The following is a 60948-nucleotide window of genomic DNA, read 5'->3' on the forward strand; positions in this document are numbered from 1 at the left end:
TAATGATCTTACATAAATCTCTTGAAGTGTCCGATGTAAAATCCCGAGTTATAGTTCACTGTTATAGTCCAATATATATATATATTCCAGGTAGGCTGGGAAGATTCCTTATTGATGATGGCGATGATGAAACTGATGTTGAAGTCCGATGAATAATAAAAGTCACTGTAACGAGTTGAAATGTCCGTGAAGACGATGTTGATGATGATTAACAGTTAATTTCAGCAATCCATGGGTTGAAGCGTGTTCATTGAACAGGTTGATGATGTTGATGATCTCGATGAGAACTGATAATTTCTCTCTCAAAATAACTGCAAACAGTTCATTGATGCATAAACTGCTCTGATCTGATCTGGTGAAGTGATCTCATATGATGTGATGTGATCTCCTGCTCTCATATGATGTGATGATCAAGCGATCTAATATGATGTGATGATATGATGATAATCTTGAAGAATCCGCCAGCTTTATATAGTTTGCAGCTATTCTTCTAGAACTCACTATTAAGGAAGGTTCTAGCATTTTCTTTAAAAAAACTTTCTCCTTTCAGGAGCAGTCAAAATCCAGAACACTCTTGAATGACCTCATTGAAATCAAGAGTGTCAATAGCATAGCTAAGCCTATTGTTCCTAATCTCTATTCAGAAATAACAATACAACTCCTTGGCCTTTTAAATAGGCAAGGCCTGCATAATAAAAAGACATTCTTGAATGTTCTTTACAATTCTTGGATTTCCTTAAAGGGAAATAACTAATAGATGAATGTAATTGCTTTTACAATTCTTTCACAATTATTCTTATATATAACACTATACAAGTCCTTTCATGAAACGTTCCCCGGACCCGATATCACCAAGGCGCGTGAACGCTATAGTTACTCGAGCAACATGCATATGGAATCTGAAAATACATGTAGCTGTAAAACCGAAAAGTTTAAAGACTTATAGAGGATTGAGTAGTTGCTTATTGGATAAATGAGAAGATGCTAGCTTGAGTCGGCGAATGGAGTGCAGAGCAGGAGTACCCATCTATCAACTAATCAAGCCTCTTCTTCAACCTTTTCTGGTTTACTGTCTTTATCAGGACTACGCTCGTTTGAACAAAAAATTACTCGACTATCAACTGTCTACTTCCTCCTATCAATTTCACTTCTTCCTCTATCTACTTTTTTCTCTCGAAAACTCCACATGGTGTACCGTCAACCACATCCGCTGTTGGAATGTAATTGTTTTCTTCTAAATAATGTTACATAATGTACATTACGAACTGCCGTAGTTTGTTAGTTCATGATTATTTACAAATTAACATTTCCTGGAATTCGATATTCATCATTTCCTAGTTATGGTCACATTTTCCCCAGAAAATATGTAAAGAAAAAAGAAGATTTTGAAGGGGTCATCCAAAAGTGCTTCCCAGCCATACAAAACATGCCAAAGGAAACACATAAATCGAGTAATGTTTTAAATTTTCAGAAAAGTTTTAAATTGTTAGACAATAATTAAGCAGGTCATATTTCTTTTTCCTCCAGTTACAAAATATGAAACGTTTTGCCTATGCATGGATAATCAGGGACTCTCTCCAATGGTGAGGTCAGAAATTTTTGAAATAGAATGGGGATTTAAGCGCTTATCGTCGTCTGCCACGTCAGAACAGTATGACATTCTGAATTTAAAAAGACATTCATTAGAATGTGTTTTGTTTCTGTTGTTACGCTTCTTCTGCTTAATACACTCCTTGAAACTTATGATAATTGTGCTCTCTCGCGTCGTCCGTGTGTGTAAATGTACATAAATAAATATTTCTGAAAGGATATTGCATGAAAAATGTAATTTCTGGTATTTTGAGTCAATATAAGCGTATTACGTAATTTAATTGATCAGACACGAAAACCACATTCCGAATTAAGCGATCGTTTTGCGCGTAGATTTCATAGGTTCTCATAAACACTGAGTATAGTCTTTCGTAGTGAATTCTATGTTTAATTTTCAAGAAATTTATTTTTGAATTCTCTTAGAAACGTAACTTTTAAACTCCATTTTTACACAAAGTCCTTACCGTGGGGGGGGGGTCCAACGCCCTCTCCCGCTCGATCGCTTCGGTATCTCACGCTGTCAAAATACTGTGCCCCCTGCGGCATTTTGCCCCCCAAAAAAACTGAAAGTGTTCCGGCGCGCCTGGAGACAGGACAGTACAAGACAAGATAACTATTTTTTTTAAAGAAGGAGGAAAACTAAGAATGGGAAAGAGCTGACCATGAACCAGCTCGATCTGGTGAAATAACAACAGATGATATAACTGGACAATTTCAGATGAAAAAAAGATAAAACAATAAAAGTTAGAAATGTAAGGATTATAATCAAGATAATGAAGTGTTAGTTCCGTTGCGAAGAATTATATAGGATAAGTTTGAGTTAACGTTTGAATTAATTTAAGGAGACACTGTCTTAAATGTTATTAGCTAGTGAGTTCCAGAATTTAGGACCGTTGAATAGGAATGTATTTTTGTCCAGTAAAGTTCTGTAAAGTGAAATGTGAAGTTCGTCAGTGTCTCGTTCACTTTCTTCATCAATTTCTTCATCCCGCTATGTAAGGCAAGCTTACGTAATATCTTGCTTTGAAATCTGCCTATCATAATGAAAGAAATGAAAGGTCATTTGACCAAAATTGTCTATGAAGTATCTACGAACTGGTCTATTAGGGATAACAGAAATCTGGATCTCATGCACAGGAATAGCGGACATAGAATTATTGTGCCCCTTTCACCTTAGAAGGACCCGTTTTTTGGTGTTGCCAAGTGGAATTTCTCGTATATAAATGCCATTTTTTTACTCAAAAATGCCCCCCTCTCGAACGTGTTCTATGCCCCTTTCATCTGATAAGGACCCTCTTTACGTGTTAGCAAGTGTCATTTCTTGTATCTGTGCCCCTTTTTACCCAAGGAGAGTGCCCCCACGGACGTGTTCTGTACCCCTTTCATACCTGAGAAGTGCCCCTTTGCGTTCTTATTGATGCCAATTCTCGTATCAGTGCCCCTTTTACCCAAGAAAAGTCCCCCCACGAACGTGTTCTGTACTCCTTTCACCTGAGAAGGACCTGTTTAATGTGTTAACGAGTGCTCCTTCGAAACAAGGAAACATTCTTATTTTATATGATACTACTTATGAAGGAAAAAACTTGTGAGAATAACCTTACGTGCCTTAAGTTTCATGAGTCATGTGAGTGGGATAGATAAGCAGCGGCGTACAGATGGGGGGGCCGGGGGGCGCTCACTATTTTGTATTATTATGTCAAAATCTATCACAAATAGGATTTTTGTTATAAAAATGTCAAAATTTTTGCTCACTCGCTTTGCTCGCTTCCAGCTTCTTATAAATTTTGCATGATGATACATATCTAGGCCCCCCTCAGAATTTTTGGCTCATTACACCACTGTAGATAAGTCATTTCTGGTGCCCTTTTCGAAAGAAAAGGTGCCCCCACTTTCAACTTCACTCCGCTTAACTAAGAGAGGGGGAAAGGCTAGGCCTCCTCGATATTTTTGGGATAAATCCACAACGTGAAGGTTGACCCGCGTTCATGATTTTTTTCCTTCAAGTCTCGCGCAACTTTTGAGGTGTGAGGTCCAGAAATAATTGCATGCCAGTCCCCAAAGTGCTGTGAAAAACAAAACAATATGTAAAAGTGATTTCAAGTACAAATCCTATGCAAATTTTATTAATAGCCAAAATTCACAACTGCATCATTATTTTCACTTTAATTGATTAAAATTGATTGATTTCATATTGCATATACATGTAGTCCGAAAGATGTATCCTGCAAATTTCAATTAAAATGCAATAAATGACACAAAAAGACAAAGAAAATTTTGAAAAATAAAAAACATATTTATTTTTATACCGATTATTATTTGATGTACATTTGATCAGAATCCCACTAAGAGTCTGTGAACAAAAAAAAACATTAAAAAAAATTAAGGCCTTTATATATCAATTTAAAGCAAAATTCCAATTCCATGAGTAAATTAGCATTCTTAATTAAAGATGAATTTAAATAATTTTGGAATAATCAAATAAACACTGTAAAAACGCTGAAACACGTTGTCTAAGCACGCCACTCTAACAGCAAGTTCTCAAACTTTTAAACAAATTAATATTCAAACTTTTTTAAAGGACAAGTCTACCCCAACAAAAAGTTGACTTGAATAAAAAGAGAAAAATCCAACAAACATAACACTGAAAATTTCATCAAAATCGGATGTAAAATAAGAAAGTTTTAAAGTTTCGCTTAATTTCACAAAACAGTTATATGCACATCCTGGTCGGTATGCAAATGAGGAGACTGATGACGTCATTCACTCACTATATCTTTTGTATTTTATTATGTGAAATATGAAATATTCTAATTTTCTCTATATTGTCAAGGGAAACAACTACCAATTCCTCCCTGAACATGTTGAATAAGCATCGTTTAAAGGACAAGTCCACCCCAACAAAAAAGTTGATTTGATTAAAAAGAGAAAAATCCAACGAGGATAACACTGAAAATTTCATAAAAATCGGATGTAAAATAAGAAAGTTATGACATTTTTAAGTTTCGCTTAATTTCACATAGTCGTTATATGCACATCCTGGTCGGTATGCAAATGAGGGAACTGATGACATCACTCACTTTTTCTTTTGTATTTTATTATTTGAAATATGAAATATTCTAATTTTCTCTTAATAAAGTTTTATTTCTCACTGAACATGTGGAGTTACCGTTGCTTAACATTATATGGTTCAGTCAAGTTGGTCCTTTTTGTCAAATCTGTAAAAATTGAAATATTGCATAATTCAAACAATAAAAAACAAAAGAAATAGTGAGTGAGGGACATCATCGATTCTCTCATAATTATGCATGTGGGTAAATTGTGCATATATAACTATTTTTTGAAAAAGAAGCGAAATTTCAAAATGTCATAATTTTCTTATTTCACATCCGATTTTGATGACATTTTCAGCATAATGCTAGTCTGATTTTCCTCTTTTGATTCAAAACAACTTTTTTCTGTGGTGGACTTGACCTTTAATACTATATGGTTCAATCAAGGTGGTTCTTATTGTCAAATATGCAAAAACAATGAAATATCGTATAATTCAAACAATAAAAACAAAAGAAATAGTGAGTGACGGACATCATCGACTGAACCATTTCCATGTCGCTGAGTTGTGCATATCACTGTTTTGTGAAAAAATAAGCGAAACTTCAAAATGCCATAACTTTTTTTTTATTTTACATCCGATTTTGATGAAATTTTGAGCATTATGTTTGTTTGATTTTTCCCTATTTATTCAAATCAACATTTTACTGGGGTGGACTTGACCTTTAAATTGTTGACAACTTGTTCATAACTTTAAACATTGGTGGTGAGAGTATGTGGGTGTTTTGGCGTGCGTCTCTAAACCAAGCTATGTGGGGGAAATTACTGTTGCAGGTTCAAAAATGGGTCACGTCTCTGGATGGTCACGGACGTATCTGATTCATACACTTCTGCAAAAACTCAAATACACCCCTACACACACCCACACACACTTTTTTTTTAATAACACACACACACACGCACGCACCCTCACACAGTGTCACACACACACACATCATCATCACACACACACTCATCATCACACACTCACACACGCATTCGTTGCAATCGTGTGTTGTACGGCCCAGATGCATGGGGGGGGGGTAGCTTTAGCACGGTTTTAGTATTAAAAAGAGAAAAATAATACAAGCATCATGCTGAAAATTTCATCGAAATCAAATTTTGAATAAGAACAAAATTTCAAAAATTTCGTTTATTTTTTTTCATAACAGTTACGTGCATATACAACACATGTGATATGAGAGAGCCGATGGTGTCACACACTCACATTTTCTTTTGTTTTTTACAAGGAATTACATAACACATTAATTTTTGCAGATAAGGCGATAAGGAAGCTCTGCATTGATCACAGAATAGGTTACAAAAATGGCCATTCCACATTATCAGGGAAAAACCAATTACATTATGAAAAATACAGTTTTGTTCATATTTCAAATAACAAAAACGGATTGATTGATTGATTTTATTTGTCAGGTAACTGTGAACAAGTACATGAAAAATATGAACAGTAGTGTATACCTTGACAGGATTGCCCATGAAAGCCGAGATGGCTTATTTCCAATGGGGTCCTAACATCAGTAATTGACAACAATGTACATATATATGAAAAACACCTATAGAAATCTACAAACTACATCAATTAAGTCTAGACCACTGAAATTACACGAAGAATTGTAAAACTTAATATATGAAAAGACAAAACAAATAAGTTTGCCATGAAAACCATTTACGCAAAATATGATTAAAATAATTGTAAAACAGGTTGAGTAAACGATCATTACTTCTAGGTTACATATGAAAATTATACTATAATCAGTTTTTAAATAGCGCTAAATGCATCGTAACTAATACAAGATTCATGAATCGTAAAACCTAAGATATGAAAAAGTACAAATAAGTTTGACATCAAACTTTCACGCAAACAACAAAAGATGATGATAAAATGTAAAACAAGTTGATTATTAAAATAAATCATAACTAAATAGTTATATATAAGACTACATGATACACATGAAATTAGAAAGAATATTTAACATTACAGAGTGGGGACATTTTTGAAGTGTTGTTTCAATACTCTTTTAAATTGTGTAAAAGTCTTAACTGATTTAACATGATTAGGGAGGGAATTCCAAAAATGTATACCATTATAATAAAATGTGTTGCCAATTTGACCTTTTCTCATAGGTACAACAAAGTTAAACAGACTATTTCTTGTTTCATGCTCGTGAATATTAGATGACCGTGTAAAGTTTTTTGAGATGTAATGATATTCGTTTGAATAGAAAATTTTATGAACATGGTGAAGTATAAGTTGTTGCGACCTCAAGTCTATGGAGTGGGTAATTTTACCGGCTAACTTGCCAAGGATGTACAAATAGGCCTATTTTGATTTTGTCAAATTTAGGTAAAATTGTAAAATATCATAGCTGCTGTCTTAATTCAAATTCGATTTTGATTACTCTTTTATACGCCCGTCCTATGGGACGTATTATCGTACACTCTAAGAAATGAAGTGCTAATTCAGCTCTTAAAGAGCTTGTATAGTGACTGCACTTCGGAGTGCTGATTTTTCTCGTTCAAATTTGAACTAGACAAATCAGCACTCCGGAGTGCAGTCACTATACAAGCTCTTTAAGAGCTGAATTAGCACTTCATTTTTTAGAGTGTATCACGCTCGGTGTCCGTCCGTCCGATTGCATGGCTGTCAGGGTCACATGCATCTTACCCTTCTGAAGTCCTTGTAAACGCGATAATTTCAGTTTAACTAAACCTTGGCTCATATAATTTGGAGTGTATGATACTAGCTTGAATCCCAGAAAGCCTTTTGATTTTAAGGTCAATTTGGTCAAAAGTTCAAAGGTCAAGGTCACAGTGACATGTTTTCATCTTGCCCTTCTAGAGTCATTTCAAACGCGATAACTATTTTGGTGTACGATACAATCATGGATCCCAGTGTGCCTAAAAGTCCAAGGTCAACGTCACAGTGACATGTTTTCATCTGACCTTTCTGAAGTCCTTGTAAACGCGATAACTTTAGTTTTTTTAATCTAACCTAGGCTCATATAATTTGGTGTGTATGATACTAGCTTGGATCCCAGACATTCTATTGATCTTGAGGTCTTTTATCCAAGTATTCTTAAATATCATGCACTTTCACCCACTTGCACACACATGCACACTTTATTTTCTCAATTTTTCTTCTTTCTCCTTTTCTGATGATTTGTGACGTCAGATTTTTGTTCCAGACCGATGGAATACAAGTCATGTATAATTCGTTTCCATGTAGCCAGTGGCGTAACAGGGGTCGGTGGCCGGGGGGGGGGGGGGGACAACAGCCAAAAATATTCCCGGTCATATATCATGGAACAGGCAATGGCATCATAAAGCAAACATTTTGAGGGGGCGATATATATATACAATGCGTCCCCAAAAAAACTATACACTTTTGAAATGGCTGCCAAATAAGAAATGTAGCACTTTGGGGAAAAAGACTTATAGATATGGAAAGCCAATAAAGTCAACTTTCAAATGACACCAAAAAGTTGGAAAACTATTCATGCTTGAGCGAGCGCTGCGCACTGAAACAAAGGGTATGAAAATTAGGGTGGGCTGGAATTAGCCTTCCAATTTATGCAGTTTTTGAGAGGCAAATCCTTTCGAACTTGCAAAGTTAAGGGCGTTGTGATAAATTAATGATCAACCGTGACCAGTTCTGGCTGCTTAAGCAAATTTTTATAAATTATTAAATTGGAACTTTAATGCATGAGTGAACACAAATTGCACTTTTTGGGCAGCGTTTCAACTTTATCATTTGGATCTCTTTTTGGGCAGCATTTCAACTTTATCATGTGGATTTCAGCAATGTGTTTATGGGAGTCGGGTGAATAGGGGGTGAGATAGGACTTAAGTGGGAGAAGTAGGTTGATGGAATGAGGGTCAACAGAACATTCAGCCCCCACCCCTCCCTCTTTCCCGCCCTCCCCTTCTGTTGAGAGACTGATGGCTATTGTCATGTACGCGTGAAGTCCAGAGCAGAATGTTGATTTAATGATTATTTCTGAATTGGGGCTCAACTTTTTCCTATCAATCATTTAATCAACAATTTATCAGTAAATCAACTCATTCAATGGGCAATGTGATCAATCAAATATTAATTTTTTTTTTCAATAAATTATTTCACTAATCATCATCATCATTAAATTTCTTGGTAATCATTAAAAAAAATGACCATCAGCCACTGGTCACTTGGTAGTTTAGTTTTAAATAGGCTACAATCCAGGAAGTGAGACAGAGAGAGAGAGGGGGAGGGGCGGGAAATGAAGGTGGAGAGGGGAGGGTACATATGACTTTTATTTGTAAAAGGACAAAAAGAAGAGGAATGCCCTTTTAATCAAGTCTTAGCATATCTCGTCCTCTTGCATAACAGATACCATCACATTACTCTGACTCCCACGGACACACTTCTGAGGTCCACAAGATGAATATGCTACACTAATATTACAATTCCTGTTCACTCATGCATTACATTTCAATTTAGTAACTCATGAAATTTGCCTCAGAAACCATCACTTATCTCACTCATAAATAGCATAACACCCATAGCTTTGTAAGTTCCAAAGGACTAACCTCTAAAAGAAAACTGTAAGGCTAATTCCTGCCCAGCCAAGCCAAGCTTAGTCTCTCAGGAGGAGAGAAGTGGGGGGGGAGGGGTTGTTAAATGTTCTGTTGGCCTTTATCTCATCAACGTACTTCACCTACCTAAATCATATTACCCCCTCTTCTCCTGACTGTCAAGAACACATTGTTCAAATCCACGTGATGAAGACAAAATGCTGCCCAAAAACTGCAATTCATGATCACTCATGCATTAAATTTCAATTTAATAACGCATTAAATTTTCACAAACAACAAATTGATCACATCTGATCTTTAATTCACCAAATAACCCTCAACTTTGCAAGTACCAAACAAAAAAACCTGAAGAAATTGGAAGGCTAATTCCGGCCCACCCTAATTTTCATACCCTTTGTTTTAGTGGGCGGTGCTCGCTCAAGCATGAATAGTTTTCCAACTTTTTGGTGTCATTTGAAAGTTGACTTTATTGGCTTTCCATATCTATAAGTCTTTTCCCCCAAAGTGCTACATTTTTTATTTGGCAGCCATTTCAAAAGTGTATAGTTTTTTTGGGGACGCGCTGTAGAGAGAGGGGGGGAGGGAGAGAAAGAGAGAGAGAGCAAAAATTTTGACATTTTTGATGCAAAAATCCAATTTTGTGATAGACTTTGACATAGTGTTAAAAAGATGATATAATAATATTTTCTTGTACGCCACGGTGAACAGAATTTTTGTGATTGTGCGCATCAGGACAAAGCTCTATATAATTATGCTCGAGGGGCCCAGTATGGCGCTTGTGGCAAGAAGTAGCTTAATATAAGTCCCGAGCGAGCGAAGCGAGCGAGATAAAAAAAATTACCTTTTCGTGAGAATCTAACATGAAGATAGATTTTGACGTAATATTCAGAAAAATATTATACACTTTTCTTTCGCTTTTCTTTTTTTCCTCCTTTTTGTTGTTGTTTGGTTGTAGAACGTTTAGGGGCCATGGTCCAAACTCATCTATACAACAGTGCTCCACCCCGGAACCTCTTGATATTAAAGCCATTTTAAACCTTACAGATGGCCACTAATTTTAATCAAATTGCGTGCATATTTATATTATATAATATAGCTTTCACACAACACATAAATTCAGTGCAGTTTATACCGTAATCACCCAAATATCTTGAAAGAAGCGAGCCAGAAAGAAAAATTGCCTTTTGAAATGAAATTCTAATTATCAATTCTTACATCATATCAAATATCATGTCATGTATATTTTTATTCATCTCATTTTGCTGCCTCCTCCATTTTCTTTTATTTCCCCTTGGCTGTGGAACCACCCTCCCCGTACGCCAGTGCTTCAACGCAAAGCTTAATGCACAAAGGGTCCATAGGGGCCCGTTATAGAGCCCTATATAAGGTTACAGATAAAGAGCCCCCACTGCACGGGGTCTTGACTCTTGGACAGAGCCCCCGGTAGCTTTGGAGATTTAGCAAGTTTATGATAGACTTTCATACGACATTATGCTATATACCATCCATCTTTCTTCCCGCTCGTTATCTTCAATCCTCAGCAGCCCGGTAGTAATATCTTGTCCCTTTTCTTTATTTTCCAATTTAGGATTTTGCCTCATTCCCCCTCATTCCATTCTATCTTCATTTCCCGTTTTTGTTTGCCTTTTTGTCATCTTTTAATTTATTTTCCTGTCTTACTAATCATGCTGATGTATTTGTATACCGGGGAAAATTGTTCTTTCTCACCTGTCCTTCTTTCATTCCTTTTCCCAAGTTCTTTCCGTTTCCCCTTTTTATGTTTTTTCTTAGTTTTCTTTTCCCCCTTTCCTCTTTTTTCTTTTCCCTTTCTTTTCCCTTTCTTTCTTTCTTTCTCCTTTTTTTATTTTCCCGCTGAACCCCACCAGGGGGGGGGGGAAGCTTGCCCCCCGCCTGTATACGCCACTGTAGCCCTTTTCCCTTTTGGCTGCTATTACTCAAGCATTTATTTTGCTTATATAGTTTAATACTGCATTTATTTTTTACTACTTTGTCTTATTATTAAATTGTATTCATGTCTAAATTTTGTTATGACACTGTTATAAAATTGTCTTATTGTAGTTTAAAGGACAAGTCCACCGCAACAAAAAGTTGATTTGAATAAAAAGGAAAAAAATCAAACAAACATAACACTGAAAATTTCATCAAAATCGGATACAAGATAAGAAAGTTATATTTTAAAGTTTCGCTTAACAAAACAGTTACATCCTGGTCAGTATATGCAAATGAGGAGACCGATGATGTCATCCGCTCACTATTTCTTTTGCAATTTATTATATGAAATATGAATTATTTTAATTTTCTCCTCATTGTCACATTAAACAATGATTAATTCCTGGCGGAAAATGTGGAATTAGCATTGTTTAATACTATATGGTTCAGTCAACTTGGTCCTTATTGTAAAATCTATACAAAATGAAATATTGTATAATTCAAACAATAAAAAAACAAAAGAAATAGTGAGTGATGGAGATCATCGACCGACTCATCTGCATGTCACTGAGTTGTGCATATCATTATTTTGTGAAAAATAAGCGAAACTTCAAAATGCCATAACTTTCTTAATTTACATCCGATTTTGATGAAATTTTCAGCGTTATGCTATTTTCATTTTTTCTATATAATATTCAAATCAACATTTTGCAGGGGTGGACTTGACCTTTAATATCAAATTTATTTTGACTTTAAAATAAATGCAGAAGCTCCTGCCCCCCCACAAAAAAAGGTGATTCCTCCCTGAACATGTGATATTACGATCGTTTTAACATTTATGGCCCTTTAAAATTGGTCCTTATCTGTCAAATCTGTATAAAAATAAATAAATATTGTGTAATAAAAAAAGTGAAATAGCTGTTGGCATGATGGTTTAAAAAATGCGAACGGGAGCTGAAACTTTCGTAGTAAACTCGTAGTCTTGATCGAGATATTACCTATATCTTCCTCCCTCCCCTCTTCTCCTTCTTCTCTTGGCCTCTTTTCCTTCTCTTCCCTTCTCCTCCTCCTCCTTTATCTTCTTCTTCTCCTTTCTTATTTCCTCCCTTTCAGGGTCGGAAGAAAGTATTTCGTTTGGGGGCAAAGCCAAAAAGGGCTCTTTTGTGTCAAAATCGACATTTTGGTGCAAACGGATATTTTCACAATGATTATTATCGTCTGCGTGAAGTAGTTATGTGTTTTGTACAAATTATTTTTGAAGTGATTTCTGATTGATTTATAGGCTTTGGCTTTTTCAGTGAGAGAGCGTAGCGAGCTGTTTCAACAAATCAAGTCTGAAGTTGTAAAGCTCGTGTTTTTTTTTTGGGGGGAGGGGGTAAATTATGGCGTTAATTACTGTTAAAGGGCATCCTTGCGAGATGTTAAACATTCAGAGCAGTTTTTGCAATCATGAAAAAGATGGGAATCTAATTAACGCGAGCTGAAACTTGTGATATACTGACCAGAAAAGGAAGCTGTTAAGGACTGCATTTAGTGACACATGAATAGGATACATATTATCTCAACCATCGAATAAGCTGAAAATTTTGTGATACAGTTCCAACCTGAAATTTTGTGATTTTATAACCTTAAAATGTAGGCATGTTTTACTTCAATTAGGGTATTTCATTTTCAAATCTTAAAGGCGTTATCAATTTTGAAAATAAAAAAATCCCAACGCCCTGCTCCCTTTTTCGTCGCGACCGCCCCTGGATCCGCCTTTGCACGACAAATTATGGGAGGGCAGTCCTACCGTTCAATGTAATATCTCACAAATTGCCCTTTCGAGATTTCTTGTTCTACAATATATTTCTTTTAAACTTAATACGGCGTTCTGTTCCTACTTATTTTTCATTCACAGTACGTCAGATTAACATTTACAAAATGATAAATCGAAATAAATTCGGAAATCCTTACCTAATTATGACTCTGAAACAGTTTAAGATTTATCCCGATGTAAACTTCTGGAGATGACGAAAGGAAGCAAGCAACAACTTCTTGTCTACTTGAGATAAAAACTCATGAAACATCGCTTTTGTGGTACAGGAAATGTGATACTCTACTGCGCATGCGCATTTCAATTCATTCCGCTGTATCGGTTGTAAAGGCGGTGAAAATGGCTGAGGATTATATCTACGAAGTAAGTCGAAAAACTTATTGATTATCCTCATTTTGATCTTGACTGTTCTTGAAACAATAATTATTTCGTAGATTTATATATTGATGTCATTGTACATAGGTTAGATTGGCTTGAATCTGTCACGATAATGAGCAATCACGATGTTATTTGAGGTCATATTTTTCGGTTTCTATTCAGAGTGTGCGACGAGTGTGTGTTATATGAACGGAGCGGTGTGTGTAAAGCACCGGACAAGGTCCCCATTGGAGTGGAGTGTGTTGTCAATGGACGTATTCGGTCACAACGCTCTGGAAGTAGAATAGCAGAGGCTTCAGAGCGTAGTCTGCCGAATAAATGCAACGTGAGATAGAGTTGCAAAAATATAAAACCACATGTATGATCACAAATGAAATAATACGTGTTTATCTGTGTTCTACTGGTAGTACATGTTCAAATTATTAAAAATCTTGGCATTAGAAAATGAGATGATGTTCGATTCCCAGTGGCAGTGAAACTTGAATTTGTTCAATTTATACCTGGACACCCTATTTTTATTGTCATGAAAATGAAATCTGTCAGGTGTGTCAAGTTTTATTAAGTTGCGTTCACAAATCAATACACTTCATTCATTCGTTCATTAATTGATCGTGTCCGTTACAGTTTTGCCAGACTAGTTTGATTGGACGCATTGCCATAGAGTCTTATGTAGATCATGAGAAAAGACCTTTTCAATATTTTATTTGTCTTGTCAATTGGCACAAACTTTTTCATAGTACTGAGAAGAGGAAAGTAATTGTAAACTTTTGCTTAGGCCTATGTCTACCTGTATTTCTTTGAGAAATATTGTACAAGTACTTTAAGATAAGTTTCAAATACCATTTGGCTATTTTTATGTGAATTTTGAAGAAAAAAATCCATGAAAAAGTGTTAGCAATGGAAAGAAGTGTCAAAGCTAATATAATGAGTTCACATTTTTATAGGTCTATCTAACATTATTAAAATCTAATAATATTTCATGATTTATCATTGGACTCTTGCTCTTCACTTCCAAAACATTAATCCCTCTGGCTTGGTTTTAAGATGATTGCATTTTTTGTAACAGTCATATAGGCCTATCTGCTTTGATGTCTTTATTCTGTATAAATTTACTTTGGAGGGGCTATTCCACGGTTACTCACGTTACATTTGGAGACACCTTGACTCATACTTTGAGCTGTAACTCCATTATTATTGATAGGAACTAAACATCCCCTTATCACAACAAAGTACACAGTCTGACTATCCTTCGTATAAACACAAAACTTGGGAAATTCTATTATGCTCCTGGCAAATCTTTGGAATGCGTTGGTTACTCACGTTACATGATTTGGACATGCATAAAATGAAAAGTCAACATAAGTGAAAAGTCTCCTCATACAAGGCTTTTATGAAAGTTGATTATATCCATTTCAAAGAAGTATATTAGGGAGACAAACTTTGTACATAATTAAAAAAATAAAGAACACATGGTTTTTACTTGGGGTGCAGATAATATGGTTACTCACGTTACGGTTACTCACGTTACATTTTGTCCATGTATGGTTAACAACACACATGTCATTAAAAATTCAATAATGTGTGTAAAATTCATTGCTAGGAACATCTAAAAGAGATTTTATACCAAAAATTGGAACAATTGGAGCTTTATAGGGAGTAGGAGGGAAAAGTATGATTTCACTTACTAATTATGCATAAATTAGCATAATCGCTTAATACCAATTTGCATGAAATAAATTACTGTACAGTATTGTAGATTATGTCCAAGACAACCTGCACGCAAATTTTCGGCGTGATCGTGCGGCCAATGGCCGAGATCTCAAGGGGGGCCTGGGAGCCCCCCCCCCCCCCCGGGCCATATCAACTCCCAAAATACCCCGGCCTAGATAGGGTTATAGGTAAGGGCATTCAATGTGTTGTTCAAACACTCTTTAAAGTTTGGTTAATCAAAACCAAGTCTTACTAATGCACTCTCGCATTGTGAATACTTCTACTAATATTCAATTTTTTTGTGTGATTGTATGACCACTGATATTTTGATGAACAAAGAGTCGCATCAAAGAGATGTACCCTCATTTTGCTTTTAATTAATCAAAAATAACTTCACAACTCACCATGAGACTTAAAACTTGACATCCCACAGAAAATGTTACCGAACTGAATAATTTTTACTGGTTACTCACATTACATGATGGTTACTCACGTTACAAAGTTACTCACGTTACAGTTTTTCTTCATCAATTTGATAAAAAAATTGTACTTTTTAATGATTTTGATAGTCATCACTGTGTCAAAGATTGTTTGAAGGAAGAGAATTTAAAATCCCACCAATTAACTGTGAAGAATTTTTCTCTCAGAAAACAAAGTCAGTTTTTTTGGTTACTCACGTTACATCACCTGAGCAGGTTGCAATATTTATTTTTGAATGAGTACTACAAATTTACTTGAAAAGCGGTTGTGTATTTTAAGTAATTTGACTCTTCTAAACTTCAGAAATATATAAAGTGGTATGTTGTTGCAACAACAAAATGGTAATAAGGCATATTTCATTTTTCACTATTTTTCTTGTATTTTGGTACACAATGGAAGACACAACTTTTGACCATTTTTTTCCAAAGTATACATATGAAAATAAACTTTTTATTTCTTGTTCCTGAAACTATCATGTATGAAGGACTTAAAGCATTAAAAAATTCAAGAAAATATTGAATTTGAATTTTTAAGCTCATGTCCACCAACCTGTGGAATTGCCCTGAAGTAGGAACAATTTAAGAGCACTATAATAAAAGATCATAGTATACATGTAGCAAAGTAAACATTTCTTTATAATCATTTCCCTTCAGTCATGGTACAAAGTAGTGCACTATCCTCATGACAGATACTAGGACAATGAGGGCCATAGTTCATCTTTGGACTTGTTGAAAGTTAATTTTGATTAAGATTGAATCAATAATCAATATGCAAGTCTTAAAATTTTCATCCTTGATATCAGAGTTAAAATTATTAAATGACCAGTGAGAATATACACCATGTCATAATCCTGTATTTCTGAGTGTGTTAGAGTGGTCTTTGGTTTACAAACTATTTAAACTAATTAACCATGCAGTTTAAAAGTGTTTTTTTTTTTGTGTGTGTGTGACTCTGCACATAAATGTGTCTTTTCTAACACAATGTATGAATTGTTTGCTCAGTTGAGGTTTATTTGCATCTTTATATTATAGGGAATGCATGCTCTTGCATACAATGTACATGTACACATAGGCCTAGAGGTAATGCATATTATTAAAGTTGTCAATGCAGGCCTTTAATCATACCTGTTGAAACTATGCCATTTGTATTGCGATATACATGTACAAATCAGTTAAAGGTTTAAGTTTGTATTATGTAAATTTTAGTTCTGGTAACAACTGCAATATAAAGAGAAAATCTGTCAAATGATTCTGGAATATAGTATTTGCTGAATAATACACATTTATATAGTGTTTTAGCAATGCAGCGAAAATGCTTTTTTTTTGAAGGGGCAGATCCAGCATTCGCCAATAAGGGGTCCCAGATTTTTTAAGCTGCATTTTCCCCGATCGGCCGCTCTAAGTTGATTTTTGTTTGTTTCTTTGAAGGGGTAGTCCTAATAGTCAACTTAGCTATATATATACTAATTTCATTATTAGCCTATAGTGCGAGTGTGTAGTGCTAGCTATTTTTTTTAAATTCATGTATTTTGTCCTAAAATTTGAACATTCTGGGCACAACTAAACGATAACTGAGCGCAAAGCACGAGCAGAAATTTTTAATATAGATTTTGATCTGATCAAAAAAGGATTTCTTAACAACTGCTTGCAGTTAGCCCAATCAAATAATGCGAGCGAGGAAACACTCAGAAACTGGATAATGATTTAAATACCGGTAGAGAACAAGCTGCGTATCTGAATAAACATGTGCGCATGTGTTTCAGGTTTCGAACTATAATCGTGGATTTTTAATTCCTTTTTTTATCATGAAAACCAATAATGCGAGTGCGATGCACAAGTTATTTGATATTCCGTTCTGAAAAAGGGTCAATTTAAGCTCTGCATATCAAGTATTTTGTAGGAAAATTGTGAGGTGCATATGGATCGCAGTTAATAAAGAGCTGATACAATGTACATGTATGTTTCATTATTAGGGTGCGTTTATGTGCCACTTTTTACTATAGAATCACGATTGCGATTTCGTCAAAAGTGAAATTAAACGTCTTTCAAATCACAAACACGGAAAATGGGGCGTTTGGAAAGACGTTTCTGTAGAATCACAAACAAAAAAGGTGGTATAAATGCAATCATGATTTGAATAATGATTCTATGATGTCACAAACACTGTGTTGGGCTACTTTACGTTTAGCTCTTGCCAAGCCCAAGGCACATGCTATGCTCCGTGTATATGTACTACATGTATGCATGCATTTCTTGTCACATGCATTTAACTTTATGTTCGTTCGCATCGTCCACTGTCAAATCTTCATTTTTAAGTTCTAGTAAATGAATTAACTGGACAGACAATGATCTCAGTTTTTGTTAAATTAACAATGCCAATATTAAATTGGATCTACGTTGAAATTCACTTCCGAACACCATTTTCAATAGACTGACAAGATGAATTATAGAATTAAACAAAATGAGGAATAATAGACTGAATTGTGGAAGCAGAAGATTGATTTTTCAAGAGCCAACACACTGCGAAAAAGTTGACTTATACTTGCTCTGTCAAACTGTGCTCTGGACCAGCCCAAACCCGAGGAGAAACAGCATTGGAATGAGGTCGTCTAAACGCTGATTCTGTGGTATTGTAGCGGCCGCCGCTCTCGCTTATTTCTTCCATTCCGACCTCTACGTCAGGATGGTGTTCAGTCTGTGGTGGATCACCTGAGCTTTTCTCCATTTCCATTTTTGTCTATCTTAGTATCTTCCGAGCATGCAGTTTCCAAGAGAATTGTTATAATAAGAGTGGAAGAAAATGCTAGAGCGGCTCGCTATAGATTATTTGCAATTAATTAATTATTAAGGGTCGTTTCGTCAAAATATATGACTATGGGGGTACACAGCAAAGAAAGACACAGGGGTTTGTGACTCAGATTTTAGTTTCAATGGCAAAAAGAAAAATGGTGCACTTTATTATTCAAATTGCATAAATATATATACAATGTACATGTACTTTACTTGACTCGCCACTGTTACAGGTAAACAATGTCAAATATTTACAAATAAGCTCTAAGATGTTTTTGTTATCAGAGAAATAAGGGCTAATTATTAAACTTTCATTTTGGGCCTCCAAGTATAAGAATTTTCCAAATCTAACCAGCGTCTAGCTTGTTAAGAGAAAAATTTCTATTTCCAGCTTCCCAGTCTCGACATTCGTTTCCACGTCTGTTGAATTCCGGCGTCGATATATGAAGAGATTGATTCCTAGACTTCTTACTTCAGGTCGCTCGCCCCAAACAATTATTAAGAAAATTTATATCATAGCAAGATCTATACTTTAATTAATCTGGACCTCTATTTGGGAATTCTCATATTCAAACATACGGGTCAATATAGGGACATTAATTAAATTCATATTGAGGTTTCCAGGGTCTATATGCCTTGGCTATAGGCTTGTTTCCTGCGTCTGTTTACCTTTCCAAGTTTTCCAAGTCTTCCCCGTGGCAAGCCTTTCGCAGTCAGATTTCCGTTTGTGCCAGCCCCGGCGACTAAACGTCTCTTTATATGGACAAATTGCGGACGTAGGTGAAAACGGTGCGCCGAGCGGGTTTGGATAGCACACACACGTCTAGACTCTACTCGCAGCGTATAATGTACAGAGAACTCGAACTGTGTTTTATTGAAGCCAGTTTATTCACAATTTCTCGTTTATTACTACAAAACATTCAATAAGTCGATACGTTTCCAAAAGGATATATCTTTTTGCACTGAAATATATACAGAACCATTCATATCAATACTTAAAAAGATATGAATTAGTAAAAAATCTATCAAAATCGGCCAGCGCTGCGATCGGACGTACTGTGCATTCCAAACGCTCATCCGCACTTATGCAAATACGCCGGCTCTTATGCAAATTATGTACGTTCATAAACAAAGCCAGCGATGAATTATTCAATCTATATCTACACCAATTTGATCATAAAAACTGCAAATCAACTTATCTCCTAACGTTTCTTCATTAAAAACTCAGGCCTCATTTACAAACTAGCTAATACATTAATCATTTTGGAATGTGAAATCTCAAGTAATTTCTAATAATAACCGAAAGACATAATACGGTTGAATGAGTTCTCGCGACAGCTATGAATAATGAGTAAACAATAGTCATGCGCAGGGCTGATTGTTTACGTCACGATCCTTGTTGTGGGATCGTTACAATATAATACAATACAAAAGAACAAGTAGAGATGTGACATCATCAGCCCACCTAATGAATATTCATGACAACTGTTTTCACAAAATATTGCTAAACTTTAAAATTCAATAACTTTGTTATTTATCCGATTTTGATGAAATTTTCATCATTTTGCTCAGTGAATTCTACTCTATTTATTTAACTATAAATACTTTCAGCTCGGACCAGGGCTTTAAGGTGTAAAAGAGGCTGTTCATCAGTAAATCCAGTCATTCAAAATTTCTCCTTATATCTTTTTTTTTGGGGGGGGGGTGGGGGTACATGTCATTTGCTGTAAAAAAAACAATTGTTAGCTCATCCGGCCCGAAGGACCAGATGAGCTTATGCCGTGGTGTGGTGGCCGTCGTCCGTCCACAATTTCAAAATGCTTCTCCATCATTTCAAGTCCGATTTCAATTCTGTTTGCTTTATATGATAGCACTAGGTGGGGGGAGGGGGGTTAAAACTTCTATAACAGAATTTTGAAACTCATTAAATATGCTAATTTATGCGCATTTTTCAAAATTCACAAAAAATGTTTCTTTTTACTGTTTTGATTTTTTTTTGCTTCCATCTGGTAGAGCTTCATGAGGTTCACCAAACTTCTACTCAGAATTATGACTATAAATTTTTATGCTAATTTATGCAAAATTAGTTAATGCATATTTTTCAAAATTCACATTAAATGCTTCTTCATAATTTGTTGACCGATTTTGATTATTTTTTTTCTTCCATCTGGTAAAGCTTAATGAGGTCCACCAAATTTGTACACAGAATTTTGAAATTTCGAGTAGAGAATAAATTATATGCTAATTCATTCAACATTTATTCATAAATCACAGAAAATGCCTCTTTTTTGTTGGCTGATTTTGATTTTTCTTTCTGCCATCTGGTAGAGCTTCATGAGGTTCACCAAATTTCTTCACAGAATTTTGACATTTTGACTAGAACAATTTTTATGATAGTTCATGCGAAATTAATTATTCATATTTTTCTTAATTCACATAAAATGCTTCTTTATTTGTTGACCACTTATAATTTTTTTTCTTCCATCTGGTTGAGTTATATGAGAGTCACCAAACTATCACACAGAATTTTGAAACTCATTAAATATGCTAATTTATACATATTTTTCAAAACTCACAAAAATGTTTATTTGTTTACCGATTTTGAATTCTTTTGTTCGATCTGAGAGCTACATGTACATGAGGTTCACCAAGCTTGGTTCTACACAGAACTTAGAAATTTTGACTAAAAAAATTATTTATGCTTATTTGTGCGAAATTTTTTCATAAATCATAAGAAAGTGCTTCTTCTCTGTCATTTCTTCATCAATGTCAATTCTGTTTCCTCAGTTTATGTCACCAATATAATTCACTACAGTGTCAACTTGGCTGAAATTAAAAATGGTTTTAAATTTCTTTGCGAGATGCTTGATGAGCTCCACATCATTGATGTCTAGTTTGGACTCTAACTTGCTTGCCATAATAGTATGCAGTTTTTATTTCAAATTACATTTTATTCTAAAATCTAAATAATTATAAACAAAGTTAAAACCAACCACAACAATGAAACAAATCAAGAAAACCCCAGTACATCTTTCAGGTTCACATTTTTATGATTTTCCTTTTTGATCCATAACCAGAGGCACAGGAAAATAATTAATTGTAAACATCTAGAGACTGCATACATGTACATTACCCAGCCCAACCTGCATCTATTTATCATTACTTTGCTATGATCTACTGCATATGAGATACATATGATATGTGATATTGATATTTAAACTATTTTGGTTAAAAACAGGAAATTGATTGAAATCAGTGAACTTCATATGACCCCTGAACTTTTATGTTTGGAATATGACAAATTGTTTAATCCAACCACACCTTTAATGTAGCCTGATGAAAGGTTTTAACATATATAGAAATGCTTGAGTTTATAAAGATATCTAACACTGACTGATATGGCAGGTTCATTTTTGTTTATGGTACATTGGCAAATTTATCAATCATTCATTGTTATTCACTGTAACCTACATGTACATGTAGTCATCATGTTTTTCTCAATTTGTGTTTTAATTGTAATTTTATAAATTCTGTAAATTGACCAGGATAATCATACAGTATGATACATACTGTATGTACATGTATGTAAATGTAATCCCAGCTTTGATTTAATTAATTACTTCATGAAAGCTAGTTGAAATTCACTTGTAATGTGATGGTTATGTTTCATAGTTATTGAGATTGGAAAGGAAAGGGTTTGTTATATTGCCCAGTTGGCTACAAGATTGCACACAGTAACAAATATTGTCATTGTAAAATTTTAAATCAATAGGTCTATAGTGACATGATCATGACATGTTGCTAAGCATTTCTTTTAACATAGATCTTGATAAGAATACAATCGACTTCCATATTGATAATGAATACAAAGCATTGCAATAGGCCTCCATATCAATGAACACTCTTTTCATATCTTGATTAACTGTGGTTTGTCAGTATCATGTTTACTGATGCTTGTTTATCTGCTGGAGAATAGTAATTAGTAAAGTGAATGAGACAATGAGTTTTTCAGTCACATTGTAGTTTATCATCGGTAGAATAATCATATTATATTGGATGGTTCAGAATGGAATACCAGAAATCTAAGAGTTCGGGAAAATATCTCTGAATCGCAGATGAGTGGAATATTGGCCCTAACGAGTGAAATATTGGTTGTATTTCATGAAATAAGCCATCCAATATAATTATTATCATCTATCCCACCCCCCCCCCTCCCCCCAAAAAAGGGAGCAATTGGATTGAACACATTATGCCATCGATCATTTAGGTCGTCGACATGTGACTTGCATGTAGCTCAATATGATTTCATCAAGCGTAATTGTGCTCTATGCTGTGCATTGCATTGTTTTCATTGTATGCGTTGTATATTTTACGCATTTCACGCATGCGCACTAAACTGTTGAATATGCTCTCATATTGATATTCAATAGCTAATTTTTACAGGAGCCTATGGGATATTTGTTGAATTTCAGTCCTTTTTAGGGATACGCTCTATACTGCACGGGCAATTCATGCAGACCAAATGCATGTTTTTAATGCATCGCTAGAACACTATATATGATAATACAGGATATTCATACGCCATATGCACAATATTTCCTCATGTATAAGTTCTATAATACAGGCAGTAATTTTACTTCTCAAATTTGATTATTAGCATCTTTAGTTGTGAGATAAAAGCTTTCAACTACTGTTTATTCTGTACAGACCTATATAAACAAAATTTCCTATGTGTAGCAGTCATTGCAATAATAGAGGAAATTGCGATGGATACCAGGGTTCCCTCAATGACTTGCGTCTTGCAAGAATATTCGTATACTTAAGGCCTGGTCACACCGCCCGAGCGTTGTTGGAGCAGTCGTGGAGCGGTAGGGAGAGAGGGTTGAATTTCGCTCACAAAATTGGGGAAAAAAGGAAAACAGTCGAAATCGTAAATGGTGAACGGTAGCGAGCAGTGATTAGTTTTTTCTCTCCGCTCCGCGACTGCTCCAACAACACTTGGGCGGTGTGAACAGGCTTTTAGTAGCATCTATTGCCAGCACAATGGTACAATACATCAGTTTGTGCAATGGCAGCAAAGCATGCTGTCACTTAACCAATCTATGTCAAGCAGCAACTGTACATCCCTACCTGGGAAACCTCAACCTGTCTGTCTGTTCATGTATTATTTTGTTACATGTGGGGCTTATATAATTATTTTGTTGGTGCTGTTTTTAAAGCAAATATGAAAAATATACTGTGCGTATCAAAAAAAATTTACACTTATCCTGTAAAATTATAAATTTGTAATATCCTGATGATTTTTCACATTTATTGTTGGTACAGATCCATTTAAGCAAATGATGATATAACTCACTATATTTCTGCTTGAGTGAGCAGCACTTTTGAAAAGTTAGTGAAAAATGATTTGCGCAGAACTTTGAAATAGTTATGCGAATAAAAGTAGACCTTAATCATGAAGAACATGTAGAAATTAGCTAAAAAACTGATTTGAAGATATCTTTTACCTTTTTTTAACTTGTTTCCTTGCCCATAACATTTCGAAGAGTGCAAACTGCATTTAGCTCCACCCCACTTCCCCACACACCGAGGCCATTGTGACGATATTTGCTTTACACTGAGCTGTGATTTACATGAAATGGCTTAGGCTTGATTTTCATTTTATTAATCATTCTCAGCTTGGGAAAAGTGTGGAGAAACAAGTATTAAATGAAAAATGAAATGGAAATCCACTTTAAATGATAAAAACTTAGTGAAAAAATGCTGGAGATGTCTGATATAAACTTTTGTTCAGATTCAGTTATGTCCTCAGATCCAGCTGGCTCAAAAGGGGTAAAGGTTGTGCTTACTAAGAGTTGAAATTTCCTTTTGGGTGGCAAAATTGTTACAAAATGCTTGAATGTATCCCGTTTTGTTTCAATTGAGTAGTGCAAGGGAAATATATGAGAAATGTTTCGCAGGGTAAGTTTGATTTCGCCCTTTCCCCTTGACAGCGTGAAAACAAGCATTTCTGCGCAAACAGATTTCTGCGAGCTTTACAAAAATGGACAGTGCTCACTCAAGTGTATCATTCTGTGAAACCTTTTTCGTTGTATAGAGGAAACCCAAACCCAAGCTTATGTGAAAAAATTACCCACATGTTGTATATTTATGATATGATATGGTACAGAGTACCTCACTTTATATATTCAAACGTAAATTGAAAGCGATGCTTATCAATTCTTATAATTTCCCTTTGTAAACTTTTATATTCATGTACTTTGTTAATACGCTCTGGCTGAGTAATGAGTAAAATATAATAGTCATAGAGTGGCGGACTCTTTTTTATTTATTTATTTTATTACTTTTTTGTATTTCTTACACAATCGTCACATTTTGGCATTACTTTGTTATAATCATTTTCTTACCTGTCCTCTCCTCATTAAGACTGAATTTTTTTCTGGATCCTGCAGACTTACATGTAACAAGCCTTGCTTTTTTATGCAGGTTCCCTCATATTTCACTCCTTTAGTTTGTCTTTAATTCCAAATCGCTATTCTCTTTAATTTGAATTAATTGTTATGCCTTGTCTGATTTGTATTCTCACAAGTTTTCTGATATTGTTTTCATATTTTTTTTTGTACTTGTGAAATGTGTAAAATAAAGTCAAATCAAATCAAATATTTTTTAATTCACAGGGCTTTTTCAAAGTGTAAACTTTTTTTGATACGCACTGAACATACTTGCCAACCATTCCGCTTTTGGCGGAATCATCCCGATTTTTTATTGCCAATTCCGCGTTACGAATATCAACTCCATAATTCCGATTTTCATTAATTTTTACATTGATAATATTGAAAAAAACGGCTGGAGCGAAGGTTAGACCAATCTGAAGCTTGCGGACACCTGGATATCGCGATATCCCAAATAGCATTACTTTTCCACTAACTGAACACACTCTTGTACGTAGATTTTCATTTTGCCCATGGATCCTACTCTAGAATCCATGCTTTGCCTATCTCACATGGCGCGCACATTGCAGAAGCGCGTGCAAACACAGCTAGAGCGACAACACATGCAAATACAATGCATGCTGCGACGTCGCGAGCGCGAGTATTCCTCGCTGCTAACCCAGGAAGCTTCGGCCTGTGCCGGGTTACCGACGGGCCGGAGCTCCGTGGGTTACCGCGCTGCAAGTGCATACGTGTGGAAACGTAAGATCCAGCTCAACGATCGTCGGATTAATGGCCAAAGGATATAGTTTTCCGTGAAATTTTGAAGCCAAAATTACAAATTTAGTGTGTGGAAACTAGATACCGTCGCCAATGCGTCGTTTGGATTGTGAATGTGAGTTGTGATTGTGATTCCGATCGTTATACAGACAGTGCATGGGTGCACTGGGCAGTATCTGAGTACCGGTACCTAGCCCAGTCGCGGCCCGCCCGCTTAGCGGGTCGGAGCACCCTGGGCCTGGGTTTAGTGAGTACCGTACCGGTGCATTTGCAATTGCATAAGTTCATGTGTAAGTTACATATGCATTTAGACTGTTAGTCTGTTTTCGTGAAATAAAGCCAAAATTATTTAGAAATACAAGGAGTATTCTGAGAAATATCCAGTTATTATTGTAATGGAAATACATGTTTTTGAAGTAAAAAAGAATATGGTAAAATTTCATGAAATGAATCCTGTTGATTTTCCTGTTTCAACTTTCATTTTTCATTACTTTGGGACAAAATTAAGATATTTTTCTTCTTTGTGGACAGGTAAAAGGCACTTCAAAAGTGAAGGAAAGCCCCCCATTTCATGTTCTAAAATTCCAAAAATTTCTTACCATGGCAGGGGGTACCCCCACACCCTTCCCGCGCAAAATGTCACACGCTCTTGAGTCGTTACTCTGCGTGAAAAATGGATTCCTCTTTTTTTTCTTCTAAAGTTGGCAAGTATGTCTGCATAATGAAATACTAAGAATCCTCACTATTTTGTTACTTTATCATTGTAATTTATTTTCCAAAAGTCTACATGAAGAACTTTATTCTATAAATGCTTATAACCTTGGCCCTGTAAAGGCACAATCAAATTGTGTATAATCGCTTGTGATTTTATTATTTGCAATCTGTCATGATTGTCTATTAATAGATTAATTATGAATTGTAGGCCTACGATTGATTGTATTTTTGTGTATCAGTGCCTAGAATATTCTAAAAACATGAAAGCACCTTCAAGTGGTAAAAGCATGCTTGAAAGATTCTAGGGATTGACCACTGAATATCCTCTTGGCCTATTGTCATTGTCTTTTCTTTTTGCAACATTGCCCTATGGTTCAGTTACCATTGTTTCAGTATCCTTTATTTTTCCAGTAACAATTTATGTCATTTCTGTATTACAGGTGGAACGAATACTGGCACGGCGCCGGACACGCAAGGGTAAGTTGGAATACATGGTACGATGGAAGAACTTTGGAAGCGAAGAGGACACCTGGGAGCCTCTGGAGAACCTTGGAGACTGCATGGAACTGGTGGAGGAGTTCAACCAGAAGACAATGAAAGATGGCAAGTTTGAGAGACTTGCGTCTCTGGATCACCTCCATGTACACAAGAAACTGCCTCAAGCGGGCAAAAAGAGACCCAGTGACAATGGAGGAAAAGACAAGGGTGGACAAGGGAAGGAGCGTGTTAGCAATGGAAGTGACAAGAACAAAGAGCATGCGAAGGCTCAGGCAGATCAGAAACCTGTGAGTAGCAATAGCAGGACTAACAGCAGCACCACTGTAGGAAAAACAGCGGATGGGTCAGCCAAAGCCCAGAAAAGAAAAAGAGAGTCAGACGTCGGTAGTAAGCAAACTAACGGACCTGTAGCACTTCCGTCCACTCATGCTATCAAGTCTGAAGGACAATCTCCAGAGAAGCGTGTGAAGAGGGCGCACTCAGTAACGGGTGTCGGACCTCAGGGTACTTATTCGCCTAGTGCGAGTAGCAATGGAATTGGTTCACCACTACAACGTAGAAGAATAAATAGCACAATTCCTAATGAGGGTATGACCTTACTAATTACTATAATTTGTAGTTTTGTTAACTCCAATCCTTATTCCCCATTTTGTTTAATCCATGTTCCCTGGCTCTGTGAAGATAACTTTTTATCATTATGTTGTGTTTATCTAAAATTATCAAAAATATTGCATAACCATGGGTATAATCTTGAATTCAGAATTATGGAAGTTTCAAAATAGAAAAAGACTAAATTTTGTTGAACTGTGAATCAGAGATGTATGGTTATTTATGAATAATATAGGCACTATCTGATAGTATGAAAAACACGATCGGATTGGATCTCACTTTATTTGAACTGAAGTTTATTCAATTTGTCACAAACTATAAATTGGTCTGCTTTTATCAGGATTGCATCACAGCACAAGGGGTTCACCAAACCTTCATCGCACAATGTCAGCAAGTGCAAGTGCCTACCCCAAGCTGATACTCTCTCCGACCAAACTAACCATGGTAACGCGGAGAGGCGGTAGTCCTGCTACTCTAGCCAACTCCTTAACGGCCTCCAGTGGGGGCACTGAAGAGGATGGGGAAGTCCAAGGGAGGCGAACGGCCAGCATTGTGGCTAGGCGGAGACTTTCACATTCGACCCCTGAAGATCCCATCGATAGGTAGGTTCATTCATGCCAGAAGTGCTGAGAATTTCTTGATCTGCAGGATGGGAGTTGGGTGTTGGAAACTTTTATTATAGCCACCTCAGTCCCCCTAGGATTTAGCAAGGTATAGCAGAACTACATTTATTTTTTTATCATGCTTTAAACTATTTTCTTACCGTATAATTTAAACAGGTTATGAAATCCGCTTGCAGAGTTCTTAAAATTACTGTTTTGTCCAGATTTAAAACTTATCTAGACACACATTAATTATTGTGTAAGTGTACAGTTGTCTACTCTCTCGAAGCGAAATTTCGAACACAATACAGCTTAGATTTCATCGCTTCTTTGCAGTATGAAAAACAAAATACAATTTAGATCACAAGAAGAAATATTGAAGTGAGTAGGATTCATCTAAACATTCATTGATACTCACTTTTAATGTCAGTGTTCCTCATGATATTTAGTGGGTCTTTAGACAGAATGAACCGCTCCAAACCTGTGAATGCTACAGCCCAACAAAGCCAGTGACTTCACTGACACCAAATCCTAAAGCCAACTATAATAATAATAATAATAGGCATTTATATAGCGCCATCTATCTAGAAATATTCTATTCTGAGGCGCGTTGTTATTAGTATTATTACCCCGGCTTTAACTATCATGTCATTATAGTTATGAAATCTACATAAGATATGAACATGTTTTGTTTTTTCATTATCTGATTTTACTGCAAATCCTTCATTTAAGGCAAGAATATTTTTTTATCACTAGCTAAATAGTTTTAGCTGTTAACAATTTCCTACATATTTACCGTAATTAAATCTGTTTATAAATTCTTGTGGAAGCCTTCTTGAGCAATACCTAGAATAATTCTCTGCTTAAATGTTGTGCCATCAGAAATAATCTTAATTTCTTTATTTAATTTTTGTTGACAGTCGGAGAATTAGTGCAAGACAGAGTGAGAGCCTATACAAATACAAGGAGATAGTTGTGAAGAAGTGCCAAGGGTATACACAAGTAAGGCTTTTCACCACGACACCAACAAGAAATGCTCTTAATCTAAAGGTGAGATTTGAGACGTGGAAGGCATTTTAAATGTTAATAGAATTTACAAAGGAACGATTTGTTGATCAGATTTTAAAGAATTTTGTGCCTACGTGATACTCCTTGATACTTAACACTCTGCATTCATACCCATTCTTTCATGAAGTGTTGTAACCGGAACCTGTTGCGGTGCGGGTTACCCTGCCAATATGCCCCTGATTGTGGGTTACCGGCCAGGCCAAGTTCATTCACCAACCCGCAGACCGTAGAATGATTAAAAAGGGAGAAGTTATGACACATACAAAATCATACAAAACGAAAGAACGTAAAGTAAATTAGGTGGCAGATTCTTTTTGAGATGCTGATATTTTTTTCAAGAAATTGCCGGCATATTTTTGTCTTGTGAACATTTTGTGGGACCCTGAGACAGTTCGGCAAATACTGCATGAACGTACACTAGCTTCATAAGTGCCTCGATCGTCGCACGCACCGCCGTGATTGATTTTTATTATTTTTATCGTCAATTTGAGGAGCTTGTTTTTGCAGCACATGGTGTACCAGCGTATAACATGTGAATAGTAATGATCACTGTCGCAATCAGTGATTCTTCAATTGGTTCCAATAGTTATTGCGCAATGCTTTGAGATCGGCCCAGACCCATTTCTTGGTACAATGTCACCCCCAGAACTCTGGAATAAAAGTGGATTAATACATTTTCCAGATGTGAGCCTGTATAGCGTACAGGGATATCACTCGCATGATGGTGTACACATTTGATTGAGTGAGTGCACATTGTAGACCAAGATTATGTGAGTCGAAGCTGCCAGGTTAGCAGGTCCCACTGGCAAATCATTGGATTATGCGGTTCGGGGTTTTTCACTTATGGGTTACAGCACTACTTTCATGGCTACTTTACTTTTGTTTGGTAAAGAATTGTTTGTTGTATAAATTCAGATTTTTATTGTAATTGTTGTTAGGAGTCAGGTATCTACATTCAATCATCCTTAGGAGGTGCAATGAATCATCGTTGAGCAGTGGTCATGTAATCCAGCGACCATGGTTTGAAATCACATTGATGTGCTAGTGCCGTTTGAGAAGATATTTATCCTCATTCCCTAATGAAGTTTCACAGAGTTAAGTGTGGATTAGACTAGGGTTGTGCCCAAATGGCAACGCGCACTTGGTATAAACACGTAACCTTATTGATGACTACACAGAAGTCTGCATCCTCTGGCTCAAATTCACATAGGTGGTTTTTAAAACCCAAGGTTGAATCCATGGTTTATGCAGATTTCCTGTATAAATTACGCTTAATTTAGCGCGTATCAGGTGCATGTTTAAAATATGTCCAATTCTGATGCGCGCTTTTGTCACAGTGCGCCAAATTGACGCCAGTTACCATGGTAAGATATGCAATTTTATTCATGAGTCCACAGTTTGAAGAGTGTATTCATGAATAAAATAGCGTGGATAACTACGGCAACAGGTGTCAATTTGGCGCACTGTGATAAAAGCGCGCATCAGCATTGGAATTTTTCAAACAGGCGCCCGATACGCACTAAATTAGGCGTAATTTATACAGGAAATCTGCATAAACCATGGACTCAACCGTGGGTTTTAAAAACCACCTTTTTGAATTCTGGCCTCTGAGACTGTGCAGGATTTGACCAATGTGGCGATGTGTTTTGTGCTGCATTCTACTCATTTATTTTAGTCATACTTACATCTTTGTGAAACACCTCCCCATCCTGTCCCTCAAAGATGACTGTGAATTGTTGGTCCATGAGTTGCTTACTATCAACAGGAAATACTCTTATAGAACAGTAAACAGAACTACAAGTGAAAGATTAAAGCTAAATAAATAATATCTAACCCTTAAACAGTGGAATGTTGTTAAAGTTCAAAATAAAATTCATCTACTACAAGTGCTGTTTCACTACGCTCTCATAGGTTAGCTCTATACTTGTAGCTCTGATCCAAACCTATACAAATGGCAGTTTTATATCATTCTATTTCATAACTCCTACAGGCTTTACAGGAATTGACAGCTGTCTTTGAGTTGAGCAAGAAAGACGACTCCAAGGTGATCTTCTTGAGTGGGTCTGGTAGTGTATTCTGCAGTGGCTTAGATCTCAGGTGTATTCAGACTTCCTTTGTGGAGGAGAGGAAAAGAGCGTCCAAAAATCTTGCAGATGCAGTCAGGTAACAATCAAGTTCTATCTCTTACCAAATTACAGTAATATACACCCTTGGTGAAGGTGGAACTATCACTCCTGGGGCAAGCTAGATGGAGCTATCTTTCTGAAGCAAAACTTAGGAAAGATAGGGTGTGCATCCAGCTAACCAGAAAGTGTCTCATCACCTGAAATCATGACTACATAGGAAGAATTTAATTTATTGATGTCAAAGTTTTTTTATTTGAAAAATACATACTGCTAGCGTGTATTTTATATAGACTGCATATCCTTAACTAGGTCTTGATCCACCAAGGTAATTATAATGTCACAAAGGATTGTTTTTCATTGCTGCATGTGAATCAGTTCAGTTTTCACCTCCAAGGCACAGTAAGTAAAATAAGTGGAGACAATATTTGATGATATCCTTACTTGAATCCTACAGGTCATTTGTAGATAGCCTTATCAACTGTCCAAAGCTAGTAGTCGTAGCGATCAATGGTCCTGCCATTGGCCTAGGAGCAGCCATTCTACCTCTGTGTGACATCGCGTACGCCAGCGACAAAGCCTACTTCCACTTGCCATACAGTATTCTAAGCCAGACCCCAGAGGGCTGTGCATCCCACACCTACCCTCAAGTCTTGGGGTTAGCACTGGTGAGTACAAGATTCTACCGCCCTTTCATACGGTACCAAAATCGTGATTTGAATGACGATTCCAGTGAAAAATAATTCTAATGACGAATTTTTAGCATGTGTGAAACCAAACTAGAATCACAAATGCTAATCACAATCAAGAATTCAAATTCTACTCCGGAGGTGAATTCCAGTTAAGTTTCACTCAAAATACAGTACAAATTTTATGTCTGAAAGGGTTGACCTCCAAAACATCTTTTGAGGGGGCGGAGCTTACATGACCTTTCAAGCACTTCCGTAGATAATACACTTGTCAGGCACTCATCGTAGTTTCTTTTTTGCGGTGCAGTGCTTTGATTGGGTTTGATTGGCAAGTTACCAAGGAAACAGTACCGCCTTCTCTCAGGAATTAGAATTCAAATCACAGTTTTCGAGTGAACATGTGAATGGTACAATGATGATTAAAGATTCTCGTGTGAAAAGGTCCTTCAGTGATCTGCTTCTGTAATTACACATTTTATGGGAACCAGGGTTGTACCAAGTATCTAGATCTTGGCTTGGGTCAAGTATTTGGGGTTTAAGTCGAGCATAGTCTCTTGAGTCTGGGCATGAATTTCACTTGGAAATAGTGTTTTATTCTGAGCATGAGTCTCTGGGTGAGACTCTGGTTGTTGACTTGTGATGTTACAACCCTATATGTACCTGCTAGGTGGTATCATCAAATCTTTGCAAGCATTGATATTGATTGGCTGTCACGTTGACCAAAAATGTCAAATTTACAACAATTTTAATTCCTTTAATAAAAGGGCCTGAGATATTGGATTATTTTAGCCTATCCATGAAAGTTAGTGAGTGAATAAGCAAATCAATTTCTTATGATTCTTTGTGGAAGCATGATAAATATACAAGGGCTATTGAAAGTAGGAATATGTGTCTTAATACTTCATCTGTATATTTTATGGAAGAGAAGATATATATATTCATGAACCAACCTCCAATTTCATTTCTCTATTTCCTTGTGTTAAGGCTGGTGAGATGTTGTACGCTGGTCGCAAGCTAACAGCTCTGGAGGCCTGTGCCTGTGGCCTTGTATCGCATACCTTCTGGCCTACAAGTTTCATGCAGGAAGTAGTACCAAGGGTGCAGAGGATAGCTTCACAATCCGGCAAGGTACAAAGCCTTTTTATCTCTGACTCTATCTTAAGCCTGAGTCGAATCGATTTTAAAATCGGTGTTCGATCGATGTCATCGAACACCGGTGCAGATTTTGCAAAATCGGTGCATCGAAAAAAAAAAAAAACGTCGGCCGGCCGATTCGTTTGGTTTACACAATCAATCATCAAAATATCAGCAATGTCCAACTTTACTACTACTTACTTGATTTCTATTGCCCCCAAAATGAAACCGATTAGGTAATTATGATGCTATTCACCATTAATTTGGTGTTAATTTCGATCATAGTTCGAGTCTTACTCGTCTGCTCGTGCCGAGATAATTTATGCACGATGAATTCATGAATGGGAGTCATGGCCATCGATCGTGCATGCGCAGTACTGTTCTTTAATCAAACCAGAAAATGGCCGGAAATTGACGCGATCAACGTAAAATAAATCTTGCTTTCATGAACAATATTAATATCATGACCATAGAACATTATTTAATCGTAACAGTTAACAATAATTCGCATATGATAATCATTAATATGAATTTAGAGCTAGATGTGAAACGTTTGTATTTCGTTTCAATTTTCAATGGCGGACATTTCATGACGATCGACTTGACTTCTTGAGTAGAGTCGAGCTAGTGCACTTGTCTAAAAAAAAATAATCATCACGTCAGGATTGATTCTCGAACATTGTCTACATGCAAAAACTCTGTTCAACTTCGTAATATCACCATATAATAACATTTTACATGACAAAACAGAGAAAATTGCGTTCGATTTTTTTTCCCATCAATTTGAAGCTAGTTTGTGGTTTGTGCCCAACTTTGGGCTCTGATTTCATGAATGGAAAAATATGTCATACGTCATCGAACACGCATGCGCATTGTGCTTATTTTCTCGGAGCTTGGAGGAGACGTCCAGAAATGGAATCATAGAAATAATCCCAGTATTAATTCTTCCATATGAACATAACATACTTTGCTGACATCGTCAATATTCTTAGTATGACAATAAAATCTTGTTAAATCGTAATAATTTAGATGAATTTAGGGCTCGATTCGAACCATTCGTATTTATTTTGATCGCATGCTCGATTGCGTCTAAAAAAATGGATTGTCATTTATTATCACTTAATATCAGGATTAATTCTCGAACATTGTCATAACTCATATTCCACAATCTTTCCTCACAATCGTTATATCAGCATTGAATAGCAATTCAAATGACCATCCAGAGAAAATTACGTATTTATTCCCATAAATTTATTTGGAGCTCATTTTGGATCCAACTACACAATCTCAGGCAAGTTACAGCGCTCTCCGTTGATTGCACTTGTTTGCTGGCGCTGACGTCAAGCACGCCTGTCGTTTCGGGAGAGTGAGTGTACGGAGCTGCGGACGGGGCTGGTGAATGGACTGCGAATGCTAGTTGACCGAAAATCATTCGGATCGACTCTGCGTGATTCATGTCTTTATTATTGTTTCATTTTAAACTTATATGTTGTCATCTGCAAATATCATTGTTGAAGATATTTTGGGAAGAATTCTGCTTTGGTCCCCGGTCTTTTTTGTGTGTTTTGTGATCATGGAAAATACAAACGAACTTTGCTCTGTCATCTGCTTGTGCAACGCTCACCCGGCCAACGCCAGCGCATACCGTCAGTGCGTATAGTGCATATGCAAAGCGCATCGCATCGACGCAAAAACAAGACTAAATTTTCCCCGCCTTCAATATTCGATGCATCGATGTTCGATCGAATTAGAGCTGTCGAACACCGGTTTTCAAAATAATCGATATGACTCAGGCTTACTCTATCTGCATGGTCAAGTAAAAAAAAAGTGTCCTCTTCTGACCCATCCATGAGACATGCAGTCGAGGCAAGCCTCGAGGCCGAATTTGCTGGCCTTGGCCTCGCGGCCGAATCACATGTACAAAGTCTGTGGGAGACACTTTAATCCAGCAGCCTCGTGACTTGGAAATCCTGATCTCAACTGCCAGCCAGCCATCCTTGCTAACATTTTGAAGGGAGAAGCATATTACTTGTTCAATAATTGTTCATAGTGCTTCAGATTGTATTGATATTTCTACGGAATGATTTTTAATGTTAGTAGGCGGCAGGCTGTTTCGATCCCCTTATCACAGTAGATTGCAAAGAAAGAATCCTTTACCCTATTTCAGATCTAAAGATTTTACTTGCAAACTCCCCTACAAAGTCATGAAATAGGATGTCTACTAGTCCATTATCTTGTACAGCGTCAAGATTACTTGATCCCTTTCCTAAGATGAAGGAATTTCTGACCTGAGCTAGAGACAGACACACTTCCCTTTAGTCACATATAGTCCTCCAAATTTTTGTGGTGATTTGAAGTGAAATGGAACAGCAACTGCTCAGACCCATGCCTTTAAATCAAGGAATCATGGGTACAAATCTTGGCCATGATATCAATTTGCCATAGCAAAAAATTAATCCACTTTGTGCTGCACACAACTCAGGTATAAGGTTCATGAGTAACTCGTAGGAAACCATTTCTTTGAAATGTTTGTTTGCCGTTGTAGTAATGACAGTAAATGCTTTGATCGCGTGCTATCAGCTGAAGATATGAAATCACTTTTAAGATGGTTTTTGGAAAGGGAATATTTTATTACCTTGCTGGCAGTAAGGCGTTACAGTGTACACGTACATCAATTCACATTCATGTCAGTTAGGCAGAAGGGCATTAAATTTGGCATAAGCTGGGTGCTACATAAGCACTTGCCCAATTGCCTGGGGCAAGTAAAAGTTAAAGTCGGGCAAGTGTTTTGAAGTAAAGGCCAAAACTACCTGCCCGAATTGGGCAAGAAAAATTATCACAGTGGAAAGCAAAATTCTAACAGTAGAATGACCAAAATTAGGGTCGGTATGATATTGACCCTAATTTTGGTCATCGTAGGCAAGAGAAAATCACTCTGGAAAAAGAAATGCAATAACAAGAGAGAGAAAAGGGTCAATGGTTTATAAAACTGCATTTCTGTTGTACAGGTTAAACTTTTTTTTCAAGGATTTTTTTCGAGCAATTGAAATAGATTTGTGGGCAGTTATATTCCAACTTTTTAAAAAGTTATGTAGCACCCTGCATAAGTTTTAGCTAATGACCTTATTAGGGTCGATATGATATTGACCCTAATTTTGATCATCGCAGGCAAGAGAAAATCACTCTAATGACCTTATGTCAGCAAAAAAAGGAATGTAAAATCACTGCGCATGCATAACTTTCCACCGTTCTGCCAGTCAGGTGATGATTGATTTCTAAACTTCAGTAATTCATTAAAATGATCAAATTATCACCTCTATTTTACCGTTTTGAAGCTTGGATTTGCTTTCATGATACATATATTATAAGTCTAGAAAAAATCTGCAATGTTTCCTTCTTTATTTCTTCTCATTTTCATTACACTAAATTTGAGGAGTCAAATGTTATCACCTTTTCTGCTTATTACAGGCTTTGCTTCAATCCAAACTGTTAATGCGGGGCCAAATGCGGGCAAAGCTTGAGTATGTCAATGAGAGCGAATGTGCGGCACTGGAAGAGAGGTGGCGCTCTCCAGAATGCCACAGACAGATCAAACTCTTTGCAGAGAATTACTCGGACATGTGACTGAATAAATTACCGTGCCACCTCTCAAGAGGAAGAATAAACAATGGGCTGATGGTGACAACCAAGGATCATCCTAGCCCATGCATGGAGTGTAAGGTGATTTCAACAAGAGGCAATTCTGTATGTTGCTTGACTTGGAGGCTTCACCAATTCAGCTGATCCACTATGATGTGAAAGGATTAGAGGATGTCGGTAGTAGTGATGGGTGCTTAACATCAACACAAAATCATGGATGCTGTCACGTTTAGCTGTGATCCAGCTGAAATTGGAAATTTGAAAGTGATTCAGCCGCTGACATAGGAGGAAAGCCGCGTCAGACCTTTGGATGGTGATGATGGTCTATCCCAAGTGTAACCATGTTTGATTCACCTGTGTCTTTTTAGAAACCAAACCCACGTACACATTGATAACGATACAGTTTCCATCATTCTATGGTATCGCCAGAGAGCTTCAAACGCAAAGACACATTCCTGTATGTTATGTACAGTAGCCAATGGATTATATCAGGTCCCTTCACCTGTCTGTTCTGTTCAAATCCTCCCAGTCCTGCAAGCAGTATCAGCCAGGACTCATGCACTCACGTTTAGTTGGAATGTCTACATGTGGTAGCTCAATAAATGGACACGTCATGAAAATGCGATAATATTTATTTGAAGAGGTCTTGTGAATTGATGCTAAATGTATTTATTCACCTGCCATAAGAATGAGAAACTGATTGCACCAAATACTTAGATCTATAAAATGCAGGGATGAGGTTGAGGCCTCGGCAACCTCAGCCCTGGCCTCAGGCCAAGGGGACCTCACGACTTTGGCCTGGACCCCATCCCTGATGAACTTATTAGAAGCAGAAAAACTGTTGATGAAATGAATTGCCATTTATAGGAGATTGTTTTAATTCTGTTTTTATTGCTGTGGAAAATGCAGAAAGGGTAGTATGAGCGAGAGAGAAAAACTTTGAGAGAGAGGGGGGGGGGGGTAGAGAGAAAGAAGGGGAAGGGAGAGAGGATTAACAAGTTTTTTACTAACTGATTTACTATTGTAAAGGTCTACAAAACCCCACTGATGGTATTAGTTAAGAAAAAAAAACATGACGAATGCCATGAAGCTTAGAAGACTATCTACATGTATACAGCATGCAAAAGTTTTAAATAGTCCTGTACGTTGCTATTGAGTAAAACTGTTTTACTGGGTGTAACTCTTTCCTTACTCAGATCATAAAAAAACAATTTGCTAGTCAAGATATGTTATCCAAGCTTTGAACTGTTATAAGAGATAATTCCGCACTTTATATAAGCCATTCTCAGGGTATTTTCATTTCTTACAGGTCTTTATTGTTTGTGAAATTGCTGTTTGCTATACATTTTTCTGTGAATCACTTTCAAAATGGGAAACAATATTCAGTGTTTCTCGTAGGATTGTGCAGTTTAGTTATCCACAAAAAAAATAATTGAAAAATCATAATTAAACAAAAACTCAGAGTGGTAAAAAGATCATATTCTTTCCATCCAATGCAGAATGGTTGGGATTTTTGAAGCATGATTTGGGGGCTTGAAAAGACTAAAGTTATCGTAATGGAAGTTTTGTGCCTAAAATCTACAATAACACAGATTAAATAAAAAACAAGGGCAGATAGTAGATACCCGTCAATGTATTTTAAGTAAATAGATTCAAGGAAGATTAAGTGAGAAACACCTACTGTTCAATAAGATTAATTAAATACATTGGGGTCTTTATTTTTAAAATTCTTTTTCATTTCTTAGATGGTGAAAGTGAGAGATAGCGAGATTGAAATGAAAAATTCTAATTTGTTTATAAGCAGTACAGCAAAATCAGTATCATGAATTCATGTTAATCAGAATTGATAATCTAGTGTTAATCGCTCGGCTTTCAATGTCTATGGATTGAGATTCTGTTTCAGCATTTGAAAATTTTGAATTTACTTGGTTTTCGTCTTAATTCTGGTGTGATGTTAATTTTGATTATCCAATCATTTTTGTCTTTTGCGACGGCGGCGGCGCCGTCAACATCAAATCTTAACCTAAGGTTAAGTTTTTGAAATGACATCATAACTTATATATCATAAAGTATATGGACCTAGTTCATGAAACTTGGCCATAAGGTTAATCAAGTATTACTGAACATCCTAGTAGAGTTTCATGTCACATGACCAAGGTCAAAGGTCATTTAGGGTCAATGAACTTAGACCATGTTGGGGGAATCATCATCAAAATCTTAACCCGAGGTTAAGTTTTTGAAATTTCATCATAACATAGAAAATATATGGACCTAGTTCATTAAACTTGGACATAAGAAGCCTGTTGCATAAAACTTTTTACCTGAGAAAACTGGTAAAAACTGAAAACTAAGGTTAGTCTGATTTCCGCCATTGACTTTAGCACAGGGCAAAAACTCAGGTAAAAACAACCTGAGTTCTCTCAGGTAAAAAGTTTTATGCAACGGGCCCCAGGTTAATCAAGTATCACCAAACATCCTGCATGAGTTTCAGGTCACATGACCAAGGTCAAAGGTCATTTAGGGTCAATGAACTTTGGCTGATTTGGGGGTATCTGTTGAATTACAATCAAAACTTTAAAAGTTTTTGGATCTGATTCATGAAACTTGGACACAATAGTAATCAAGTATCACTGAACATCCTGTGCAAGTTTCAGGTCACATGATCAAGGTCAAAGGTCATTTAGGGTCAATGAACTTTGGCCGAATGGGGGTATTTGTTGAATTACCATCATAACTTTAAAAGTATGTTGGTCTAGTTCATAAAACTTGGACATAAGAGTAATCAAGTATCACTGAACATCCTGTGCGCATTTTAGGTCACATGACCAAGGTCAAAGGTCAATGAACTTTGGCAATAACGGGGGTATCTGTTGAATTACCATCATAACTTTGCAAGTTTATTGATCTGACTTTTGAAACTTGGACATAAGAGTAATCAAGTATCACTGAATATCCTGTGCAAGTTTCAGGTCACATGATCAAGGTCAAAGGTCATGTGAGGTCAATGGACTTTGGCCACATTGGGGGTATTTGTTAAATTAACATCCTATCTCTGTAAAGTGTATTGGTCTAGTTCATAAAACGTGGAAATAAGAGTAACCAAGTATCACTGAACATCTTGTGCGAGTTATAGTAGTTTTCAAAGTCAGCACTGCTGCTATGTTGAATCGCGTGATGCAGGTGAGATGGCCAGAGGCATTCCACTTGTTAAAGTTAGAACTTTGATTTTTTAATGAATGGAATAACTAATAACAAGAAGAATATTTTTAAATGGTTTGATATAAACTTTATAAAGTGTACTTTCCTTTGCCTACATGTAAACTCTGTCCATATTTGCTTCAGTTTATGTAAAGAAAAAAAATTGATATGAATTTGGTCAATGAGAGACATATTTTTACAGAATTTCAATAAATGTTCATGTTTATATTACTACCCTTCCAAACGGAATGCAGTGAAATCATGGGGATAAATTCAGGAAGTGTTCAGTTGGATAGGCAAAAATGAAATTTAACAAGAATAGTAGTTTGGATGTTCCGTTGTAGGAATCTCGATATTGATAATAGTTATAAAACGATTTCTAAGAGTTTGGTAGGTATACTTCTATTACAGTACATGGAAATATGTTTTTAAATCAGACACATTGTTGATAAATGATGATGTAGAACTACTTCTCGAAATGCATTTAATAGGATACAGTTATGGAGCGTTGTGGTCCAGTGGATTAGTCTTCTGACTTTGAAACAGAGGGTCGTGGGTTTGAATCCCAGCCATGGCATGATTTCCTTCTGCAAGAAATTCATCCACATTGTACTGCACTCAACCCAGGTGAGGTAAATGCCTAAATGGAAACCCTGCAGGTAGAAATTCCTTGAATGCTAGGCATCCCAGCTAAAGCCGGGGTAATATTAATAGCAGGGCCCACATATACAATTATAGCCCTAATAAGTGATATTAACATTAAACTGCGTAATAATTACAGTGCTTTAAGTATTGTGGATCTTTTTTTAAAAAAGAGGAATTTTGATTGAATATTGCATGTACAAAGATAAAGTTATTTTATTTATTACTGGGTATGAATGCTTTGTCAGAAATTTTGTTTGTGTAGTTATTATAGGGCATTTGTTTTGTTTTTTTAGAGTGGTTCGCACACAATTTAACAACCACACAGGATAAGTGTTGAGTTTCAGTGAATGAGGGAAAATACAGAGAGAGAGAGAGAGAGAGAGGTAGAAAGGAGAGAAAGAATAGGTGAGAGAGGAAGAGAGAAGTGCTGGGAGTGATTGAGAATAAATGTGAGCAAATGGAAGTGAAGTTTTACATTTCGGTTAAATTTCTTTTTTCCTTTTTTTTGTATTTTACGATTGGAACTATTTCCATCCAGAGTCCAGTCATTCCTTTTGAATTTACATGTAATATTGTAAATGTACATAGCAGGAAAATATTTTTTCTGCAGTGTAAATTTATGCATTTAAATTGAAGCACATACATTAAATTGCAAAGAAAAAAAAATAATGAAAATAAATGTGAAAACTACAACAGTTTTGTAAAATATATTATTATTTCACTGATGTGTGTAGACTGTTTAAAGTCAATATTGGTTGTGGTTATTTGGGTTGGAATTGAAAATTTAGTGAGCTTGTGACCTGGAGACCAGGAGGTATGAATAAGTATGAGTTAAAAGGAAAATATATACGACAAACTAGCAAAATTGAACTTGTGTGAGGGAAGGAGATAAATGTACCGAGTGTAAGAGAGGAAGAAGGGGATGTATTAAAGATAAATTCCTGTTTTGGTAACGATCTCAAAATGACTTTTTACAGAATCTAATATAATGACCACCCAAGTGTCTGTTTGTATGAATAAAAAATATGTGCCAAAGGATTCTGCGAGAAATTGTGTAATTGCTGAGAAATAAGCAAAATAAGCGCGGATTCGGTCACTTCCGTCGGGTCTTTATTCCAGCAATAATAATACACTGTCCCATGTGTGCCTATCTGTGTTGGGGATCTTCAGTGTGAACGTTTTTCAGCGTAGATTTCAAGATTTCACAAAGTTCAGTTTATGTAACTGTACCAGATCTAGATCCTCGATGATATACTGACAATTAAGCCTGGTTTTACAGACTTTCTCATGAAATCAGTGTTTCCTGCAACTACTGGAATTTCTCTTTAAAGAGAGCGATATCAACAACAAAGCCTCCTTAAAGGGGTACTCCAGGCTGAAAATGTGTGTAAAGTTAATTTAGTAAAATTCACCAAGCAAAATGCTGAAAATTTCATCAAAATCTGATGACAAATAACCAAGGTATTGAATTCTAAATTTTATTTTGTGAATATGTCATGAATATTCATTAGGTAGGTTGGTGATGTCACCCCCACTTTTCTTTTTTATTATGTTATAACATGAAATCAGAATTATTTCATTTTCATAAAATTGGGAATGATTTGTCTCACTTATGATAAAATATGTTGCAGCAATTAATATCTAATGCATCAAACGATCCAACTTTTTTAGTTCGGGGGGGGGGGGGGGGAGGATACAGAACTGTTTGACCGAAATAATGCAAATATTCAAAATGTCATAACTTTGTTATTCCTCACAATGTCCGATTTTGATCAAATTTTCAGTGTTTTGTTTGTCAGATATTTCTTTATCAGTTCAAATCATATTATTTTCAGCCTTGGGTATCCCTTAAATATGGAGGATTTGTTATATATATAGATATATGATAGTAAAAAAAAGATGAGGGAGAGAGAAGGGAGGGGGTGAAAGAGAAAGAAAGGGTTATCAAATGAAAGAAATAAATTTACAATTTATTTTGTGAAACATTAGAGAATTCATGTCCAGTGCAATTCATAATAAAAGTATAGTAAAATGAAGGAAATCAAAGACAAGCTTGTCTAACATTTAGATCCTGTTGCATAAACATTAGTACTGGAGAAAAAAAATGGTTACTTTTTTCCCCATATTTTTTCCTGTTATTGAGGTCAGTGGCGATTGCACCATTTTGTTTTCATTTAACTGAGGTCTTTTATGGATTTTTTTTTTACAGTACCAAATAGGAATAGATTTCAGATAATCTGTGTTCTTGTTTGGTTAAAGAGAAATGCCAGTAGTTGCAGTAAACACTGATTTCATGAGAAAGTCTGTAAAACCAGGCTTAAATGTCAGTATATCATCGAGGATCTAGTACAGTTACATAAACTGAACTTTGTGAAATCTTGAAATCTACGCTGAAAAATGTTCACACTGAAGATCACCAACACAGATAGGCACACGTGGGACAGTGTATTATTATTGCTGAAATAAAGACCCGACGGAAGTGACCGAATCCGCGCTTATTTTGCTGATTTCTCAGCAATTACACAATTTCTTCCAGAATCCTTTGGCACATATTTTTTATTCATACAAACAGACACTTGGGTGGTCATGATATTAGATTCTGTAAAAAGTCATTTTGAGATCGTTACCAAAACAGGAATTTATCTTTAACCTGCTTTCCAGTTAAAGAATAAAATCAGTTGCACCATATGACTGAAATAGAATTTTGTTTTTGTGAGATGCGAAATTTTATCTTTTTACAAGGGCATGTTCAGTTTTCACCACAGAACAGTTACTTCAAATGATTATTGTATTTGTCACTTTTTGTCAAACTAATATTTTCATGCTTCTTTTTGGCAAGTGGGATTCGGTCGTGAGTTTTTGCAGCCACTTCGCAGACATTTTCTGGAAGATTGAGAATCTGTTGAAAATGCTCGTCATATCACAATGCTCAGATTAGAGGTCATTGTCGAAAGTTGGGCCTGGACAGCGCAATGTCGTAAGATTCAGACCAGACGAAAACTTGCAAATGTCTCGTTTATCCAGAGTCCAGGAAGACACTGTTGTTTTGATTCAGGGATTTTTGACAAAGGCCGCTTTGTCATGGAAGGGCTTTTGAAATTAGATTCTCAATGTTCTAGAAAGCATAGATCTGCAAAGTGGCTGTGAACACCCCTATTGATACTATAAGAGGGCCATAGACTGCCTAATAAAAAGTTTTGTATAGAGATAAATCATCATTAATTGAAATAGATCCATTATTTAAATGAAATTTCAAGAAATTTATTCTCTAATTTAGTCTTGATAGATTTGACAAAGCTCTCCATTGAAATTTTCAGCGTTTTGCTCAGTGAATTGCCCAAAACACCCCTTTAAGTCATTTACTAGTAAGTACTCATTTGTATACTATATTTAATGTATACCTTTTAAAATGAAACCAAAAAATGATTCTGCAATTCTGAAAAAAAATCAATTAACATGAAACAATGTAGTAACTTCAAATCAAATAACGAATTGCACCGACAGTAACGAAAGAAACGTAAACCTGCAGACGACTGTTTGCTATTCAATAAGTTTATTTTGAAGAATACTCCAAATAATTTTGCAAAATATTATTCATCTTTCACCTACATATCTAGCAACAACAGACTCAATCAACAGTCCAGCAAACAGTTACATTTTTTAGAAAAAATAAATATCCCATATTACAGATATTTGGAAACAAAATCAACTTTGTTTTCATCACACATGCATTTCAAATTCATGCAGTTCATATATTGCATGATATCCTATGTTTTTGATAGAATTAAATGCAAATAACATCACTTTATGTACAATATTTTATTTATGTCTCTGGTCTTGTGTCCATTTTGATTCATGCATATTCATCAAACTGAAATGGTCAATTACTAAACTTATAAGTTAAGATGAATACAATGTCTTAAATAAAACACAATTACTATTCACACTTCTCAGGCCTTTGCAAACCAATACAAGTACTTAAATAACTGATTGAAAAATATATTGCCAAAAGAAAAATGTGTTCCAGAAAACAGGAACTAAGTTCCTGGTATGATGAGTATTGAAATACAATAAATAAAATTGGTCATGCATACACCCAAATTAACGTATACCAGTATTAATCTGATTACTATGAACTACTAGCCATATGCTACACTATGGAATTCCTGGAGATCTATGGCATCTATATGCCCTATATCATGCAGGCAAATGAGGGATATGGATAAATAATAAATTTTGTCCAAGCTTTGACTTTCCATAAAGGAGAGAAGGAAATGCTTCTGAATGCCCACCTCAAAATCCACAATGAGTCAGATAAGTTGAAATGTCTGAAAATGTAGATCATTTATAAACTTACAAATATATATCATCATATATATTATATTTCTTGATTTAAACCTGGATAAACTTGATTTTCATACAGAATTTCAAGGAGATTAAAAACAAAGAGAAAATGGAGTTTTAAGTTTGAGGTTCATTCAAGCATGAGGCATGCATGCAAGCTCTGAATGAACTCTACCCCATCTGAAAAAAATGTCTTCAAGGAATTCTTGGATCTTGTACCAGGGGGCCGTTTCATAAAGGACTTGCAACTGTTTATAATTATGGCAACTACCATGGTAACCTTGATTCTGATTGGCTGCTGAGCCCTGTTACCATGGTAATTGCCATTATGGCAAAGTTACAACAGTTGCAAGTCCTTTATGAAACGGGCCCCTGGTTGGATATAACAACTTCATAAGGTGGAGGAACTTTTTGCTCTTTAAAATCATAAATTTATGATTTTCTTGAAATCAAAACCCCAATTGACAAATCGGTTATTTACAGAGTACTCGGTCTAGTTTCTTATTGTAGGTTTTGAGATTCGTTCATGGCCATATACACTTTATGCAGGTTTATAAATACTGTATTGAAAAAAACATAACTCTCTTTGTTTCAGATTTGTCACAAGACTACTAGTATATGTAAACTACAAGGAAACCTGTCTGACCTACAAAGGGGAACAAATGAAAATTGCAGGACTTATTACATTTTGCAGCACTTATTACAGACATGTTCATGTATTTTGTGCTCATTAGGGTTAATTTTAGAGGTTACTATAGGATAGGCATGTGCATCAACAACCAAAAAATGCATGGGGCTAGGGGCCAATTTGCCCCCCCCCCAAAAAAAAAAACACCCCCAAGAGCCCCTGGAAATCCGGGAGAATCCATGTAAACTGAAATACAAACAACTGCAGCAATTTTGGATGTCAAGCTCTAAAAGTAGCGCCAGAAACAACACATTTTTCCCCCAGGGTAAATGGCTGCTCAAACAGGTTTGACTGTATTTCTATTTTCACTTGATCTAGAAGAACCCACTCGTTATGCGTTAAAATCACTTGCTCATATGCTTTAAACTCACAACTGAATGATTCATAAAACAGTGAATTTCTATGTAATCAGGTTTCTAATTGAAAGTCCTCTGTTATCCATGTTGGTACATGGCTTGCGTACAGTCAGTGGATAATCTAGCCATTAAATGAAAGCATAACATACATATATCACATTGGATTTTTACTTCTTATTTAGATAACCATGCATATGGGGGTTGGGAAACACAATTAGCTAATGGCTAATAAAACATTAATCAGAAAATCATGTTAAGTGACTCATAATGTTTATAGAGTGAGATGTCTTAAAACATATTGCACAGGGATGAAGAATAAAAGGAAATAATATACACATGTAGAGTACAACAAAATAAAATAACATAATACCTGAATAATCATGAATAACATGCTATGATACTATCAAATAGTATTGTATCAAAACCAAGAAACCAACTTCTATGAACAAATTAAAAGTAAAATACTATTTCTTTGAACATATGGATAAATTGAATGACTATTTTTCATGAACAAATCAATAACAAATATGGTAAATGCCCGCATAGAATAAGTGACACTGCAATGATGATTAAGACAAAAACTTTGGGTTTCTTTAATAAAAGGATCCATCTGATAATGAAAAATCGAGTTGTGCCAGATTAAGGTAAAAATCAAAGTAAATTTACAATTGAGAGGGGGAATTGGGAAATTATCAACATTTTTAATATCTGCATATTAACAAAGCATAGAGACAGGAGTATATCATAATATAAATATATAAATTATATACTGTACATTCTCCATTTTCCATTTATATTTCTTATTTTCACACGAAGTAATGTTCTGAAAGTTCTTGACCTTTAAAATAACGGGCTTCTTCTCAAAACCTAGCAGTTTGCTAATATATGACAATGTAGACATTGGTTATATATGATTAATTTGCTTAAGTTTACACAGCTGTGCAGTGTTGAATTATTGATCACACTTTGTAATATTATTACCACAAATTTTCTCATGTCAATTTGCTTTCCATTGGATGTGAGACCTTTATCGGTTAAATTGTGCTAAGCCAAGGCAAATGTAAGCCAAGTCTAGCTCAAAACTCATGCATTATTTCACTACTTATTACCAACGTCTCGGGCACCTTTAATACCAAGAAAAAGAGCGGCATCATCCATGCAGGCTCATTTTCAATGCCAAGTCTGACAGTCATGCATCATGTAGACTAAACAATGGAAAATGAAGAAAATTCAGTGTGTGAGACAGAGATCAACAGAGCCTTTATAGCAGAATTCGTGCTAAATGATGTACAACTCTTGACTTTTGTATAAGGTGCCCTTTTCTACGCATTTAGACATACCATTAACTTTCTAGCTCATTTGGTACATTTGTACAAACACATTTTTTATCTGAATGTAGTAACGAGAGGGGGGGGGGGGGGGGGGATATTTTGTGCTAAGGGGCCACTAGTTTTCATATGTTGCCTGAATATTTTTATTTATCATCAGACATTTTGGGACACACATTATTATGTAGTAATAAACTGGATTTTTTTTGGGGGGGTTGTAGTGATGGTGAATTTTTTAATGATTTTTTAACCGATTGCAAAGAAAGCATGAATGTTTCTAAACAAGCAACCAGAAGACCAAAGGCTTGAGGTCATCTCCAAAGGACTTGGTAATGAGGATAAATGTCTTCAAAAGGGCACGAGTGCATCTAATGAAATCAAACCCGGGTAATTGGAATCTAAAACCCACCACTCTAACAACTTTGCCATCACGCCACTTCCTTTGGGATTTATAAAAAGTTAAGACTGACTTTAACCCCCCCCCCCGAACAGATGATATAACCTAAAAAGATAACTAAATATATTTGAATAGCACTCAAGATCTCAAACTCCATCATCAGCATACCAAAAAGCCACAAATCTTTCATTTCAGATATAATTTAGTTATTCTACTTCCCATCCATAAATCTGTAAACAAACAAATTATTGATAATACAGTGTACATACTCTTTGATCTAATGAGTAATCTACTATCTTATCGATTAAATTATGTGACTCTTTTTTCAGTGATGCAATAATGCGTAACCGTACAACAGTAGGCCAGCCATGAATTGTTCTCTCCACCAAGTATTCATTCCAAACATTCTGTAAAAGGTTTTTTATTCATTTGTGCAAAGTAAATAGAATTTAACAATGAACTAGTTTGCAAATTTTAAATTCTAAAGGGGTAGTTCGTCCCTATGTAAAGTTTGTTTTTAATTGAGTGGGAAAATCCATCTCATGAAAATGGGTTTTTTTAAGCCACAAGCCCTGAAGGCGTCTTTTCCCCCCTAATACTCAAGCAATAAAAAGCAAAATAATTTTGCTGGACACCCCTGCCAAATTGTTTTTCTCAACTCAATTTGGAAATGTGAAATTATTTTTGTTTCGTTTGTAGTTTAGTTCAGATGCATGCATTGTATTGTGTAATAACTGATAGTATTATGCAACATTTGTTGATTGCATACTGATAAGTATACACATAAACTGTGTGTACATGTACACTGAAATTACAGTGGGTATTGACATAGCTGATAAAACATATCCATGTACAGCACATTGGAATCTGGAGATGCAGAGCTACCAAGTCTCACGCATTATGCGTGAGACTCAAGCATTTTGGAGTCTTGTTCATCCCCTCAAATCTCTGTCTCACGCAACTATTACAGCCTATCCCCATATACATTTTACACAATGTCTGTGATCTCACTCAGATTCACAGAAAATCTCACGCATAGCTGGTCTTTGAAGTAGAGCCTTTTTCATAATGAAATTATATTTGCAGCAATTCTGCAGCCCTTACAAGACACTGACAGTATTCGGTGTAAATGAACCATTTTGCATGAAGGCAGCACTGTTTTCACAGGTTTCACAAAATTTTGTAGAGGTGTTGCAAGGAAAAAATTGTAAAACAATAGCAAAGTCAAACACTTGGAAATATTAATGCAACAAAGTGCTCAAAATGTGTACTTGAATCTTCGGATGCGTCAACTATTCCCTTTTTATTCAGAAGATATTTTTTAGATTACTCCTGAACGAAAAGCGCCATCAAGTTACCCCCGCGAACAATCAAAAAAACTTCTGGACATTTGAGCGCACATTTTGCACACTTTTGTGGCATAAAATATGAATGTACTACAGGATTTTGCCATTTTTTTACATTTGCACCCTTGCAAATGAAAAGCCCAATGGAGATAGTGCTTTACAACAGCTCTGTATCAAACTAAACAATCTTATCCTGTATTTGAATCAAGAAAAGGATTAAATCCTCTGTGGTTATTATTCACCATACTAACAATTTCTAAAAATATCAGGGGACCCCTTACTCCCGTTTGGACACAAAGATTAAATCTAAGATAACAACAATTACGAGCAAAATATGAATGCATTTGAGCATCATGCATCTTACTGATTGCAATAACCAAGCTTAAAAAAAGAAATTACATTGTATTGAACACTGAGTTGGTGATCTTGATTTATTAAGCACAAGATCTATTTTAAAAGAAGATGATGAATATTGAATAGACTCCGAGTCTAAATTAGCTTCTTAAACAGCATAAAATTATGCCTGGCTGAACAAGTAATCACTGCACACCACAGGTCAACAACCATCTGTGATGCTTGATAATGACAGCATTCCATTACAGTATACATTGCTAATGATTTCATTATCACACATGTCTATTTACATGTACATAAATTGTTTCTCTTCGGGAAGATAAAAATATATCTTTTCTAGCAAATAAATAGATCACAATATAGGCAGCTTCAAAACTATTAGCTTCCTCAAATAATCATCCTTTCTCTATCAAAAGGAAGGAAACACATCTCAGGCCAGGGAAAAGATTCCCTGCACATTATATGGAAATGTAAGGAATTTTATATTAAAAGCAGCCCTGTACAAAACAATTGATTTTTTGAAAATTATTTAGTATAAAGTAGGCCTACATCTATGGTCAAAAAATAGAATTCTAAACCAAAAACACTATCATTTCGACTGATTCTATCAAAATAATGCAGCTTTACAAATGTTTGACCAGGGGAGGGGGTTCAAAAAGATTTAAAGTGACAGAAAGTCAAGCTTAGTGCAGATGCCCACATGTTGTGTAACACCGTAATATCTTAATAATACACAGCAGCACGTCTTAGCATAATTTGACCAATGCGATGATGCCTTTTAAACCGCATGCAAATAGGAGGTTAAGCACAACTCTAAAGTCACTCTTAAATCTCTGTGAAACACCCCTGAGGTCATGATAGAATGAAAGATTAAATCATAAAGTAAGATGAAAATATAACAAAAACTGAATGTGGTTACCAAGCCATGAGCACTGCAATCGATTTGACAGTTGAGTTTACAAAAAATGCAACATACTGTACCTAGCGTGCAAAATTGCTATTACATTGTGCAACAAAGTCACCACAAATGGCTAGGATCGACCACGGCTGAAACTAGGCCATCACAGAAGTGCCAAAAGAAGGCTGAAAACTTACCATATTTTGGGGTTATTGCTTGGGAAACATGACTACAGTAAATATGATAACGAACATAGTTTTAGCATCCCATACATGTTGAAGGTTAAACAACGTACAGGACCCTCACTCAGTGTCACATAAGAGGGCTACTGACCAAGTCAACATCTTTTGAAAATAGTTGACACATGAAACTTTACAGCTAGAACATAAGAAAAGGTCAAGTGAACCCATGGCCATTGTTTTGGTTTGGTCACTCTATGGTTCTGGCTCAGAAAGTAAACTCAAGTGTAAACTATTATCAAATGTTACATGTAGCCAGACAGGCGAGTCAGCTACTGTCAATGTATGTTTTCCATACTGCTTAGTAACCAGTTGATTGCACAATGTTTCAAAATCACCCCCATACATTGGGAAAATAAAATATATTACTATGCCATGTCATAACCATGGACCTACAACTACCCAAATTATTAGACAAATGCCTAAAACCATGAACATTTGGGGGGATGAGCACCTGTTGCAATATACTTACAAACATGGCTTTATAGCCATCTACAGGTTCAGTTATTTGCATGGAAATAATGATGATTTTGATTGGCTATTGAGTATTATTAATAAACCAAGAAAGCAACTGAAGAAAGATACAATTTATGGTAAAACTAGTGTCCAGTAACAGGGTCCTGAAGCAAGCAAGTCCATCCTGCCCTGAAGTGTGTTTGACCTTTTACCTCTTAGCAATGAGTTCACATTACATTGGTTCAAATCTTAGGAAGCGTTTGAGCTTTGCAGGAAGGGGTAGTCTAGCCACCTGGTTCTCCTTGATGCAGGTTCGTATTCTCATCCGACAGCACTCCTGAAGAGTGGGAACTGGTGGAGAAAAACAAAATAATGACAATAGCAAATACATTCATTTATAAATACTTTACCAATTATCAATCAATACTTCACCAACTGCATATGTTTACAAATGCAGGGAGTAATTTTGCTTAACAAATTAGAGTAGCATTTTTGGTCATAACTCATAGAAGAAAAGCTCTCAAGTTATTTTACAGTCCTACGTAAATATCTGCCAAGCAAAAGACATCTTGGAGCACATTACAATGCGATATCAGGAAAATTGTTCCCTGAAATATAATAATCACCAAGAAAAGGTTCATTCCAGGCAAATTATGTCATATCAAAATAATGTTCCTTGATTGAATATTAATAATATAACTTAGCAACAGTGATTTTCAGATTAAAAATGAGAATTTTTTTTCCGTTCGCGAAAACCTGTAATTCTGTTTCAAACTTGATCAAAAATCAAAAACCATTTTTGTTATAGAAGATGTACACTCAGGTAATTTTTTTCTCAGGAAAAGTAAAGAAACAAAACAGATTTTCTTTTTTTTTGCTTGTAAAATTTTTAATGGACGAAAAGACCTTTAATTTTGGCTGAAAACCTATCTTCTCATTTTTTTTTGCTTGTCACATTTCCCTCAGGAAAATGTCCCCCCCCCCTTGGAAATCCTGGATATGCTCCTGCAAATGACCTTTGAGTATAGATCCTGAAGTTCATTATTAAAGGTTTAATCATGTCTAAAACCCGCTTTTTCCATTACCTGGCAGCTATCATTTCAAGCGTTTTACAAGCTCTTTCGGCAAAGACAGTATTAAATGTTAGTTTTTTTTATATTTTGAGCTTTACAGGTACACGTATGTATCATCATCATCATCAACCTTTATTGAATTTGAAGTCCTCTTTAGTCTTTACCATTATTCATGTAACTCCCTTTTAAATACAAGGGGCTTCTTTATGAAAGAATAAAAGTAAATGGATCTAGAATAAAAGTAAATGGATCTAGATAAAGTACATGCACAATGCTGGTCTGAGTTTTTCAGAATTAATGTGACCATAGATCATGAGCCAAAAATACAATAACAGATCTTTGCATCTATTACGTAACATATGAAATTACATTTTAAGATGAAATTATATTATCTTAAAATCTCTTTGAAACTGGAAGTAAATTTATCAGGACACTGACCAAACGTGCAGAAATTATCAGGTCAAGAACAAAGTTATATGAACTTAAAACTGTCTAGTTTCTATGCTAAAAAAATTGTCATAAAAAATGGATAGTACATGTAAAGATGAGTGGATTTAGTGAGACCAACTGACTGCATCTTTCAAGACTTTAGTTTAATCCACCACATTTATCTTTAATTTTCTGAGACAATGTGCTGTACCCTACACTATGTCTATAAATTGATAAAGAACTTGTCCAAAAAATGAAAATCCTGTCTGCAAGCTAGAATTCTGGATACACATTTTCCTTCATTTTGGTACAAGTCAAAACCTTTGACGGGATTTGGCGTTCATAAAATTACTTGTATAATTTTTGGAAAAAAAGGAATATCTGAATAAGACTGTTTTTTATCCATGAATAAACTTTCCATCTAAATTACATCAAATTTAGATTAGAATGAGAAATTATGGATAACAGTGAAAGTTGTGAAACGGCAAAAAAGTCATCATATTGTATCATAAAATGTGAAATTTGAAGCCATAGAGGGGTTAATATACATAGGCCTATGTATTAAAATTAGAATTAAAATAAGACAGAAAAAGGGGAATGCACCTGTAACATAACAAATGATGAACATGTATGTAGAAATGATTGCATAATAAGAACAGCAAATGCAATTAGGCCTACAATGTAAATGTAATTTATGATTTTAGTGTAAAAATTGGAAAAGACAACAGTAAATACATGTAGATGCATGATTGCACTTATTTTAAATTCAGTATCAACTACAATGCCTTGTACACATCATAGATGGAGATTATAATTGAAAGTCAAGAAAAAACTTACCATAATTCAGCTGAACTATTCTGACTTGTTTAGTAGTTCCATAGACATCCACTATGGCATAAAATGGGCTTTCCAAGTCTGCATTGTCCATTGGAGATGAGCCCTGATCTTCCCCATTAATGATAAGATGCATGTTTGCCCTTTGTTCATTGGGTGAAATTGTCTGTATCTCATACGTAATGCCGATTCTACTACCTATCGATGTAGCCAAGAACTGCTTGCCATTCTTGTACAGAGAATGACCAGGGGTTTCCAAGTCTATGTGACAGAAGTCTTTGACCAGGAGAGATTGGGGCAGGATCTTGTTACCGACTTGAAGGGCATTCCCGAAGTTCTGGATGAAAGAGCTCGCTTCCATCTGCTCTTCGTCATCATCCTGTATTGTGCGCGGCACTTTATTGTGATGCTTCGTGATTGCAAAGATCCATGATTTGCCCATGCTAGTCAGATCTGGCATGGAGTACTGAGGAATACGAATGACATCTCCTATCGCTTCAGCCGGCCCAATGGCATCACCAGGAGCGAGTGCTGCCATTCTGGAAGGGCAATGCTGTGTCAGTCCACACCTGAGATGTCCACTCCATCCAGATTCTTGTTCATCAACCTCTACCATGAATATCTCTCCAGGTTGGATGGAGTTCTCACTGAAAGTGATTGCATTAGCAAAGCTGGAGGTACGCTTGGCAACCTCACCATCCTCGCTGCGCCGCACATTAACCCCATGGTTTTCATGAAATCTGTAAAGTGGCATTGCATCTGTTGACTTCCAACAATGATCAGCAGCTCACCTAAAATGAGATTGAGAAAAGGTATTTCACATTAAAGTGCAATCCAATATTTCATTAATTTGATCCCATCAAACCTACAAGTCTGATTGAAATAGCATTTTGTAGCCAAGGTTCAAACCATCAAAGCTATTTTTGTTTGTATAGCTCATACATGTATTTATTTGAATCAACAAATTGTCAATCAGCACTTAACTTGCTTTCCTTTTATATTAAAACAAATTCCTATTTCTCCTTATGCAATCTATCTATAATGTATCCTCATGATACAGTCTTTTGGTCTTAGATGTTCCAACCCCCATTTCGCTGCCCCTACCATATATATATACTGTAAAAGCTGATATTTTCGCGTACAGAATTTTTTCGCGAATCGCGGGTGTCCCGACATTTTCGCGGGTTGTTGAATTCGCGATCGGAAGATGTACGAATCATTTTCACAGCATTTCAAAGAAGTAAATCCAGAGCAAATCATGTGCAAATCTTTACTACTCAAAGTCTTCATGCTGATATGTCTTTCGTACATAAATATGTCCCTGTAAAAACAGTTAGAAATTATGGAAAAGGTGGCTTAAATTTCACTTTAACCTTTAGATCTAAAAAATCATCATGCCACAGGATCTAATAGGGTTAAGCAATCTTTGGAATTTGTGTTTTGTTTGATTAATTTTTCAAAAAGTTGGTAAAAAGTTGTGAACAGAATCTTCACCATCAAAATTCTGGTCATGTGACTTATGAATATTAATGAGTATGCAAATAGCTACCAATACGTGTGTATAGAGTCAATCAGATGACAATAAAATCAAATTATTTCATGGAAAATACATTTTATTATTACAGTGAGTGTATAAATATTGATAAAATAATGTTAGAAAATAATTTAGGCTCTGATTTCGTTCGAGACATTAAAAAAAGTGAAATTCTAGCTAACTTTTTGAATCACTAACTGTACTTTCTAAGCCTTATTTTTTGTACATATACAGTTGCATATCTCCATTTTCTAATTATGCAGGATGTTTTCAATAGCAAATCTTTGCTGTTGGAGGCATTGGCACTGACTAAGAAATGTGTCAATATTTTTTCGCGCTTTGTTAAATTCGCGGCCGATCGGCAATTTGCGAAAATAAAACCCCTGCGAAAATAACAGCTTATACAGTATGGCATCCCCTCCCCTAAGAAACCTCTGTTCCTGCCTTTGAGATTTCATACTAGAATTTTGATTGATCTTTATAGGCCTATATACCAGCACCTTAGTTTTTCATGCAAATAAATTCAAAGACTTTATTCCACACATATGCAGAGCTCCACATCTACAACCACCAACAACATGGAACGTTGTGGCCAAGTGGATCTGATTAGTCTCCGGACTTTGAAACAGAGGGTGGCGAGTTTAAATCCCAGCCATGAGCCATGCCATAATTATCCAGCAAGAAACTGATCCACAATGTGCTGCTTTCAACCCAGGTGAAGTAAATGGGTACCGACAGGAAGTAATTCCTCTACGTCAATGAGCACAGTAGCCAAGTTTAGCCCAAGTAATTCAGTGGACTTTGTGAAGAAGTGATTCAAATTGTTAAATAAAAATGAAGTTTAAAAATGTTTGTTTCAACTTTTATTTGTAAAAATGTGAATGTCATTTTTTTCTTAAAGAGAAATTCCAGTAGTTGCAGTAAACACTGATTTCATGAGAAAGTCTGTAAAACAAGGCTTAATTGTCAGCACATCATCGAGGATCTAGGTCTGGTACAGTTACATTAACTGAACTTTGTGAATCTTGAAATCTACGCTGAAAAATGTTCACACCGAAGATCCCCAACACAGATAAGCGTACGTGGGACAATGTATAATTATTGCTTCGAGCGTCGGGCCCGACGCTCTACCCGAATCCTGTGCTTATTTGCTGATTTCTCAGCAATTACACAATTTCTTCCAGAATCCTTTGGCACATGTGTTTTATTTATACAAACAGACACTTTGGTGGTCATTTCATTGGATTCTGTACAAACTCATTTTGATATCGTTACCAAAACTAGCATTTACCTTTAATGTAGTAAAACTGGACATTTGGTCTTTCTTATCCTACCAAAGATTACTGGGTGTTAATGCAGTTTTGCATCGGCTGACTTCGAGAAAATTCCTCCCACCAGTAAATGTTATAGCAAGTCTCTCAATAACATTTCAAGGTCAATATGCCTACCGCTTTCCGGCTGTTTTTCTGCTTCGATCTCGACTTCATCATTCAAATTCTCAGTCAGACATCACTTTGTTTGAATTCGTGGGAATTTTCAATATGGACTGAAGTTAGCAACCGAAATAATGCAAACATTTGGTGAACAAATGGGTGAGCAACTGCAGGCAGATCTTTTGTTCACTAAACTTCAGTCCATATCAAACTATGACGAAGCCAAGCATTGCCAAGCGATGTCTAAATGAGAAGTCGACAATGACCTCGAGATCTAACTGAAATACAGCTGTTCCCGATCGCAATATTCGGAACAGCGGTGGGCTTATTGACCTTGAAATGTGATTGAGAGACTTGCTATGACATTTGTGAACAATTAGGCCTACTGGTGGGGAAATTCTCTTGAAGTGCACTGGTACGAAACTGCATTAGCGCCGCTTTCTGACAAAAATAAATATGAAATTTGTCTCCAACTAGAGGGACCTTTTCTTAGACTTGCCCTAACATTTATTTAAGGAATCAGTTTCAGGATATTTGTTTTTGAACTGTGCTGAGCTAGCACAACTTCAAAAGGCCTTGTCTAAATTTTGTCTCAGTCAAATGGTATGAATCTAATTTAGGAGTTGGAAGTGCCATGTCTGCATCTGGACCAAAAAACAGTCTATTTCGTCAGGGATATGCTCCGCCGAGACTTCGCCGCATCCCCTCCATCAAAAGGCCAAAGTCTCCCATAGGACTTGTAGTGCCAGTGCTTTGCACGACGCATGGAGAAAAGGATGAGCTACTGCACCCTCCATGATTACTGCTTAATTCCCCCTTTTGGTGGGGGAAACAGAGTACAATAATGTAAAGTTGTTATGTAATCAGCTTACAGTACCAGCTGCATGAAATATGTGATTTAATATCCAAAATTTTTATTCCAAAGAGCCGGTGTTGCTTCCAATGATCATTTGCAGTCATATTTCTTTTGCAGCTTAAGCATACGAATGTGCCAGCCAATAACGTTTATGTGCCTTTAGTTTAGTCTATGTAGTTAAGCGTTTATTTGCGAAGCACCGGTAGTCCGGCACTACAAGTCCTATGGGCAATGATGGGAGACTTCCATTGTCTGTGTAGCAGGACTAATAAAAAGTCAGAAAAATAATGTTTAAAAACTCTTGGGAAAAAGTAGATTTTTCAATCTAGACTGGATCAAGATTTATAGTTTTCATACCCAGTTTTTGTGTCCGGACAGCTAGGTTGTGTGTCCGGACAGTCGGTTTTAAAGGACAAGTCCACCCCAACAAAAAGTTGATTTGAATAAAAAGAGAAAAATCCAACAAGCCTAACACTGAAAGTTTCATCAAAATCGGTTGTAAAATAAGAAATTATGACATTTAAAAGTTTTGCTTAATTTCATAGAATAGTAATATGCACATCCTGGTTGTATGCAAATGAGGGGACTGATGACATCACTCACTATTTCTTTTGTATTTTATTATATGAAATATTCTGATTTTCTACTCATTGTCCTGTGAAACAAAGTTTTATTCCTCCCTGAACATGTGGTATTACCATTGTCATAACATTTTATATTATCAATGGTTCAGTTAAGTTGGTCCTTAATGTCAAATTGGTAAAAATAGAAATAAATATTGTATAAATCCAAACATTAAAAAAAACTAGAAATAGTGAATGACAGACATCATCAACTCCCCCATTTGCATGTCACTTTTAGTTGTGCACATAACTGTTTGTGAAAAATAAGTGAAATTTTAAAATTTCATAACTTACTTATTTTACGTCCGATTTTGATCAAATTTTCAGCATCAATTATGCTTGTTTGATTTTTCTCTAATTATTCAAATCAACATATTTCTAGGGTGGACTAGGTCTAGACCTTGAAACAGCCATTTAAAAAATTAACAAGCAAAGTCTCATCAATATTTATTACAACTACATGTAGCACATCAATGATGTGGAGCTCATCCGGCATCTTGCAACGAAATTTAATACAATTTCAATTTCAGCCCAGTTGACACTGTAATGAATTATATTGGTGACACAAATTGAAGATATATAATTGAAATTTATGAAGAAATGACATAGAAGCATTTTTTGTGATCTATGAATAAATTTCATATAAATTAAGCATAAATAATTTTCTAGTCAAAATTTCTAAACTCTGTAGAACCTTGGTGAACCTCATGTAGCTCTCAGATGGAACAAAAATAATCAAAATCAATCAACAAATAAATATTTTTTGTGAGTTTTGAAAATATATGAATAAATTAGCATATTTAATGAGTTTCAAAATTCTGTGTTGAAATTTTGTATCACCACCTCCAGCTATCATATAAAGCAAGCAAAATTGAAATTGATCAACAAATGAAGAAAAACATTTTTTGTGATTTATGAATAAATTTTGTATAAATCAGCATAAATAATTTTCTAGACAAAATTTCAAAATTTTGTGTATAAGTTTGGTGAACCTCATGCAGCTCTTCCAGATGGAAAAAAAATCAAAATCTGTCAACAAATAAAGAAGAGGCATTTTCTGTGATTTCTGAATAAATTTTGCATAAATTAGCGTAAATAGTTTACTACTGAAAATTTCAAAATTCTGTGTAGAAGTTTGGTGAACCTCAAGAAGTTCTATCAGAAGGAAGAAAATAATTCAAGAAGCATTTTATGTGAATTTTGAAAAATGCGCATAAATTACATTGTAGCATATCTAATGAGTTTCAAAATTCTGTGTAGAAGTTTTGAATCCCCCACCTAGTGCTATCATATAAAGCAAACAGAATTGAAATCGAACTTGAAATGGCGAAGAAGCATTTTTAAATTGTAAACGGACAACAGACGACGGACGACACGCCACGGCATAAGCTCACCTGGCCCTTCAGGCCGGATGAGCTAAAAAGTTAGGCAATATTATATGGAACAAAACTTTCAACCAGTAAATGAATTGTATAACTTTGCAATATACTTATATTATTCATTTTGTCTCCAAAAATACCATAAGGGTATAAACACACACCAAGTATACTGTTGCTGTGTGAAAAAAATCACAGGCAGACCAAGCGGGATTCGAACCCACAACCTACTTTTACACAGCAGTAGCTTGTAATCATACCCTTGTGCTGGTGTTTTCAAACTTCTCGGACATTTAAAAAATATTCATTTTGCTAAAATTTGTTCCAAAAATATTCACATTTTTAATCAAAATCAAAATTCAAATAATAGCTATCAAACTGATGGCAAGATTGTAAACTGTAAAATTATTGATGAAAATGTGAAGTAGCATCCGTAAACATTGGCGAAGAACAATAAAATAAGAAACAAGATGGGGGCATAAACATCGAGCAAGTTTCCCCCTAACCCAAGGAACTCCCGCCCGCTACGCCCAGGACCTTACGTGTCAAAATAATTCTCTGAATAAATAGTTAAAACAGAAATCAAGCACTTACCACGATTATATGGATGAAGGTCTAACGAGTGGCAGTTTCCTGACATCTGGGCACAAACTGGAACCTCAAAAAAACGAAAAGTTCTCTCCTTCTACCCCAGTCTCGATCGGCCATTTTGTTATGAATCGTAACAAAATGGCTGATCGAGACTGGGGTAGGAGAGAACTTTTCGTTTTTTTGAGGTTCCAGTTTGTGCCCAGATGTCAGGAAACTGCCACTCGTTAGACCTTCATCCATATAATCGTGGTAAGTGCTTGATTTCTATTTTAACTATTTATTCGGAGAATTATTTTGACCATACTTCACGCTAGTCAGGTGAGTATGGTCAACACTAGACCAAAAGCTTCGGTCTCTGTTATTTTGGTTTTTCAGCTGAACTCCGTTGGCTTCACTCACCAAATACAGAGACCAAAGTTCTAGCGCGATCTGTACAGGGGACTCAATGGCCATATGTTTATGTACTTAAGATCGGATAAAACGGGGAAGTGAATTTGCGAGGTAAGTCACTGTTTTTGTTCCTTTTAACTTGAATTTTCTCTGTTTTTTGGCAATTAATGCCAAGAGAGAATATTGATTCACACTTTAGCTTAGGCACGTTATTTCTCAAAATTTTTATTCATTAATTTAAAGACAAAAATTGAAGAGCCCCGACGGAGGGATTTGCATTGCAAGTTCCCTAATGGTGGCTGCACGATAGCGAGCCATCTGTGTACGAGGAGAAATTAGAAAAAAAATGTTAAAAAACTCCTCGAAACAGACGGCTGCCAGCTGTCTAAGAATATAGATAGACATAGTCATAGGCTTAGTCAGAGAAAGATGAAATATCAATCTACACACACTGGCCTCATATTTTGGCTTACCACACATCAAAGCGCAGGATAAAAATACAGCTAAACAGGTTAGCAGATGCAGATGATTTCTCTGGGCACTATTCTGAGTCGAGATCACACTGACACTGCCTGCATAAGTTGTGTTGTGAGTTGTTCACACTCAGTCACAGCTGTGCTGTGAAACTCTGTCTCTGAGACTCTGATTTTTAACTTGAACAAAGTTTGAACTGCTGAGTGCTGTTTTGGCAGTCCAGTGAAGATTAACACATTTCAAATCTAACCCACAGGCCAACGACTTATCCAGACATATGAGAAATTAACTTAAAATCTTGCAGTAAACAATTCCAGCCCGGCAGCATTTGTTTTCACGCATCGCTTGCACTGTCAACTGTGGATCCGCACCGGGTACCGGTACGGTCGGTCGGGGCACTTCAGGG

The 60948-nt window shown here is 35.9% G+C and overlaps 2 protein-coding genes across 2 annotated transcripts; one reads left to right on the forward strand and one right to left on the reverse strand.

The window, feature by feature from the left end:
* The first annotated feature begins 13336 nt into the window (after positions 1–13336).
* Positions 13337–38267, forward strand: LOC121407683 (chromodomain Y-like protein 2). Its single transcript, XM_041598869.1, has 8 exons — positions 13337–13399; positions 26759–27404; positions 27766–28027; positions 28948–29077; positions 31086–31258; positions 31676–31886; positions 32892–33035; positions 36510–38267. Exons 1-8 carry the CDS (start codon positions 13376–13378, stop codon positions 36663–36665), a joined length of 1746 nt encoding a protein of 581 aa, XP_041454803.1. The 5' UTR covers positions 13337–13375; the 3' UTR covers positions 36666–38267.
* Positions 38268–49292: 11025 nt separating this feature from the next.
* On the reverse strand, positions 49293–60693 carry LOC121407684 (neuralized-like protein 2). Its single transcript, XM_041598870.1, has 3 exons — positions 60542–60693; positions 53269–54056; positions 49293–51280 (listed from the first exon to the last, which is right to left on the reverse strand). Exons 2-3 carry the CDS (start codon positions 54017–54019, stop codon positions 51162–51164), a joined length of 870 nt encoding a protein of 289 aa, XP_041454804.1. The 5' UTR covers positions 54020–54056; positions 60542–60693; the 3' UTR covers positions 49293–51161.
* Between the last annotated feature and the right edge of the window lie 255 nt (positions 60694–60948).

Source organism: Lytechinus variegatus, chromosome 2 (genome assembly GCF_018143015.1).
Source record: "Lytechinus variegatus isolate NC3 chromosome 2, Lvar_3.0, whole genome shotgun sequence".
Classification (NCBI taxonomy): domain Eukaryota; kingdom Metazoa; phylum Echinodermata; class Echinoidea; order Temnopleuroida; family Toxopneustidae; genus Lytechinus; species Lytechinus variegatus.

Excerpts from the sequence above, each read along its gene's own strand:
- LOC121407683 (XM_041598869.1), top strand. The coding sequence starts at position 13,376 with ATGGCTGAGGATTATATCTACGAA. Across the intron at positions 31,259-31,675 it reads AATCTTGCAGATGCAGTCAG|GTCATTTGTAGATAGCCTTA; the intron begins GTAACAATCAAG and ends TGAATCCTACAG. Across the intron at positions 31,887-32,891 it reads AAGTCTTGGGGTTAGCACTG|GCTGGTGAGATGTTGTACGC; the intron begins GTGAGTACAAGA and ends CCTTGTGTTAAG.
- LOC121407684 (XM_041598870.1), bottom strand. The coding sequence starts at position 54,019 with ATGCCACTTTACAGATTTCATGAAAACCATGGGGTTAATGTGCGGCGC. Across the intron at positions 51,281-53,268 it reads AATAGTTCAGCTGAATTATG|TTCCCACTCTTCAGGAGTGC; the intron begins GTAAGTTTTTTC and ends TTTCTCCACCAG.